General features: G+C 51.5%; 4 long non-coding RNA genes across 12 annotated transcripts; 2 read left to right on the top strand and 2 right to left on the bottom strand.

Moving 5' to 3' along the window:
- Nucleotides 1-29,046: 29,046 nt before the first annotated feature.
- Nucleotides 29,047-38,649, bottom strand: LOC141422529 (uncharacterized). Its single transcript, XR_012447148.1, has 3 exons — nucleotides 38,461-38,649; nucleotides 30,821-31,072; nucleotides 29,047-29,964 (listed from the first exon to the last, which is right to left on the bottom strand). It is a non-coding gene; the product is annotated as an uncharacterized lncRNA (long non-coding RNA).
- Nucleotides 38,650-38,743: 94 nt separating this feature from the next.
- On the bottom strand, nucleotides 38,744-69,263 carry LOC141422528 (uncharacterized). The gene is made up of 3 exons (XR_012447147.1): nucleotides 69,090-69,263; nucleotides 47,993-48,127; nucleotides 38,744-40,058 (listed from the first exon to the last, which is right to left on the bottom strand). It is a non-coding gene; the product is annotated as an uncharacterized lncRNA (long non-coding RNA).
- On the top strand, nucleotides 49,932-62,216 carry LOC141422518 (uncharacterized). Of its 9 annotated transcripts, none has more exons than XR_012447132.1 (7): nucleotides 49,932-50,051; nucleotides 51,026-52,365; nucleotides 52,453-52,597; nucleotides 53,484-53,728; nucleotides 53,954-54,069; nucleotides 58,876-59,124; nucleotides 62,052-62,216. It is a non-coding gene; the product is annotated as an uncharacterized lncRNA (long non-coding RNA). The 9 variants fall into 9 exon arrangements; XR_012447133.1 differs by lacking the exon at nucleotides 49,932-50,051 and having other exon boundaries at nucleotides 50,447-51,166; nucleotides 52,214-52,365; XR_012447138.1 differs by lacking the exon at nucleotides 49,932-50,051 and having other exon boundaries at nucleotides 50,447-51,166.
- LOC141422526 (uncharacterized) lies at nucleotides 62,279-64,372 on the top strand. Its single transcript, XR_012447146.1, has 3 exons — nucleotides 62,279-62,771; nucleotides 63,237-63,480; nucleotides 63,745-64,372. It is a non-coding gene; the product is annotated as an uncharacterized lncRNA (long non-coding RNA).
- Nucleotides 69,264-70,611: the final 1,348 nt, after the last annotated feature.

Genomic DNA, 70,611 nt, shown 5'->3' with positions numbered 1-70,611 from the left:
ATACAAGTCTAGAGTACCCATCAGCTTGGCGATAAATGTGTGAAGAACGAGGAGGGGGAGGTGAAGCCTCCAAGTCTGTAGGGGTCCACACTGCCCAGAGCAATTCATCTCAAGGGCTAGTACAGCTGTGACCACAAGTAACCCCTGATAAAAGATGAGTCTTAGAGTCAGGATTGGTTATGTATGCCTGTAATCCCAGTTACTCAGGAAGCCAAAGCAGGAGGATCTCCAGTTCAAGACCAGCCTAGACAAAGTTAGCAAGACCCTGTCTCAAAAATGAAATACAGCCGGTGCCAGTGGCTCATGCCTGTAATCCTAGCTACTTGGGAGGCTGACATTGAGAGGATTGTGGTATGAGGCCAGCCCAGAACAAAATGGGCCTGCATGTGTTTCTGGCATACTCTCTTGAAGCACTCCCTTAGTCGCTCCCTGCTGGTGCTGGTAATGTGATACGTCAGCCGTGTGGCCCTGGAGACAGGTTTAATTAGCCTTGATTTTAACGTGCTGTTTTCACTGGACTTGAAATCCCAGTTTCCTCCTTCCTGTGTGGAAAGCCGAGGTCCCCTTGCCCTCCAGCCAGCGGTGCTCCCGAGAAGCTGAGGGGTCTGACGGTTGTTCTAGGGTAGCTTATCTGCGTCCTTGGCTGCCTCCACAGTGTTCACCGTTAGTCTTTATCAAGGTTTTGGCTTTGTTTAGACCGTCAGGTACTTTGAGTTCCTTGGACCTGATGGTTTTTTAGCTTTAATGGAGTTGGAAATTTTGGAGTTATTTCTACAAACGTTTTCTAGCCCCCCAACCCCCAAGACATTTTGTGTAGATTTTGCCTTCCAATGGAGTGATCCTCACCTCCAAGCATTAATCTGCTGCTGGAGTCACCCTGCGAGTGGTTCAACTCATTAGTTTGTGGAAGTCGTTTCCTTCGGCTTCTCTGCATCTGTCTTTTTCTGTCGGCCTTCCTTTAAGTCCTGAGCCAGTCACTGAAAAGTCCTCTGCTGAGCACATCTCTCCCCCATTTTGGAGTGTAGAGACGTGGGCTGGTTTTCCCCTGGCTGTCTTCCTGTCTAGTGATTTTTACTGAATGCTGTATGTTACCCTGTCATGCTGTCACGCATCGGGTCTCGTTGTCCCCTGTGGAGACTGGGTGCTGTGTGCCAGCCCCTGCTAGCCCCACCCTTCCCAGGCTTGCTTTCAAGGCTCAAGGCATGTTTGGAGCCACTTTCAGTCTAGGGTGACTTCAGCTTCTCTCCTATAGGACAGCCCTTTAGGGCCTTTATAGATGAGCTCACATTTTTTCCCAGGTCTCTTTCCATTGGAATCAAACATATTTGGAAGGTTTGGGAAGTTTTGGGTTTTTCCTGGTAGCTCTTTGGTGGAATTCCAATACATGCTCAGTCAGTCCGTTGTCATCAGAGAATCAGCACAGGCTGTGTACACTTCTGAAACTCTGTACATTGTTTCCTGCAGTTCCCTGCAATTCCAGGCACCCCAACCTCACCAAGTTCCCACCTCCATCTTCTTGAATTCAGGGGCCCCCTGTTCTGTTGGCACCCTGGCAGAGCTCAGGGCGGGGCAATCCAGAACTGGCCCCTTGTTTTCTTCTCTGCAGGTGGATCTCTGTCCTGCACTCCCTGCTGGCCTGTGCTTCGTTTGTTTACTCTGGGAGTCACAGTGGTGAGGCTGCAAGTCCATTTCCCAAAACTACTATTGCTAAAATCAGAAAAGCGCAACGGAGACGTGAATCATGCAAAGAACCATCTTTGCTCTTTTTCCTAAATTCATCTGAAATGACGGCTTTTCCCCCAGTCTGAACCTGTAGTAAAGAAAAAAGGACCTGTGATTTTCATGTCCCCCTTCCAGGTCTCAGCGTTGGGTTTTCTACACTGCCCAAGGCCAGTCCCCTCCACACACGTCCATGTGACCTGCATAGGCCCTGGCAATCCAACAGGGCCTAATCCTCACAATTTAATGTTACGAGTTTTAAAAGCTTCCTTAAGTTGCCCTCAACGCAGAGAAACTAAAGCAGACACCTTAAAGCAACTGAGGCCAATAGGAGAAGGGGACCAGGAACTAGAGAAAAGGTTAGTTCAAGAATAATTAACCTAGAAGGTAACACCCACGCACAGGAAATCAATGTGAGTCAATGCCCTGTATAGCTATCCTTATCTCAACCAGCAAAAACCCTTGTTCCTTCCTATTATTGCTTATACTCTCTCTACAACAAAATTAGAGATAAGGGCAAAATAGTTTCTGCTGGGTATTGGGGGGGGAGAGGGAGGGGGCGGAGTGGGTGGTAAGGGAGGGGGTGGGGGCAGGGGGGAGAAATGACCCAAGCTTTGTATGCACATATGAATAATAAAACAATTTTAAAAAAGCCTTAAAGACGTGTGTATAGTAACTTGTGTTTTATTTTCAAAGATTTCACACAGTTCTCTTCCGCTTGCAGAATTCTCAAACTTCAGTAGTGTTCTCTTCCTTTCTCACCATTTCTCCAAGTGGCAATTATGCAGCCTCACGCCCAGGGCAGCCGCCCACACTTCTTTTATCATCACCACCATCACCATCACCAGCAATTCCTGTTGTACTTGGGGTACACTGTGACGTTTACAAAAGTTCGTACATTATATCTTAGTTGAATTCACTCCCTCCGTCATTCTCCTTTATCCCCTCCCTCCCCACTCCTGGAACAGGTCTCATTTTCCCATTTTCCTACCTGAGTACATACTATTTCCACTCTATTCACCTCCCACACCCGTTCCTTGCCTTATATCCTCCCCTCTCCCACTGGTACCATCCCCCAGCAGGACCTGTTTTACCTTCCTGTTCTCTGTTTTTAAAGAAGAGACATTTTGTTTGTTTAAGATAACTGTAAACAAACGGAGTTTCCATGTGACATTTCCGCGTATGTATATATATATTATAACTGAAATTGGTTCATTGCCTCTATTTTTCTCCTTTCTACCTTAGTCCCCTTCTTATGGTGATTTCAACAGGTTTAAAAGCTCTGTGTTCATTCTTGTGCAGAAAATACATCAACCATATTCACCTTCTTTTACTCTCTCCCCTCCCCTGGCCATGGCACTTCTGACTCCTCCTGTCACCTCACTGAGTTCCCGCAGGTTCTCCTCTGATTCTGTAGAAAATACTGAGTGGCCGTAAAGTCCCCACCTCATTTAGAGGTAAAGCTGGCTTTCCATGGACAGGCAGAGTTGTATAGGAGAAATTTAGGTACCTGGGCTCTGGTACTCACTTGCAATGGGACCTCAGACGTATTCCATTTACCTGAACCTTTCATTTCTCTCCCATGAATTTCAAATGATACCTCCTAGAACTAAAATTAGTTTTGGATACCAAATAAGTATTACAGCAAAGCGTGGGTGCTCAGTGACAATCAGCTTCCTTTGGGGGTGAGAAGCTGACTCTTTGGGGACTTTACCGTTCCTCCCTTGAAGAATGAAGGCAGGAACCTTCATGCGGTTATTACCGAGTCGGTACGCTGTTGTCCAGCATGGAGTCAGTGCTGACACAGACACTCAGCAAGTGACATCTGTGAGATGAGGAGATGCTGGGGGCCTCCGTCTGCTGCCCCTTTCCAGCCCTGTTCTGCAGGACCAGGGCCCCTGTGCTGATGACCAGATAGGCTCAGGGGTTCTCGGCAGCTTCCAATCCCAGCTCAGCAGTGCAAATGCCAGGGCTGGGCTTCTCTCGCTGTCCTCTGCATCTGACACCCTGTCCCTCTCCTCACCCAGGCCTGCAGGAAGCCAGGGGCCAGCACAGCGTGCCGCACAGGCCAGGGTGTGTGTGTGCGGGGTGTGTGCGGTGTGTGTGTGTTTTTATTTTACTTTAAAAATCACTGTGATGCTGTAGTTAGTTTGCTGGGAATTTTACACATAAAGTGTAAATATTTAAATGGCCAACTACATCCCTGGCTGTTTTTTCTGCTTTGTGTGAGTTTTAACACACATTTAGGCCTGCAAAGTCCACAGAAACATCCACAAAGGAGGAGTTGTTTGGGGGCCATTAGGGAAAGACACTGATGTGGGGCTCTGTCCCAGGCTGGGACAGTGATGTCCGTATGAGCAGGCACACGGGGCAGGAGGCATTGGTACCTCTCTCCTGTGACCGATCCCTGCCCAAGCAAGTAGTGACCTGAAATCCCAGCTATGGATGCTTAGGAGTGGACAACCCATGGCCACCAAGGCAGCACCTCAATGTCACAGGTGGGACAGCTGTGATGACTGCCACTGGCCACCCGTGAGAATTGCGGGCTGGGGTGGAAGTCTGTCCTCAGGCTACACATGGCACATCCCCTTTCAAAGTCATTCAATACCCACCATGGCGCAGGGATGGTTACTTGGCACTGTGCTTTATTCAGTGCGTAAGTACTTTTTCAGTGTTTACAAAGCCTTGTCCTGGGAACTGGGAATATGAAAGTAAATTAGGTATTATTTCTGCTTTTAAGAAACTAATGATAGCCAGGCGCCAGTGGCTCACGCCTGTAATCCTAGCTACCCAGAAGGCAGAGATCAGAAGGATTGTGCTTTGAAGCCAGCCTGGGCAAATAGTTTGTGAGACCTCAAAAAATACCCAAAGAAAAAAGGGCGTGGTGGAGTGGTTCAAATGCTAGAGCATCTGCCTAGCAATCATGAGGGCCCGAGTTCAAATCCCTGCACCGCCAAAAAGAAAAGGAAAAGAAACTAATAATCTGAACAGTTTGAGTCATGGAATAAATTTAGGAAAGGCTTATAATGCATCTTTAATTCCAAAAAGCCCATGGATAGGACAGGACGGGAGAAAAGGAACAGCACCAGGTAGGAGGCCTGAAGGCTGAGTGAGAGACCAGCTGGGTCCTCACTGCCTACACTGCTCACCTGTGCACATGAGGCCTCCCAGCGAGTGGCACCTGAAATAGATGCACAGAGCAAGAAAGGCCGTGGCCTTCCTGCCACTCAGCAGTGAGGCACTTTGCTATTGGCCACCTACAAAAGACAGCCCGGGACTGTGTCCCGTGGTGAAGACTGTGTGTTATAAGGACAGTTGCAGGCCAGGGCTGCACACTGAGCACAGAGGGACTGGGCCTGGCTGGCCGAGGGCCACAACTGGAGCTAAGGAAACCGGCGTTTCAATGCACTGCTTTGCCCAAAGTCCAGTGTGACATATGAAAATATTTCTCACATGCTCACTTTGAAATTAAAGTTTCCAGCACAAAACAGGTCCACCCTAGATCTGAAAAACAATCCCAGTCCTAACATCTGTCTCTGCCACGGCTGTGCCAGCCAGTGAACAGCCTCCTGCTCAGAACTCTGTGCCCACCCGTGCCTCCTTTCTCTTCCCGGGACCCCGTGGAGAGGCCACTGTTACAGCGTCTCCTCCTCCCTGTGAAGGACCCGAGGCAGGGAGAGCTTTGCTCTGTCTGCACAGGGTCTGAACATCATGGCCCTCCAGACACTCAGCGGGGGCTCATGGATGGCCACATCCGAGCTCTGTTGGAGGAGGACCTACCATGGTGTCTGCAAGCAGCGGATGAACGTGGAGGCTGACCAGACCAGGACCCTGGAAGAACGGTGACTCTGACCTCAGACTGCCTCCAGACCCGGGCTCCGTCATGTCCTAGCTGTGCGCTGGGGGCAAGTTCCTTCATGTTGCTTGCCTCAATTTGATTACCCATTAAATAGGGTCACTGTGCCTTCCTCCCAGCGTTGTGAGGACTGTACATGTGACATGCATCCTGCTGCAGCGAAGCCCAGCCTGTGCTTAGTGTGGTGTCAGCTGCGATTATTATCATTGGAGTTCAGAGGCTGATATATTCTGCAATCATCAAAGCTATTGCTCCCCAGTATCTAGTAGTGAAAAAAAAAAAAGACTAACTTCGGCTGGGCCCCAGTCGTTCATGCCTGTAATCCTAACTATGTGGGAGGCTGAGATCAGGAGAATCAGGGTTCAAGGCCAGCCTGGGCCAATTATTCTTGAGACCCCCAACTCCAAAATAACCATAGCAAAATGGACTGGAGGTGTGGCTTAAGAAGTAGAGTACTTGCTTTGTAAGTGCGAAGCCCTGAGTTCAAACCCTAGTCCCACCAAAAACCAACCAACAAACAAAAAGCCATCATTGAAGAGAGGATAAGATGTGTTGACAGGCGTTTTCCTCAGAGGCAGGAGCAGAGCAACGTGAGCCAGGACCCGGCAGGGCTCGAAGACCGTTGCCCAGGATGGACTCAGGCATTTGGGGTTCTACTCGTCATAGGAAAGTGTCTGGCTGGGGGAGAAGCTTAAATTGCTTCATTCATCATTAACTTCATGCATATTCAGTAGGACCGATGAATTAAGGTGCAGAGAGGTTCAAATCCAAGTCCAAAGCAGCAAAATGCAATCCAGGCAGCAAACCAGCGGCTAATACCCAGTTATATAAAAACACACACGGTAGTCGGTCAGGGAGGCCTTTAAGGTAGCAGCAGCGTTCCTGAGGATGGAAAGGAAACGTAGACAGGAACGAATACTTCATGCTGTCTAAGTGTCATCAGTAGGCAAGGGCCTTATGGTCACAACTGTGGACAGTGACAGTCACCATCTTAAAACCAGAGAGACAGTCTGTTCATTTCCACCACCTCCCTATGCTTCAGGTACTTCTGCACCCTGGAGCTCAGTCACTCATCGCCATTCATTCAGTCACTCACTCACTCATTCTTCCATTCACTCACTCTCTCTCTCACTCATTCACTCACTCACTCACTCGTTCTTCCGGCAGCTCTTCCCAAGTTTCCTTCAGGACTTCCTCTTCCTATTCAGCTAATCAGATCCAACTGCTCCAGGTCACAATGACGACTCTTTCTATGCTGGAAGGTAATTTAGAAACTGCAATTAAAGAAACTGCAGTTTCCTTGAGTCGAGGTAGAGCCCCACATCAGGCTTCTGTGGGCTGACAGAGGCCTGGCCAGAACCTGAGCTGCCTGCCCAAGACAAATGGGCAGGGCAGGCACCAGCCTGGAGGGTACAGGAAGGTGAGCCAAGGGATGACCCATCGTCATTTGGTCTCAGTGGAAGCCTCAGAACTGAGCCTGTCTTTGCAGGCTCAGATAGGTCACAGACACCCCAGAAGGGTGTGGCCCCAAGCCAGGCAGCTCTCCTCAGATGAGGCAGTGCTCAGAGGGACGGACAGGGGAGAAGGCAGCAGCCGCAGTCCTCCCTGAGCTGGTGCATAAACCCTCCCCCCCCAAGGATCCCTGCGCAGAGACCACCAGCTAAGGGACTTTGCTCTGGAGAGGCAGACCCCAAATCCTGGCACAGAGGTCAGTATTTGCTATGCCATGGGCCCAATCCTGAGGCAAGGTGCACCCAGGCAGGTGAACCAGTGGCAGTTACCTTCAGTAACTCACCAGAGAGGAAACAGGACGCTCAGGGAGCAGGCAGAGCACCTAGAGTCCAGCTGGCACAAGCACACCTAGGAATGAGGTAAGACCCACCAGGACACGGTGCAAAAGTGTCAGGGTTGTGTACAGGCACAAGGAAACTAAAGGAAGAGGAGGTTCACCAGCCGGATCACATCCCAGTAAAACAGGAGCCATAAATGTGTTTTATAGAGGAACAGACGGGAAATAGGTCCAGTTTCACAGGACTTCTGGTCTCTGCCACAACTGCCCAACTCTGCCTGCGCTATGAAAATACTCACAGACGGTACGTGAGGAATGTGTGTGACTGTTCCAATAAAACTTTATTTACAAAACGAAACAGAGTGGGCCCACAGGCTGGAGCTTGCCAACTTCTGCTCTGAAGGCAACACAAAGGAGCCAGTGTGTCTGACCTTGGATTTTTTAGAAGTAAGACAGATTGACTGTGTTTAACTCACATCTTCTTTGTGTCACTTGCACACACGGAACCACAAATATACACAGGGGCGTGAGTACACAGACCATACAAAGCGTTCCACTGAGGCGCTATTTGTCCTCTTCCTTATACACATAGCTTTTTCCCCTGTTGGGCTCAGCCACGTGGAGGTACAGAGGACAAACACTCCTCAGCAAGGTTCTTGCTGCTGTTCTCAGCACCCTTGAAGGAGAAATGGAAAAGTGAGTCCAGAACCTGGGACCAAGGCTTCATCCTTGGATGGAGAGCGAAAAGGAAGAACAGCTTTCCGCCATCCGCAATCTCATCAGCACAGGTGCCCCAGGTGCTCAGACCTTGAGAGACAGTCAAGGTCTCCTTCAAGGGAGACACTGGACAGTTGGTCGGTCCTCCAAAGAGAGCTGCATGGCTGACGGTACTGATCCCCTCAGCAGGCAGGTGGAAAGGGTGAGGCCCCAGGCAGAGGAGGCTCCATGACCACGGCCAGCTCACTCTCACAGCAGTAATACGAGCGTCACACTCTGTTGAGTTCATGTTGCCAACCATGAAGCTTTCCTGGCTGTGGCAAGGTGGGTGCAGAGGGCCATGTGGCTGGGCTTGGCCATGGCCCTGCTCTGACTGGTGTCTGCACTGCCTGCAGGAGCCATGTGGGGCTGGACTCATGCTGGCCACCAAAGCTGACAGGCTGGACAGGAAGCGCCATGGTCTCCTTGCTGCGGTGTTTGTGGGAAGGTGAAGGTCCCATGCTGCCCTCCTATTGGGCTTCTGGAAATAATTATCCAGGCCGCAGTTGTCTCCCTGCCAGGAAGAGGCAGGATGGCCACGCATGGGCACCACCGTGCTGTCATTACCTCCTGTCCACTGCACGCCCAGCTTTGGTGCTTTGGTCCTCACAGGAGCTCTGCAAGGTGACCACTCCACCAGGCTTTAATATGGAGCCCCGTGTTCACACCAGGTCAGAAAGCAGTGTCCATGCCCAGGCCTCGCCCACCTCAGAGCCCACAAGGGCCACTGGCACTCTCAGACCTGCACGTGTGCAGAAAAGACTGGTGGCCAGCAGCCTGGACCCCATCCAGACCAGCTCCCGAGAGGCCCCTCTGGGGGGCCCGCTGGGAGCACTTGCCTCTTCCCCTTCCTGTGGTCAGTTTCTGGAGAACTTGCTGTACATCATGCCTGCCCGGGGAGGGCCACAGTGCCCACAGCCCCACTGAAAAGTGGTATGGTCAAATCTGGATGGCTCGGTTCCCGCAGAGACTTACTCATTAGCACTGTTAGGAGGTTTCTGAGAGCAGCCATGTTCTGTTAGCCCCCTGTGCCTCTACTGGAGGCAGGTGCCACTTTTTAATGCTGGCCGGCCCATTTGGATCTTGCTCAGGGGCCTGCTGAGCCACAGGGACAGGAAGCTTGTCCTCTCTAAGCCTCAGAGGAGGACAGGTGACTATCCTTGCTTTCATGGTACCTGTGAGGAAGAGAGAAACTCCTCCACAGTTGGTTTCAGGTCCTCCCTTCCCCTCGTTAGCCTAGGGACGCAGGGAGTCCTGACTCAGCACACGGGGCAGGCTGCTGGCCACACAAGAAAGAGCCAGACAGGACCTCCAGAGAGGAGGCAGCTCACAGTCCCAGTGAGGGGTCTGATACTGCCATGGCCGTAACCAGACAAAAGGGTCCTGCACCTGAGGCTGGCTCATCCTGCAGCCCCCATGCAGATGGCCACTGCAGACACAGAGGGAAAACAGATTCCCTGAGAGAGAGGGACAAAGGGCACTCCTGCAGCTCAGGACATGCTGAGGCTGAGGCTGAGGCTGAGTCTTGGAGACCAAATAGGAGCTCACTGTCAGGGAGGGAGAGAGAGAAAGAACTAGAATGAGCCAAGTGGACAAAGTCAGACTGGAAAGTGCAAAGAATATTCAGGAGCCTCGGTGCTGGAGAGAGGGAGGGCAGCAGGAAGGAGGAGCAGCAGTGGAGACCAGGCCTGCTGGGAGAGCAGGGGAGGCCAGTGTGGGACTCCCAATGTTGTGAGGGCGCCCAGTGTCACCCCCCTGCCCCCAGGCAGTGACTCAGGGCCAATGGCTTAAGTCAAACAGAAAATAGGTCCTGAGGCTGATGTTGGAGTAACCTGAAAAGAAAAAAAAAAAAATCAGGTCCCTTGTGGCTCCAACTTTGTTCATCATAATAGCTGAATAACTGCCAAGGGGAGAGGGGAGCTTAAAAATAATGAATTTTCAGTTACCTCCTCCTCCCTCTTCCTCCTGCCAAGACACACACGAACTCGGACGGAAATACCACCCAACTCCCAGCAGCACTCCTTAAAATTCCTGCTTGACATCTCTGCCACTCCCCAAATTCCAAACTCATAGCTGCGCTAACACCCCCATGCTTTTTTTCCTTTCTGCTCTTAAACTCTTCACTGGCCATGCCGTGACTGGGACGCTCCCCGCTTCACGTCTTGCTGCCTGCTGCCTCCCATCCACTCTGATGGCCACTGGGACCTCCGGTTCCCGTCCCAGACTCGCCGGGCCCAGAGTGACCCCTCCGCCCATCAGAGGGGGGCTGAGTGGCTCCTGGTAAGGCCTGCTTCCTGTGCTGGTTTTCAGGGGCCCACCCAGGCTTTGAGCCCTGGAACTCACAGGATTAGGGGCCCTCTTTAAGAAAAAGAACACAACTGTGGACATAAAATGAGGTCTAAAGGAGAAAATGTATTTGGAATAGAAAAAAAAATCACAGCATTGTAACTGACAAAGACAATAAGCCTAATGAAAAGGAAAAAACAACCTGTTTACCAATGAAATGCCTGATGAGGACTATGTTTTGAAATACCTCCTGTAGGGATTGCAGAGAGATGATTAAGTCCATTGTGCTGGGTTTATTTATTTATTTTTTATTATTTATGGTTCAGAAAACTTGTTGTGTCTTCACAGTTCACTTGGGTTGGGGTCAGAAGCAGGTGGAGCCTCCTGGGGAGCAGGGAGGAGGGAAGCTTCCATGCGGGCGGGAGGGGGCTCCCTTGGCCACGCCCAGTCTGACAGTAGCCCTGGTTTGAACCTTTTGCTAATGCCAGAATGACTGGGGGACTTTTCAAAACCCAGATGTCCACCTCTGGCTGCAGTTTACACTTCTCACCCATTGCTGGAAAGCTGGAGGGGCCGGGAGGGCTGCCCAACCCCCACCCCACTCCCAGGTTGGGGACAGGTCCTTGTCACTCTCAGTGTTATTCTGCACCACAGAGTCCAGGCTTCTGCTGGACACCAAGGCACTGAATCCTTCATGCCTTTTGAGCACAGGTGTGCAGCAGCCATTCCAGCTGGGAGAAGCAGGGGCTGGGGGCTGGGGGCTGGGGGTTAGAACGCGCATGCACGCAAACACAACTTCTGTAGAGCGACAGGAAAGAGCGATGTAGGTGTTGAAGTATGTTTTGTTCACAGAGCACATACATTGAGTGGCTAAAAACAAGGAGATTTGTCCTCACACACCTCTAAGGTCAAGGTGTAGCTGGGAACTAATGCAGTCACTTGTTGGGATACTGTGGTCTGAATGTCTGTATTTCCAAAACTCATACTAGGAAATTCTCACTCCATGGAGATGGGAAGGGGAGGCGCTTTTAAAGTGAACAGGTCATGAGGGTGCCCCCTTGGTAGGATTTTCTCCCTCAGAAAAGAGACCCCAGACCACATGAAAACAGTGAGAAGATGCATCTGTGAACCAGGAATTGGCCTTGCCACACACACCATTTGCTGGTCCCTTGGACCTGGCCTTGGCCTTGGCCTTCAGCCTCAAGGACTGTGAGTAAATCTCTGCTGTTTACCAGTCAGTGGTGCTTTCGTGAGAGGGCCAGCATGGACTGCCAGGGGTCTGGACTGAAGCCCCAATGTGCTGTGGCTACAGTTCTCTCAGGGGTTGCCTGGCCACATTTACTCCATAATGGAACGCCCCATGTCCTCTTTCTATGGGAGGGAAAGACATCAACATGACAGAGCGAGATGGAAGGAAGCCCCAAGAGGCTCTGTCTAGGGACTGTGGCATCCTCTGGTCTCAGAATGGCCAGAGGGGGCTGATTGATTCAGGAAGTGACAGGGTCTTGGCTGCTGGGGAGAAGCCAAAAGAACATGTGTTTAGGATTCGTGGTACCCTGAGAGCAGAAAGACTGTGGGACTCATGATCCAGCCAGTGACCCCTAACAAGGATGGTGGTTATGTGTAGTACCAGAGGTCAAGGGGGCCCCAGGTCAGGGGTCACCCTCATCAACCTCAGGAAGGACTCTTAATTCTGTAAGGCACAGGACAGGACCACGCCCTTGTAGTAGACCAAGCCTAGGAAGGGCCTGGAAACCATCCTTGAATTTGTCCATTTCCCCAATCTCAGCATCATTCTGACCCCTCCTCCACCCTCCTCACCCTGAAGTCCCAGACTCACAGGCCGAGGGCCTTGAAAGCCGTCACAACTGGTGAATCCAGCCCCACCTGGACCCATCTCCAAGCACACCGCAGTCAGGGATGGCAGGTTCCTAAAATCTTGAAGACCAAGATATCTACTGAACAAGAAGGTTTCAAGGCAGGTCGAGTGCATTTTCTAGCCAGGTTTGGTGCTTGCTCAGCAGGAACATCTCCTTTCGGCTTGATGTCTGGGACAGGACAGGGCAAGCAGTGCCTGTCTTTGCAGTTGGAGCCTTCTGGGGCGGAAAGCCTCCCAAAGGCACGGAGGAGGGCACACCTGGAACGGATAGAGCGGCACCTTACCACTGCTCACTTGCACGCCCGCCTATTGCACCGTGTTCACAGAGAGTGCGCCCACTCCCACCCTCACCTCGGGACACCGCCTCACCTACCCAGCTAAGCCTCAGGGCCAGGCAGAGTCAAAATCCTTTCCATTATATGTCCTGGCTCTGCCCCATCCTAATTTAGAACTATAGGAGAAGACATTTTGTACCTATGTGGGGTGAGCAAATGTCCACTGTGGAGCCATTGGCCAGCCCGGTGTGCAGGTGTGTGGGGGTGTGCACGGGTACAGGCAGGTGTGCACGGGGGTCCACGTGTGCAGCATTAAAGAGGTGCTGGGTACACAGCCCCTCACCTGAGCTAAGCCTCAGTCCTGCCAGCAGCTTTTCTGAACCCTGACTTATCAGCTGTTAAATGATGGTAGTAAAAGCTTCATAGGAACTTTTGTGAATATCCGTGAAAAAAAGCCAGGAAAGTGCTGAGTGCAGTATGGGTAAGGGGTACGCACTCAGTGACTATGTCTAGGCCATAGGAGGGAGTGGTTAATGTCACACATGGAGAACCTTCCTCAGGGTGGGAGCACTATTTATAAATAAAGGTGTTATGTTTTGTTTTTTTTCTTTTTGAATTCATGCTTTCAGAATGGTTCCCAGTGAACTTTCAGTGAAAAACAAGCAGAAGACTAGTTTTTTGTGCTGTTGGTGTTTGGTTACAGGACAGAGTTGGGAAAGGCCAGTCAGCAGAAGGACCTGTGGACAGTCACATCCAGCCATCAGCAGCCATCCATGGACTCCAGTGAGGGGGATCGGGTTCCCAGCCCCGTGATCCCAGAGTCAAGGGTGCACAGAGCCTGCCTTCATCCCTGAAGATTGCTGCCAAGCAAGGCAGGGCAGGCAGGCCTGGAGCGGAGCTTAGCCAGGGTCTGGGCGGGAAGTGTGCAGAGACACCTGCCTCCAGCAGACAGGTATGGACCTCCCAGCCCACAGTGCCCTGAAGGAGGGAAACACGAAAGTCTGCACGTCTACATTCACAGGTCACGCCCGCCTTAGGCCAGACTCAGCAGCTCAGGGCTATGGTGAGAAAATGCCAAGGCTGGGAAGGAGGGACCAGGATGACCTGATCCTAACGTGAGAAGCAGGGGACTTAAAAACCACTCCTCCTCTGTCAAAAGTCACAGTTTTTGAGGCCAGTGAAGAGAATTCCAGAAGCTGGGAATAGAGCCCGTTAGGGGGTTCATTTCCCAGAGCCACCATGATTCTGTGGCAAAGAAGCAGAAGCTTGCAACCAGCAGAACTGTATTTGCTCACAGTGTGGGAGGCAGGAAGTAAGAAGTCAGTGTTGGCAGAGCCATGCTCACCCAGGGAGATGGGGCTGGGGATCTTCCCTGGGTCTTTCTCTCCTTTTATGGTGCACCCCAGCCTCTGGCGACCGTGGCTGCAGCTGCATCCCTGGAGCCTCTACCTCTGTGGTCTGTGGCCTCCTCCCCGGTGTCTGTCTTTGCCTGCCATTTTCTTCCGCTTACAAAGCACCAAAGCACCACTCATGGGAGCTGAGCCCACCCACATGGCCCTTTCTCAACTGCATTACACCTGCAAAGGTCCTCTTTCCAAATAGGGCCATGTTCACAGGCACTGGGGGTTGAGATGTGCACATAGCTTTGGGGGAAAGCACAGACACAATTCAACCCACACAGTTACACACTTCAGGTCCGAGGTCTTCTTTAAATAAAGGGACTGGTTAGTGATGACAGACGCTGAACCTCTCTCTTCTTTGCCTTCTTCTGAGCCTGTGTCCACTTGAACTCACCGGTTGGTTTGTTCTTTGTTGGTCTCCTCTCCTCACAATATCAGTGCCTGAGGCAGAGACTTGGTCTCCTTGTGCCCCCACCCTGGGAAAGTGCTGTCAGAGTAAGGGGTCAATGACAACGCTGAGGGAAGCCTTCTGCCTGCCTCCACCCTGCGTCAAGAGCGTTTGTGTGCTGTTGGAACCGACTGCTGGGGCCCTTCTCTTGCCTGTCACTCTCATAAGCACCGCATCGGAAGCCAACGTGGCACCTCTGGCAGCCATGAATGTGAACTTGCATGTGACTCTGCGTTAGCTGCTCTCCCTGGCTGATGGAGGGAAAAAATCATCCAGGTGTGGAGGAAGGGGGCTGCTGGAGGTAGCCACCTGGTGGGCAGGTGTGGTGGAGGTATCCACTTGGGTGGGAATGAGCTGCTGTTGGGGTGGAGGGGAACAAAGTATGGGATGGATGTTTGTTTTACGCCATGGGAAGACCGAGGCTCTGTCCCCATGGTTCATGCCCTATGTTTCGGGCCACCCTTCATAGCAGGGGCCACGACCCCAGCTTGTGGGGTGGGAGAATTAGTGGGATAAATGAAACTTTGAGCTGCTTGGGTCCTATGCCAAGCACACAAGAAGTCAGTATTGGGCCCGAGCGAGGCTCGAGGGACAGAGTGCTTGCTTGCCCAGCATGCACAGGACCCTGGGTTCAGTCCTCACTACTGCAAGAAGGAAAAAAAAGAAGAGGAAGCAGCAGCAGCTATTATTTATTCATGCTTTCCATTACTGACCTGATTTTCCTTTGCACATCGCTCTTCAGTGATGGCACTAAAAATGCTCAGTGTGAAAACGCTGTGTTGGAAAGCCCCGGCATTGTCTCTTTCACATTAGCCTCAGGATTTTCTTGAGATCACGCTGAGATGGCAGCCTGCTAGATGCAAGGTAATAGGTACATTATCATTTCAAAGTCAATGTCAAAAATGACACTCTGAACATTTTTTTCTCAAAAGTAAGAGATGTGGGAGAAATTAGCTCACAAAAGACATTGACGTCTTAAAGAAAGAATACAAGCTGTCAATGAGTGCAGACTAGAGAAATAGAGACACATCTTCCCATGTTAGTAGAAAAGCAAGCAAGGAGAGAAATGCACCGACTGGATACATCTTGAATAACTACTGTCCTTTTTCAGAGCAATGGGAACAGCGATGGGGAGAAAATTCGAGAAAAGTTATGTGATCTCATAGAAGAGTCACTCACAAACCACCCCCAAAGGAACCACTGGATGTGTTTTGTTCAAAATAACGATGAAGACAAAGGTTGAACTACAGAGTCAGGAAAAGCCAAGCAGATACAAACTTTGCTAAAAATGAGTACATTTTAGAGCAGCACACACCACACTGCTCCCTGCTGGTCTCTCTGTGGGCTCAGCACAGAATGCAGGGGCCATCTGTGGTGACACAGATGACCCTCTGGGACAGAGAAAGAAAACACAGCATAAGTGGCTCGAGGACGGACATTCTGAGAAAGGCACCTCGGGACGGTTCCATCCCCGGGAGACTGCTGTGGAGGACATTTACATGGACCTGGAGAGACAGGTCAGTCACCCACATGGCCTCCAGGACACTCCAGGGACGTGTGCTGCCCGCACAGCATCACCCAGCAGGCCTTCACAGCTCTCTTGGTTGTGATAAGCAGGAGTGCGCTCTTAGATGGTGGTAAGATATAATGCAGGAACTGCCCGAGCCCATGACACAGCCACATTGTCACTGTCGAGTATCGTGCTGTGTGTGTAACTGTATTGTCATAGTTTTATACAAGGGCAGCTCAGCAGGTGTGCCTACAGCAGCTTCTCCACCAACGGGTGAGGAGTGCCGTGGGCACTTAGGATGGTGACAGTGGTGTCCTCACACTGTTGTGTATGCAGCTGGTCATTGACCCCAATGTCATTATGTATGCATGACTCTACATCTGCAGTTAAAAATCCCCTCTTTATACCATAATTGGGGTGTGTTCATTGCTTTTGTCATCGCTGTGACAAAATACCTGACATAACTTAAAAGGAGGGGAGATTTATTTTGACTCGTGGTTTCGGACCTTTCAGTCCATGGTCATGTAACTCTGTAGTTTTGGGCTATGATGAGGCAGAGCAACATGGCGGGCAGGGTGTGGAAGAGCAGCAATGCCCACCTCATGGGGACCAGAAACAGAGAGAGAAGAGAGCAAGAGTCCAGGAACGAGATATGACCTTCAAAGACACGCCCAGTGACCTTTTCTTCCAGCCAGGCCCATCTCCTAGGAGTGCACTCAACAATGAGCTCATCAACGGACTAGCCAGTCCTCATTACCCAGTCATCTCTCAATGGAGCTGGGGACCAACCTTCAACACATGAGTCTTCAAGGGACATTTTAGATTCAAACCATAACAGGGATGTGATCTGAAATACATATGGTCATTGACACAATGGTTCCTCTGTGTGACATATAAGTAGCAAGGTCTTGTGAGTGTGTGGACTCCTGAGGACAGGACAACAATGGGGAGACGGAGAAAGCGGGGGTTGTGGGGAGGAGGAGATGCCAGGAGCTCCGGGTAAGGCAAAGAAACCCTGGAAGTCATTGTGGGCCTCAGAAACAAGGCTTGTTGTCTAGGAATTTTTATGGCATGAGAAAGAAGTTTTAAAAACCCTGAAAGACTACTTTTTAAAATGAAGTATATGTGCTTAGAGCTTGAGAGACCAGGTTGGTTTTGAGTGAAATGTTTGAAAGGTTATTTGTAGACTTGAAATTTCAATGTATTCAATGTAGACTGATTTTATCTACATCTGCCTGCCTTGTCAGCAGCTCGTCATCTGTTTTCCATTCAAAGACACTGATAGAATTCGATTCATGATTAAGATCATTTGTCTCAAAGTAAAAAAGTGACTCACTTTCCCTGTGCATTTCTAAGAATGGCATTCTGGACAGAGCTCAGGTCCTCCTCCAGGCACCCTGGACAGGAGCTGGAGCCCAGGAGCCCAGAGGCACTGAGGTGACAGAGCGTCCTGGGGTCTTAACCACAGCAGAAGACAGTCACGGCCAAGACCCCTCCTGCTTCCCGGATGTCATCTGGGGCCTCACAGAGCTCCACATGCAGCCCTCCTGCAGGGTACACAGGGCTCTTTCCTGCTGATCCAGTCTACAAGGGGATTGCAGGGCACAAATGCCTTGAGATTCATAGACCCACAAGCCAGTGACTTGAGAGAATTGACAAGACACCCAGAGGTTCCTGCGTAAAATACCATAAGTGGGAGGCTCTCCTGGAGACTGGGTTAGGTCCTGTCAAAACCCAGTGTCACAAGTAGACGAACTCACAGTCTCTACTAAGTGCAAATGAAATCTTTACTCTACAAACAACTCCTAAACGGCCTCCTCAGGCTCAGCAGTTACACTGGGATCCTTGCAGTGGAGAGAGTCCCTTCTCTCAAGCATCATGTCCCTTCATGCCAAGACCCCGAGGAGGGCCACCCCAGCAGCCTGCAGGGTGCGCACATGCACGTGCCTCTGCCTTAGCCCAGCTTGAACTTCCTAAGTGCTGTCTGCACTCAGTTGACACACACCTTTAGGGTAGAATTGTGTAATTCTGTCTACACTCACACGCCGCTTTAGGGTATATTTACTGTGCAGTGGGGAGTCATTGTGACAATTCCAAATAGGCTTACATTGTACATTGGTTAGATCACCCCCACTATCTGCCCCCCACCCCCTCCCATCCCACTTAAAGCAGTTGCCAGAGGTCTTCTGTTCTATTTGTATATGAAGTCCATTGCCATGTTCCCTCACCTTCCTCTCCTTTCACCCTCCCCCTTCCCACAAGTACCCCCCCCACTGTACCAATTTTACCGTCCTGTCTTTCATTGTTAATTCCTAAGTCGATGTTCCAAGGGTTTCCCAAAGTATCCCCTTATGAGTGCACTTTACTCCCCCTTTCCCCTTCCCTCCCACCCCCCACTTTCACCAGCTTTCAGTACCTATCTTTATGTCCTCTACCTGCACAGATGAGAGGCATTTTGATATTGCTGGTGCTCTATCCCTCTCCTTTCCTCTCCCTCCTCCCCAAATTCCACAGAGTAGTTCCACTGTTACAGACATGTTCTATGTATGAGTTTGTGTATAGTCATGTTTGTTTTAGTGGATATGTTTATCTTTTGGCTCTGTCTTCCACGTATGAGAGAAAACATGCGGCCTTTGTGTTTCTGAACCTGGCTTACTTCACTTAACATGATGTCCTCCAATTGCATCCATTTACCGTCAAACTACATATTGTCATTATTCCTTGTGGCTGAGTAAAACTCCATTGTGTGTATATACCACGTTTTCTTGATCCATTCATCAGTTGTAGGGCTTCTGAGTTGTTTCCATAGCTTGGCCATTGTGGATAGTTCTGCGATGAGCATCAGTGTACAGGTGTCTCTGTTATATCCTGACTTACATTCTTTGGATAGATGCCCACGAGTGGTATCACTGGATCGTATGGCAGTTCTGTTTTTAGCTTTTTGAGGAATCTCCATACAGCTTTAGATAATGGTTGTACTAATTTGCATTCCCACCAACAGTGTATAAGAGTTCCTGTTTCACTGCATCCTCACCAGCATTTGTTGTTTTTCTTGAATATGGCCATTCTAATCGGGGTGAGATGAAATCTTAGTGCAGTTTTGATTTACATCTCTTTTTTAGTCAGGGAAGTTGAATATTCCTTAGTTATTCATTGGCCATTTGTATCTCTTCCTTTGAGAATTCCCTGTTTAGTTCATATGCCCATTTCTTCATTGGGATATTGATTCTTTGGGAGTTGAGTTTTTTGAGTTCCCTGAAGATTTTGTATATTAGTCCCTTATCGGATGAAGAGCTGGCAAAGATTTTCTCCCATTCTGTGGGCAGTCTCTTAAGTCTAGAGACTATTTCCTTTGCTGTGCAGAAGCTTTTTAGTTTAATGTAGTCCCATTTTGTTCATTCTTTCTCTTAGATGCTGAGCCTTTTGAGTTCTATTTAGGAAGTCACTCCCTATACCTATATTTTCCAGTGTATTTCCTACTGCTTCCTGTAGTTGTTTCAAAGTTTCAGGCCTTGTGTTAAGGTCTTTGATCAACTTTGAGTTGATATTGGTACAGGGTGAGAGATAGGATTCTAATTTCAGTTTTCTGCATGCAGATATCCAGTTTTCCCAGAAACATTTGTTGAAGAGGCTGTCTTTTTTCCATTGTGTGTTTTGGGCTCCTTTGTTGAAGATCAGTTGGCTGTAGGTGCATGGCTTTATAGCTGGGTCTTCTGTTCTGTTCTGTTGGTCTTCATATCTGTTTTTGTGCCAATACCATGCTGTTTTTATTGTTATGGCTCTGTAGTATAGTTTGAAGTTGGGAATTGTGATACCTCCAGCATTGGACTTTTTACTCTGAATTGCTTTGGCTGTTCTAGGTCTCTTGTGTTTCCATATAATTTTAGGATTGATCTTTCTATTTCTGTGAAAAAAAGTCATTGGGATTTTGATAGGGATTGCATTGAACATATAGATTGCTTTTGGTAGTGTAGCCATTTTCACAATGTTGATTCCATGGATCCACGAGCATGGGAGATCTCTCCACCTTCCGAGGTTGTCTTCGATTTCTTTCTTCAGTGGTTTATAGCTTTCATTGAAGGGGTTTTAGTTTCCTTTGTTAACTTTATTCCTAAGAATTTTTTGAGGCTATTGTAAATGTGTTTGTTTCCCTGATTTCTTTCTCATTCTGTTTAATCTGGTAAATTTCTGTCAGTAAATAGAAAAGCTAATGATTTCTGTGTATTAATTTTATATCCTGCTATTTTGCCAAAAGAGTTTATCATTTCTAAGAGTTTCTGTGGGGAGTTCTTAGGATCTTTTAGATATAGGATCATATCATCTGCAAGTAGGGATAGTTTCACTTCTTCATTTCCTATTTGAATCCCTTTTATTTCTTGCTCTTGTCTTATTGCTCTGGCTAGAAATTCCAAAACTATATTGAATAAGAGTGGGGAAAGTGGGCATCCTTGCGGGATCTCATTTTCGATGTGATGATGAACTCCAAGGACAATGGAGCCTCAAGGCTGCCAGGAACGAGGTGACAGAGTTGGAAACAGTGCAAGGCCTCCTGCTGCAGATGTCTAAGTGTCCAGGATGGATGATCCTCTGGGTCAGTCGGCAGGCCTGGGCCTCTCTGTTGGACCCACTAAGGTTGGACAGAAGGACAGGATCTGTGCCGTCCCACAGCCTCTCCACTTCCACCTGTGCCTAGGGAGGGGCCAAGTCCCCAGGGCCAGGCCTGCTGTGTGTTCCGTGATGGACTGATGAATCAGAATGCACCACCTCAGGATGGCGAAGGCATCAGAGCAACACACATTCACTGGGCCACTGCACCAGACCCTGAAAACAGGAAGCAATAGGGCAAGGGTGGGCGGGCACTGGTGAAGGGTGTGGGCTCCTGGGGAGCTGACAATGGGAAGCCCAACAGATACTTGGGAACACACAACCGCAGAGAGTAACACTCCCTAGGAAGGTCACAGCAGGGACAGCTGATAAGATGACAAGGGGGAGGGAAATGGAAAGGCAGGAGAGATGGCGGGTATCACTGTGCTTACCGCACTCTTGCAGTCTTACCATGTACGCTCTGAACACCCTTAGATGGAGTTGCTATCTGCCAAACCGTGAGGTGTCTGACTCTAGACCTGAGTGTTTGGCTCTATGACCCAGATTTTGGCAGAGGTCTGACTGTGCACTTCATCTGGCTCCTTCGTCACCCAGCACTCCAGGTGAGCCCTGCCACTTCCAAGCCCAGGTGTCCTCACATGCAAGAAAAGGGGCCTCCCTGTGGTCCCTTTAGTGCCTTTGCATTTCCCCAGAACTGAGTCTGCATGATTTTCAGAAAATTTAGCACTACCATTTAGACTCGCACTAGCACAGACCTGGTGGTGGGATTTAGTTAATGCAGAGCATGAGTTTCTGGTGGGTCACGGAGATGGGATTGGGAGAGGTGCAAAATTAAATTGCTCCTTCTGCCATTATTGTAAAATGAGCATTTAATTGAAATTCCAATGATTATCCACTCTCCCTTCACCATTTAATCAGCCAGGCGCTTTCAAAGAGCCTCATTCCAGGCAATCACTTCTATCCGTTATTCCTCCCCAGTGTCCCCACAACACAGCAGGGCTAATAACCCCTGCTCAGATGAACAAACCAGTGAGGAAAGGCTGATGACTTAGGAGACCAAACAGTAACAGAGACTGGAGTTTAAAAAGACAGATGTCCCCATTCATGGTCCCAGGCTAAGCAAGGACCAGAGAGTCCAAAACCAGACTCACAGGTCCTGTCTGGTGGGGTGGGCACTGCCACTGAATGATGGCTCCCAGGTGCCACACATGGGCACTTGTGCATATACACATGTGCACACACTCTCCCCCATCTACTGCTACCACTCTAGTGTCCAGCTCTGAAGCCAACAAGTGCCTGGGAAGAAAATGACAAGGGCCCAAAACACACCAGAAGGGGCCAGTGAGGGGTAGAGGGGACTGCCCTGACTTCAATTCCCTTCCATTGATGCCTTCAGTGTTGATTAAGCACTTCCTGTGTACACTTGTACCTTCCACTCATTCAGCATTGATTAAGCACCTTGCTCATCCCTTCTTAGGCCCTGGAGAAACAGCAGAAGTTAATCCATAGTTCCTTCCCCTTCAAGGGAGGCAGAAAAATAACCTTTTCCAGTTTGGTCTCCTAGACACTTCAGATTCTAAAAAGCAGTAGATAAAATGGAAGTATAAAAGGGGCTTCTGAGTTTGCATGAGGGTGACAACCACTGACTGACGGAGAGAACCAACCTCCAAAACCAAGCATCTCTCATAGCCATCCAGTTGCAAGAACTTTGCTGATGGCCTGAAGCACTTGCGGGCATAGGGTCCCACGGCATCTCCACGGGACTGTGTGCACAAACTGCCTTTCACCCACAGTAGCTCCTGGAGGAAGCATGGCTTGAAGCTGCGTCTTTGATGGGGCTGAGCACCAGGTCCTAGGCACGACTGAGGCCAGCGCTAACGTCTGTGTCTTAGGGAAGGAAACAGGACTCCCTCCTCTCCTCCTGATTCAGGTGATGGAGAGTCAGGAGAATTGAGACATGGGTTCTTAGTGGCAGAAGTGGGGAGGGGTGCTTGTATGTACAGAGGGAGACCGGAAGTGGGGGTAAATATGCCAGAAGGCAAGAAGTGGCCTGAATCCCTGTACCATCAGGCCAGGTCCATGCTCTTTTCCCCTCATTCACACGCTGGAGAGAGTCATGGCCCCTCTCTCCCCAGCAAACCTCCTGAGCCAGGCACATCCCCCCAGGTTCCTCCTGAGCTCCGTCTTTCCTGCCCGTGCCTTGCCATTCTTTTCTGACTGGGTGCAGTTGATCCACCTTCACTTCGCACGTCAACATATTTATAAATTTAGTTACAGCCACTAATAATAGAAAGCCATCAGACATTGCAGTCATTTGAAGCCACAAGACTCTCTCTGCCATTATTTGCATCTTGGCCTCCAAGTTCCTTAAAGCCATGGCCTGTCTGGCAGGTCCCTGTGGTCTGGGAGTCCCTCATGCACCGGTGTACCTGTCTGTCCATGGGTGCCAGTCTCTTCTGTGTCCTGGGACCAGCCTTACTCAGCTCCTTCTTCCTTGCGGACCTCACAGACTCCCAAACATTTCAATCCTCAAAAAAACAACACTGATGATTCCGTAAATAATGGCAACAGAAAATATAGGTGAAAATGCAAATTTTGGGCAACTTTGCTAAACCAAGCCCTGAATCCACAGCCGTATTTGGATATTGTGATCAACCTACAGGAGTAACAGGGAACTGATGGTTACTTTGTTCTCAGCAACCCAAGGACAGAGGGCAGCAAGGCTCCCAGGTGAGGATGTTAGGTTAGTTTGATGAATTTGAACGGGCGATTGCTGCTCCTTCTCCTTGGCCCTGAACAAACCAGGGCCGTTCATTTTGACTTGTCAGCGGCCTACTGGCCCAGGCCCAGTGTGTTTGCATACGTGGGTTGCTCAGTCACTCTCTTGCAGGAAGCACATAGGTGTTCATTCTGCAACTGACCCAGGTGACAGAGCCATGCCCCCTAATGGCTCCCTGTGGTTCTGCTCTGGGTCCTACCATGATCACCTCCGTGACAGGCTATTTTGTCCAGGACCTGAAAAAAGAACAGGACATGTGGGTCCCTCCTCTGTCCTCCTGGGAGCCTGGTTGGGTGGATTCACTTTTGAGCTTGTTTCTGAGCAGTTTATTCAGGTGGGGGTGGGGATAGACCACAGCCCCTTCAAGAGGCTATAGCAAATGTGATCGTTTATTTTGATGAGAGCAGCTCCCTCCCCCCTTGACTGCTCCTCAGACACTCTGAGATTCCCAGCAGTCCACAGGACCTCAGTGAAGCCAAGACCCTCCTCCTGTGAGGACCTTGTTCCCTAAGTTCCCCAGCTGCTCTGGAAACAGACCCAGGACAAAGTCCCTGGCACAGGCGTGTTTCCCACAATGATTGGCCAGTTCAAAGTCCACCTCTCACCCAGTCCTGCAAGCCCAATAGATGTTACCAGAGTCCCCCCAACTGTCCTCAGCTGGAGATGTCCCAGTGAAATGGCAGTGACACCTGCCATGGCCTGGCATGACCATGTGCGTTGGTTGGAACATCTCACCCCTGTCTCACAGTAGGCCGTGTGCCCCATGTCCCATGATGTCCACGTACACAGGTCTGCAGCTTTCCCTGGCTCAGCTGGTCTGAGCTGGGCTGGGTGGAGGCTCTGTGGGCCAAGTTGGACCGGTGTTGGGGATGAAGCTGCTCCAAGTGCCTCTCATCGTTCTCTTCCAAGGTGACATTTGGCCTCTCTGTGCTCTTTCCTCATCCACTTCCCATTGAAGGGACTAAACAGGGTTATGCATTTAAGGCAAATGTCACACTTGCATGCAGTAGCACTTAAGAAACAATAGATATCATCAGGATTATCAGACCATGCTATTTCTGCAATTTACATTCTCACTTATTCTATTGAGTATTTAATGTGCTATTTTAAGCTAGCTAATTGTAGTAAAGCTCCAGTGAGTCAGCTGCCTGTGTATTTTGAACCAAAGGGAGGATAGGCACACAGGCTGTTACTTATAGGAAATTGACCAGCAAGAAACAATGTAACTAACTTTCTTCCAGCAGCTCCTATGTGGCTGGGTAGAAGTGCTCAGTGATACTCCAGGGGAGAAAATGCTTTGTGGACCTCTGCTCGCAGCCACCTGCACAGGTGCACAGGTGCACAGGTGCACAGCACAGGAGCTGTAGTCAGTGACTAGATGGTGCTCTAAGAAAACAAGGGGGAGAAAGAAAGAAAGAAAAGGAGGGAAGACTCACTGCTTCTTAAACCATGCTGCTACAAAGACAGGAGGATCTATTCAGTTATTTTTCACCCTTTGAAACCAAATAAATTCGTTGAAGTGTGAAAGCTGCTTCCTATGTGAGTAGGTGCCTGGCAGCACTTCTCAGGTGAGAGGTGTGGTCTGTAAATGGTGGCAGTCTGTGGGGCCAGGAGAGCTGCTGAAAAGACACTGTGCCTGTGACCAGGAAGTCAGCAGAGCATGGAACGATTTGCACGGCCTGGGTGAGAGAAGATCTGGATAGAGGAAGCAGCCTGATCAAAGTCATGGAGACATGGGAGGAAGAGCTGTACGTGGGGGGGGTGGGCAGGCGGGCGTGGGCATTTACGTGTCAACAGGACTGGGGCGTGCAGGCCACACCTCACTCCTCGTGCACTCAGCCTCCTCTTGGCCATGAGTTTCTGTCACTGCTCTGAGCTTGTCTGCAAATGGCTCAGTACCCTGGTCAGGACCAGCCCTGACCTTGCTCCCAGGGGGTGAGATTCCAGGATAGCAGAGCAATGCAGCAATGGGGAGGCCATATATATAAAACATGTAAACATATAATTTATTGTATGTAAGATACTATATAATATATGTAATGATACAGAATATATAAAAATAAACAAATGTATTTGTTTATATGTTATGTATTATGCATTCTTAAATGGATATACAGTATATATATTTTATATATTTATATAAAATTATATATATTTAAATTTATTAATAATTTTTATATTAAATGTATTAAATAATTTTATATAAATTTGTATGTATATAAGCTGTTTCCACTATTAACAGAAAGCAGACTGACAAATGCCTGTGTGTTCCAGACAGACTACATTTCAAGAGACTAACTCTAACGCAGTCTAAAGGCAGACAGTGGACCCTGAGGCCTCCCCAGCTACACCACCTGGAAGGCCTGTGTGGACCAAGACAGTGTGTTTACAAGGAATAAGAAGTTAGAGGGTCAAAATAGCCGCCTGTAGCTCTCCATGTACGCAGAACACTGAAACAGCATGCAAGCCCGGTGAATTTGGCTAGGGAGAAGAGGAAATAGTTAAGTTCCTGTCTTAGTCTCTGGGTGCTGTGGAATTCTCTTTAAGTACAGAAAGATTAAAGCACATGACAGAGGAGTTGGTTCTAAGATGAACACTCATTAAACGAGCAGAAAAATTCCCCCTGGGTCTAAGCGGTCCTCCAGACGGTCCACCTCCTTCATGAATGGTAAGAATGCCTTTTTAGCCCATCACTGGGAGTTAATTGGGACAGGGAAACCTTTTCTGATGTCCACACCCAGCCAGCAGGACACTCCGGGGAGGGTCAATCACCCAACAGGGTCCTTGTCTCCCTAAACAAGGGGCAGGGCTGTGAACACCTGTGACACAGTTAGAACGTTTAATGAGTCCAGGAAATCCTGAGACCTCCTTCTTATAGGGCAGTTCTAAATCAACAAGGGTCTTGTGTCACCCATGCTGACCACAGCCTGGCCACCGACCCCGGCCCACTCTCGAGAGACAATTGGTAACTTTTGGGGAATTTTTCAAGCTATTTGTTGAACACAGCCACGATGAAACAGTGCAGAACTGCACACTGCTGTCATCCCTCCCGCTCTACAAGAGCTGAAGAGATGGTGCTGTGGTGATGGGTGGTGACGTGGAGGGAGGTTCTCTGTTAATATGTGTCGTACGTTGCAAGGCGAGGTGAGAAACCACGTAGGAAGAGCTCACATCCGCACTGATGAGGGCAGCTAGAGTGGACGGAGCGGTGGCTGAACTGCACCCAGAGGCTGTCTGCGGACGTGACAGTGGGCAGCAGTCCCTGAAAGCATCCTGCGGAGTCCAGTGTCTGCATGGAATGTGCAGTAGAGTGGTTGTGTGTTGACTTTTACTTGTAAATTGTGGGCTTCACCCCTTTCTTCACAAAGACTTAATGCTTAAGTAAAGACACCCGTTCTGCCCTAAGAGCCAGTTCTCAACTTTTGCCAGCAGGGTTCCAGGCTACGCCCCGCCTCCCCTCCCCCACACTCTCTTCCTAATCTAAAAATAAACTTCCTGGTATCAAGGCAGGGGGTAACTGGAGCTCAGTTTCGAGGATCCTGGGTGAAGGAGCCATTGTCTGGCCTTGGAAATCTTCCAGAGTCCAAGACACACCTGTTTCGCTTCCCTGGCTATGCTGGCCACTGCGGATCACTGGCTGAGTGGGAACAACAGGGGAATTTCTGAGCAGAGACTCTCAGCCGAGAAGAGACCCAGCGAGGATGTCGCATGCTTCTTTTCTCTGTCCGCAAGGTCAGCAGCCAGCCAGTGTCGTTTTGAAGAAGGCATGGCAGGAAGCTGCTGGAACAAAAGGTGGCCTGTCTAGACCTTAAGCCGTCTTTGGAATGGAATGGACTGGAATGGAATGGAATCCCCTTTTGGACTTGCTCTCGTGGCTGGTTTGTGCCTACCTAAGCCAGTCTTTTATGTCTGGGTTTTCGTCAAAAATTGCATTACCCAGCATTATCTTTTACCACATGTGCCTGAAAACTTCCAAGCAACTTTTGCTTGTTTGTAGTAGAAAATTTCCCCTTCAGAGTTTAAAGCTGACAAGGAGGAGGACCATGATGTAAAATAAGAGCCATTTTTATGTGTGAGACATATTGTCTGGGCCACACAGTCAAAACAAATTCCGGAAGGAGTTGCAGAACTTCAAAACACTTTTGAGCCAAGCCCTACTCACCAGCAAGTGTCCAACTGCCCACAGTGACAGTGATTTGGGGTGGGCTGTGTGGTTGAGCTGCCGGGTAGCAGTTCTTACAGGGCCGGCTCCTGTCCACAGCCTGGCCACTCAGCCACACATCCGTGGACCTTTCCTGGCCCCACCCACAGCACAGGCCCCTGAAGCTTCTTCCCACTAGCTCTAGAAGCAGGACCAGGAGTCTGTTGTTGGCTGTTGCTTCTCTGGAGTTTGGTAACCACAACCATATTTGCACCTGCTGTTATGGTCCCAGATGCCACCCCAGGTTTCTGGAAGAAACCAGGTACACCACAAACTGGGTGTACCTGGCTGTTACGTGAGACATTCAGGGCTAAGAAACCCAGGTCTGCCCAAGAGGTTTGCAAGATGCTGCTAATCTGCTCTCGTGTCACAAAGCTAATTCAAGTTCAGTGTTCCACGGAAGTGGCAGCTGTGCCGTCAGCACAGGGAGCAGTGTGCAGACCAGACGTGGGAGTGGCGTCTGTGGACCTGGAGTCTTCCATGGCCTGGGTATACACAGTGACAACCCTGAGCCTGTAGCTTACTCTAGTCAATCTCTGGAGATCATCCAGCCTTGCTCCGGGGAAAGGAGAAAGTGTCCCATGAGGAAAGAACCACAAAACCTGTGGGGTGTCCTCAGTCTCCCCCGCCAACAGAAGTGCTCTGTGGCCAGTTCTCTAAAGTGGAGCAAACACAAAGCAAGTGATGAATCACTCTGAGACAAATCAGAAAGAACACAGGCTCCTCAAATTATGGGGGAATGCTGTGATGTAAGGAGCAATGGGATTCATCCTGCTTCCTGATAAACAGCTCTCCAAACCTCAGAATCTCAACAGTGGTTAGAGTGTCTTTTCTATGCTCATGAGGGTGGCTGCGGTCCCAGGGTGGCTTCAGGATGGAGGTGGTCACTAAAAAGACAGAGGTTGGATTAGAGGAGAGGGTCATCCATGCATCCAGGAGAGAGAGCTGACCACCAGTGGCCAATGATGTCTTTGCTCATGGATGACCCTAAAGGGAAGGGTTGGGGTCTCCTGTAGTTGAGCCTTTGAGGGGGCCTGGAGGTAGCATGGCGGGGGTCAGCCCCACCCCCATCCCCTGAACCTCCCCTGTGCATCTCTTCACCTGCAGCCTTTGTAACATCCTTCCCAATCAACTGGCAAATGTCAGTGTCTCCCTAAGTTCTGTGAACCATGCCAGCAAATTCATGGACACAGGAGGTCACACGGGAATCCCAATATATAGTGGGTTGGTCAGAAATCCAGAGCACATCTGAAGGGGGTGATTTGGGGGCTGACCCCCACCCTCTGGGCCTACTAGAGGGTCATGGGTACAAGTGAAGTGCTGAATATGACAGGTCGAGGAAAGCTGGCTTTCTTCTCTCTGCAGCCCACCATGATTGCTACCTTCAAGCGTTTTTGCTCCTTGGATGGAGACGTTGCTTGGGTGGGCTCAGGGTCTGATCCTGCCTCCCACATGCAAACAGAATGTGGGAATGCCACCAGTTGAGGGGCTCGGTGGTTCCCTCAGCCTCCCGGTTTCCACGAAAAATCACAGCTATTTGAGATACACATGTGAAGAGCATTTCAAGGTGTCTCAAACACAAAAAGGAGAGTCTCACAGGTCAAAGTTTTAGCAAGGATTTATTTATAACAATAAAAGTAGAGATTTTTTAAATGAATTTCTATTAGGATATATTCATTATACAGGGGAGGAGATTTGTAGTGCCAATTCCGATTAGACTTATATTGTGCATTATTTACATTCTCCCCAATATCTCTTCCCCCCTCAAACCCCTCCCCACCCAGGGAGAGAGTTTTAAAGAGAGAGGAAAAAGCACCTCCTGCTAGAAGTGCAGGGGTGGGAGACAAGCTCAAAACTGGGGGCCCTTTTGTGGGTTCTACCTGCTCTGATCTGGGAAAACACATAAAGCAGCAAGTTGAAGCCATGCAGTCCTAATCATTAGACAGTGGGTTGGGTGGTGTTTGTTTTTCCAAATCATGGAGAGTGTTCTAGGCCCACCCAAAACACAGGGCCCAGAGGTGTTTTCAGAATTCCTTTTGCAAGACATGACACACCTTTCATGGTTTGTCTCTCTCCCATTCAAGGAGACCTGCAGCTTCTTAACATGTCAAAGGGGACAGCAGTTGCAGGGGCCCCTGGGTGTCTCCCCATCACAGGAGGTGATGGGAGGGGATCTTGCCACTCCTGTTTTTCAGTTTCCTTCCTGGTTCGAACGTCTGTGCTTAGCACGTTAAACGTGTATTAAAAATAACATAATTTCCCTTCTCCTCGTCTATCTGTCCTGCCCCAGGAAGATCGTTGGGTGCCGCAGGAGGGTCACAAAGTCTGCCACCAAGGGAGGGGACACTCCTACCTACTCTTCTACTCTTTTCCATCTCTGAAATGCAGTGTCATTTTCATAATGCTTTGTTATATTTTGTTACTTCCCGCCGGGAGCAGGCATGGAATTCGCTGGAAACTGCTGAGAAAATAAACAAAAAAAGCCAGACATGAGTTTTATAAATTTTTAAGTGGGATTTGAATATCAAAACATCATACCCTCCATGTATGTCCCAACAGTGGAAATCGCTCAGCCTGAAGAAGGGAGGAAACAGCGACAGGTGGCAATGTGGAAGGAACTTGAGGACGTACAGGGAGTGAAGTGAGCCAGGCATAGAAGGGTGGACGCTGTGATTCTGCTGATGGGATGTCCCCAGAGAGGTCAGAGTCACAGGGGCAGGAACAGGGTGGTGGCACCCAGGGCTGGAGAGGGCTGGGGAGTCAGTGGTTTGTGTCTCAGTTTAGGAAGACGGAAAGTCCTGAGATGGACAGTGGTGGTGGTTACACTGCACGGTGACTGTGCCTAACACACAGAACTGTACACTTATAAATGGTTAAGGACACCAGACGCCGGTGGCTCATGCCTGTAATCCTAGCTACTCAGGAGGCAGAGAGCAGGAGGTTTGCGGTTCAAAGCCACCCTAGGGAAATAGTTCAGGAGATCCCACCTCAAAAAAACCATCACAAAATTAATGAGTTGGTGGAGTGGCTCAAGGTATAGGCCCTGAGTTCAAACCTCCATACTGCCCAAAAAAAGGGCAAAATAGTTCAAAATAGTTCAGGTGCAAAACATTTTGTCACATGTATGCTCATGTCCCAAGCCCTCACAGGCTGGGCAGAGGGACCCAAAGCCTGGTCACAGAAAACACACTGCTCCCCTTGGGCTCATTTTTCTAAAGGTATTGTGTGTTCAAGAAAGCTCGGTTAAGCTCAGCCATCTGCCCAGCCTGTCCCTGGTTAGGGTCGCAGACAACCCGCCCCCTACCCGGCAGTCACACCTCCTGTGTGAAGTAGGGCTTCCTTCCGGTCTTTGTCCCAGCAGGACCTCTGGGGCCTCTCTGAGTGGCCTCTCATCCTGCATCCTGTGCGGCACATCCTGTCTCCATGGCAGCATTCCTGTGGCACTGACTGAGTGCCTGGAGACGGCACGAGGTGCAGGAAGGGCCACTGTGACAACAGTCACCTGCTGCACGTTTCACAGTTAGGAGAAAAGACCCTGGATGTTGTCCCCATAAAGACATGATCCATGCCTAAGAAACAGATAAATGCACCTGATTTAAACATTGCACTGTATTCAGGGGTCGAATAACTTTCAGGGTGCCCCATAAATATGTAAGGCTTAAAAACGAGACAGGAAGATGTGACGATGTCTGGTTCCTGTCACCAAGCCTCTGGCCCTGCCCTTGAGCAGAGGGTGGCCTGAGTCTCCCGCCAAGGAGCTAATTAACACTTGGCCAGGTGCTTAGTCCACCCACAGGCCACTCTGTCGCTTTCGCAGAACAGGAGACTTGGCTATTGTGCTGCCGGGGTGGCTCTCCGATTTCGGAAAGCCATTGATCTCAGCTGTGCCGACAGCCCAGCCTGAACAGCTGTCTTTTTCCCCTCGGCGTTGTACCGAAGACCAGTGAGGCACCCCGCCCTTCTTCCAAGCAGCAACATTTTCCTTTCACTGCATTTTTAGGTCAAGCCAGGTTGATTGCTTCAGAGCCGATAACCAGAAGGTGGCGAGACACAGACAGTGGGCAGGCAGCAGGCCCTGGATGCAGCTCACTAGTCTTTCTCACGTGAACTTGGCCTTCCTCGCCATTTGAAGAGATGCGGCTTTTCCCAGAAGACTGCATTTCTGGTTGTTTCTCCTTTTCTCACCTCCTCACGCCTTCCTTCTCTAAAGGGCTGGGCTGGGCGATGGGACGTCTCCAGTCTGTGATGATTGACTCGGCCATTCAGCAAGGCTGTTTTAAGCACTGACTGGTGGAGGATTAAAGTGTGACAGACATGGGTGCTGACCTCAGGTAGGTCAGGGGATGGGGGACGGCAGGGGCTAACGCAGACACACCAATAACTAACTTACACAGCAAAGGGTGCGCTCTGGTCCCCAGGGGACGGTGTGGCCACCAGGAGCTGACCCAAACACCACAGAGCCTGGAGGAGGCAGGTAATACACAGTCCCAACCCCTTCCCAGGCCCTCACCCACAGGGCAGAAGGGCCTGATCACAGGGAGCTCTCCCAGGGTACGTTTTCCAAAAACAGTGTTTTCAAGAAAGCATGTTTAAAGCAAAACATTGTCATGGACATCTTGAAGGTGAGAGGAGGAGGTCGGCCAGGCCGAGCAAGTGCAGGAGGGGAAGTGGGAGCAGGCTCAGACCTGCGTGGGGGCCAGGGAGAGTCTCCACCACCCTGAGCCTAGGAGCAACTTCACAGTCTCCTGAAGACACTGCTCGGTCCAGGTCCGCTGGAGCTGGGGCTGGGACAGGGCACAGAGCAGGATGGAACGCAGTTTCTTACCCTTCTGCCTGGGCTTGGCCTCCTGGGTTTATGGAAGTGGGGGGATTGGGCAGAGACCAGCTGACCTGCGTCGTTATGAGATGTCACCCTCACTGAGCACAGTGTCCTCCTCCAGAAGCTGAGGACCAACTGTGCTGGTGGCCACGAAGGACATGCAGCGTCTGCAGGCCTGGGGTCGGTCCTTCACCTGCTGGCTGTGCAGCTTGTAGCCAGCTATCTGCTGTCTGTGCTTTAGACTGGGGACACACAGGCAGGAGGCCACCTGAGAGCACAGGTCAATCGCAAGTCCATGCTGCATCTTCAAGGTTGTGGTGTCACAACCTTGTCCTACACTGAACTAGAAGCAAACACAGATTCCATGTAATCTTTGGGAGCATGGAGGAGATAAGGCTGGAACCAAAAACAAAGAAGGTGACCTCGAACCTCTCCTTGAGAGGAACCAAGGTCACCTGGCTCAGTTGCCTAGGATGTGCACTAAAATTGGGTTGCTGCCCCCGACATCTGTCCCCTGAGGACACTAGAAGTCTGGACACCTCCAAGGTGAGCCTGACACATGAGGGACATGAAGACTGTGTGCCAGCCTGAGCCAGTGTCTCTTCAGGAGCACAGTCTTCATTCTCAGCCCAGGCAGGCTGCTGAGAAAGGTGGTGAGGACAATCCCAAGGAGGTATTTGGGTGACTGCTGTCACACTGGACACAAGCTTTCCACAAACAAACGGTGCGGCCTCCAGGACTGGACACAGGAACACAGACCCCCCCAGGACCCTCACAATTCCTTCTCCTCCTCACTGTCCAGGGCATGGTATCCGATGGCCTCCAAAGTCTCCTCTCAGGGAGGCCCACCATGTGGGTCTAAGGGCAGAACACTCCACCAGTGACATGGCCAAGGAGGGACCCTGAGTTATCCAGACTAGTAAGAGACCACTTCCCTGGACCATCCTGAAATTCGGTCTTCAAAGTCTCCCGCAGAGGCCTGGAGAGACAGAAATCTGTCTAGACAGAGTTCTCACTAAAGGCCTGTGGCGCTTGGGATCACAGCAGGTGCCCTCCAAACAGAAACTGCACATGACAGAGGAAACTGGACCAAACCAGCACCTGGAATTCCCACCAGCGATGGCCGAAGCCGGTCCACGCTGAGGGAGCTACAGACCCAGTTTGTCCCGTGCAGACTGAATCAGAATTCAGGACACCATCTTGAATTAAATATTGACAAAATCCAAGTGACTGCTCAGATTGGTGGAGAATGGGAAGCTGTGGCTCTGTGTGGAAGTCAGGTCATGCCAACACAGCCCCGTGCGACCAGGGAAATGGCCAGGTGGGATAGGCAGGTCCACCCACTGAGACTCTGCTTTCTCGTAGAGTCCACGTGCTTCTGTTTGGTGTGGCTCAGATTTAAGGCTCCACACTTCTGTCACACCTTTGGGGACAAATTGCAAGGCCATTTGTGTTCCTCCCCACATGTCATATTTCTCTTGATGCCAGCCCTCTTTCTTGCTGGATGAGGCTTCTGCACTGCATCTGTTTTTCAACAGCAGACGATAAACAGCCTCACTAAACATGGCGTAGCGTTGTGGCGTCCCACATCCCTGCTTCAGCCGGGGCTGTCTCCTGCTGCCCGAGTCAGGAGTCTGATGTCCAGTGAAGCCAGACAGAGAGCTAGTCAAGACTGGCCGACTGGTTCCCACCAGGACCTGGGGCGTAGCTCTCTTGGGCTTCATGGGCTTGATGACACAGCCCATATTGAGGGATGGGCTGCCGCGAGTGATGCGTGACCATGGATGTCACAAGGGGCCAAGAAACGGGCAGCAGAACAGAGTGAGCAAAAAACTCTAGACAAGTCTGAGCTGTCTTGGATTTTAGGAAGAAAAGAAATGAAAGAATCCCAGAGATTGGATTCCAGCTGAGTTGGAAAAGAACTTGGGACGGACTGGGCAGCCTGTCTGTCATCTGTCTGCCCATTCGTGAATTCACGCACACACTCATCCGCACTCATTTGACATCCTTTCACCCCTTACACGAGTCAGCCCCATGGAGGCAAAGTGTGAAAGATGGAGGGCGGTCAAGACTCTGAGAGCTGAGGGTCACCGAGCTGTGACCATCGCTCCCAGCTGCCCTAGGGACTTCACTGAGAATGCTTCAGCTAAGCTTAGAAAGCACGTAGTATTATTCGACCCACTGAATAGCAAGGTGGCTGAGTTTTCGTTCCGGGTCCAGCAATGGCGTTCCCACCCCACCTACAGCAAGGGAAGGGCGGACTCCACCCATCGGCTCGCTTACGATGGCTTGTTGAGCACCGGGTGCAGAAGGATGCACGAGTAGCCCGGGTCCTCATCCTAATTCTCTGACAGTCATGGTCAAAGGAAAGCTCCAGAGCTGAGGACATCTTGAACACGCAGGTTGTGTCCCTTCCCAGGTCCCCACCACACCCCGGATTTCCCATCTTGTGTGTGCTTGGCTGCAGCCCGCTTTGTTGGTCTGGCACAGAATCCTGTCCCACATAGAGCCATGCAGCTGGAGCAGCTGCATCTGTGGTGGCGTCTGCCTGTGCTTCCTCCTCAGCCCTTGCCAGCTCTGCCCTCCAGACTGTGCTGGAAGACCCCTGCTCTCCCTTGCTAGGATGGCGTGGAGATGCAGTGGAAGCAGCTCTGAGGGTCCCACACGCCTCTCCTCCTTCTCCAGTCCACACTTCACAATGTCGTCCCCCAACCCCCACCCCGGATCCTCCAAGAAGCTGCCAGCATTCTCAGTCCCTGAGGGTGCAGTTTTGCTCCACAGAGCAAATGACATCTGAACTTGGTCCACGCTGAACTTGGGAGATGACAGGTGGCTTTAGGCCATTACCCCAAGGAGCCTTTATCATGGGGACGACAGCCTTTGAGAACCACTGCTCGCAGAAGCAGAGCCGAGGGTCCTGCTTAGAACTGAGGATGCGGCCTGATGGCTGCAGTGAGCTGGAGTCTTGTGGCCACCCTAAGGAGAGCTCGGATTTGCACTGTATTCATCAGGTATCCTTGAGCGACTCCAGGCAGGTCGTGGAGCCGATGCGTGGGTTCTAAGCCCACTTGTGAAGCCCAATCATAACAAAATGCCCAGCTTCTCCGAGCCTCAGTTTACAGCTTCGTACAATGAAAGTGGAGGATTACATGAACGGATGCATTTGTGCATCGTGAGTATTTCTAGAGAGCACACTGACGCCGCACACACGTCTGCGTGCGCAGACTCACGCCACATGCACAGAAAGACTCGCTCCTCAGAATACCTCCTTGAACCCCGTCACACAATCGCTCTGACTCTCGCCAGGCTAAGGCTTCAGTCCTTACGGCCTCAGTGTCATTCTGAAGTTCACTGTTTCCCGTTGGATTTCACTTTGTTGACACATTGTTCCAGGCTGTCTAATTATGTCACACCTTGATTTGTCATTCAAGTTTTAACTCTGCCTCCTACACATACCCGAATTTGCAAAGCACGTATCATTAATTTTTATTGAAATATCACATTTTAGGGCCGAGCATGGTGGTGTACTCCTGTAATTCCAACTAATCAGGAGGAGAGATCAGGCAAGTCTCAGTTGGAGAGCAAGCTAGGCAAAAAGTTAGCAAGACCCCCATCTCAACAAACAAGCCAGGCTCAGGTTGTACAACTCTAATTCCGGTTATATGGGAGGCATGGGTGGGAGAATTGCAGTTCAATGCTGAGCCCAAGCAAAATGCACAAGACCCTATCTGAAAAATAACTAAAGCAATAAAGAGCTAGTGGTGTGGCTCAAGTGACCGGGTGTAAGACCCTAAATTCAAACTGCAGTACTGCCAAAAAACCAAAAATTTTTTAAAAATTGCATTTCCTTGATTCTTTGATGTTCTTTGTCACGTTTTAATGTTTCTGGAGAGAGTGCATCCCACGTACAATGTGGCTAGTGGGTTTTCTCCGCGAAGAGTGGTTTTTCCTGCAAGGATCGTGGTTCAAAGCCAGCCCGGGGAAATACTTCAGGAGACCCTCTCTTAAAAAAACACATCACAAAAAAGGGATGGTGGAGTGGCTCAAGGTGTTGGCCCTGAGTTCAAGCCCCACTACCACAAAAAATAAAAAAAGAGTGATTATTAAGTCGGGCACATGGCATAGTTACTGGAATGCTGTACCTGAGAGGGCCAAGTCACAGCATCAGGCAGGACGGCGACAGGTCCCACATGAGACACTCTCAGGGCACTGCGGCCTCATTGTCATCTTTAAGACACCGAAGATTCCACTTAACAGGAACTGGGGGGTTACGGGGCCCCCGTGATCCCAGGAGCCATCAGAGCTGAGACTGCTCCCTGCCCGCAGCGTGACCACCTCAGAGCACAAGAGCCACAGGAAAGAGTGGCTGCAGGGCCCCTGCGTCTGTGTTCCCTCCCTCCAGCACAGGACGGCTTTGTCAGCCCCAGGCTTTGTTCAGGAAAGCCCTCAACACCCCACTGGGTGAACCCATTGTCTCTCACAGGGCCAGTTGTTTTGGTAGCTGGGGCCTCGTGAGCGTTTGTCACTGCTGCTTCAGCTGCAACCACAGTACAGCCTGTCAACTGTGAGCCAGGCCCTGGGCCTGGCCTCTTTATCTCAGCTGGAAATAGCAGAACAAGAAGCTCGGGCACTGGAGGCACATGGAGGTCTTGTGTTGAGTCCCACGCGGCTGCCAGACGAAGGGCTTTAGGATGGCACAGAATTGGGGACCTCGTATGCAGATGGGGGTTATAGTGACAAGGGGACATTGAAGGTCACTTCTAGCTCTAAATCCTTTTGTTCCATAAAGTTTGCGGAATGGAGCTACCACCCAAGTTCAGCTGCACAGCAGACCCTCTGGACTGCCATGGGGCAAAATCATATAAATTGTCTAAAACGGGGCTATAGGTGACCATAGACAAAGGCCACTGCCTCATGTCCCAAAGCCCATGGAAGCCCCCTGGCCCTCTTCTTTGCAGAGAGGCCTGCAGGTGTGGAAAAAAGGCAGGAGCTTCTCCCCAGGGTGCCTTTCCTGACCCTGACCCTGCCTGGGCCTCTTAGCTGCCAGGTACACCCTCCAGCCCTGCCGTTCATTCTGTGCCCATCCACCCATGTCTGCTGGGCTCACGGCCCCAAGCCCGCTCCCTGCACACACCAACTGCTGGAGCAGTCAGAAGACAAAGCCCAATGCTCACTAAGGCAGAAACACAAAGGCTGGACCCTGTCCCGGGGCCTGTCGCAGAAGGATCAGCTCTGCCCAGATTGGCTGCAGAGATGAGCCTGCTAAAGCCCAAGGATTTGCCTGCCTCCATCTGTAACGCCCTGTACTCAGAGTCCAAATCTTCACTGTCCACACACAGCACATAAAGTGCCCAGGAGTGGTCCCGCGACATAAGATAGGCCATTGTTGTTCCCTTCTGCCTCCGAGGGCTGGGACCCGCTTTGCTTCAGCATTGAAGTTGCTAGGAGTGGAGAGGGATGGCTCCGGCTGGCAGTCTTTCTGACTGAATGAGGTAGAAAAAGGACGTGAACCTCTTCTAACTGGAAGGGTGTTTAACATCGCATCGAGATGTCATTTGTCACATTAGTAGGATACAACTCCACAAACTAAGGAACCATCTTCTAAATATATAAACCATGGAAATGCTGCAAAACCAGCCAGTGGCCAGACCCTGCGGCCATGCCTGCCCGCGTTAAGGAGCAAAGACTTCCCACCTGCCTTGGGCCCCTGAGCAGGACCTGCTGGTCACTACACTCAGCTCCACGGTAGGCGTCTTACCCTTCCTTCACCGAAACCCACCCTTTCTTGACTTTTTCCCTATGCAAATCAGCAGACTTTTCCTTAAAGATTCTAATCTGGTAATAAAAGAAGACGCTTTGCTATTGGTTCGTGAATGAAATTAAGTGACCTGATTTCAAACACTCACCTAGATTCACTCGCACCCTCTCATACGGCTCTTTCCAGGCATCTCTTGGCCAAGAGCCGGCTGCACGCGTGCTCACCTCACACTCCCAGCTAGGAAGGCACAGTGAATGAATTCGACTGCACTTGGCCTGTGCCCATCAGGAGTGGCCTGGGAAGCAGCCCTAGGAGAGGCCCTGCTGTCCTGCTTATGTAAGTCCCCTGGAAAAGTTACAACTTCATCCGAAGCACTTTACCTGCCTTGGAGGTTCCTTCCTGCAAAGTTCAGGCAGAGCTCAGGTGAGAGAGGGGAACAAGCTGTGTGTCAGAGAAGGCCATGCAGGCCCAGGCAGGGCTACCTCCTCAGTGTCCGTCAGCAGCCCCAAGCCCACGATGGAGCCGATCACCAAGGCAGGCTTCCCCATAACCTCACAGTCCCACCACATCCTCCCCCCTCCCTGCCCTGCAGCTGCCCCCAGCAGCCCTCTACTTGCACGGCACCGGCTCCCCCTCTGCACACAAGCTTATTTTTAGATGCTATTCATGAGGCATCCCACACAGGCCAGCAGCAGCTGGGCCTCTTTCCTCTCACACCAATTAAAGCCTAATTCCATGCTCCTTAGCATATGAATCCAGGCACTGGGCAGAATATTTATTGCCTGCTCAAATCCTTCGGGGCTCCTCCCACTCAGCCTCTGTCTCCACTACCCCCAGCCCCCACAGGCCCAGGCTGCGCCTAGATGCATCACCTTCCCCTGGGCAAAACAGGGTGGTGGGTCAGAGCCTGGAGAGGATTTCAAACCCTTTGTGACCCCAAGGCTGCCTGGGATGCACACACCAGTGGAGAGAAAGACATTTTTGCTGGAATAGTAAAAGGAGTGGAGAATGCAGGGGTTCACCTCCTGTGCTGCCCTCCCATTCTGAACCTAAGAGGGTGATTAAAGGATTGGGGGATTTATGAGGTTGAGAGGCAGGAGGAATTTTCCTATCCCATGCAGCGCCCCTTGGGGTTCCCATTTGCCGGCTGACACTTTGTTAGATAAAGACAATCCCAGGGCTGCCCTGTGAACACAGATCCGCAGGTCAGTTGTGTTTTGCAACACCTGCCCCGGGGGGATAGATGGCATCGCAGGAAGCCGGGCCTTTTGATAGCAGTATTAGAATTAGCAATAGACAAACGTGTAGGTGGTTGACCTACAAGACAATTTCCCTATAAATTAAGCCTCTACTACCGTCTGTACCTCTCTTCAAGAAGAACAGAGAAGAGACAGTTCAGAGAGCCTGCTCTGAGGTGTACAGACCAGCAGAACAGTCAGAATTTACTGCCCCCCTCCATGGCACGGTGCACACACCCCTGACCCGATGACCTGAGCAGGCTGATGAGGCCAGGGCCTCTGCTGGAGACTCTTGCATCCTCCAGGGCCCAAGCGGAAGTCCTCTGAGAGGATGACACTGTCCAGAGGCCAAGTGCAGCCCTAAGGCTTCCTTTTCCCGCATCCCATTTGCTTGCTATCTAACAAGCCCAGGGGCTTTTGCTCCAAATAGCTCCTCTTCCCCTCCCTCCTTCCCTCCGTAAAGCTGGTCATCAGAGGTGCAAACTGAAAGGATACAGGTTCCTGTTGACCCTAAAAACCTCTCCTCCTGTTGGAACCCCTAAGGGATGCTCTGTGTACCTCCCATCCTTCTTCCTCAGGAAGACACAGCAGGCGGATGCAGCCAGAGGCCCAGGCCATCTTCTCCACTCTGCAGAGGGAGACACTTCCACGCCAGCCGAGGGTGCACCAGCCAGTCACTTCCCTGCTCTGGAACTTGGTGATGGTGGGTGTGGAGGGGAACAACCAGTACTTGCCAAAAGCTAAAGTCAAGACAAAAGAAATGAGCATCCTAATTAAATCACTGCACCATTTCAGTCTTTGTGTTGTCTCTGTGCAGCAAAATTATCCACAAATCCAACTGAGGAGGTATGAAGCTAACTTCTAACTCAGTAACAAATTCAGCAAGGTCAGGTCTGTCCAATCCCTGCAAAGTTGTTTAGAACAAAGAAAGTTCTTACTAAGTTTGTTGTGTTAGATGTTCAGAAAGTGTGGGTTTCATGAACAAATGCTCAGTGACCCCCTAAGAGAACTGTGGCAGACGCAGAGGTCAGCACACCGGGGCGTTGTGTCTGCAGAGCAGCCTGCACCAGCATGGGCCGGAGGGAAGGCAGGGCTGCCTGTCCCACTCACAAGGAGTCTTCTTGGAAGGAGCCCTGCTTCTGTCCTGGAATCCCAAGCTGCTGAGGACTGGCACAAGTCAGCCCAAACCTACACTGGGCTACATCCCACAGCCATGGCCTCAGACTAAGGAACAAGGGAGCTTTGTTTCCTGTTTGCCCAGGAAGTCAAGGTCAGCCCCTGACTTGTCTGTGGGTTTTCCATCTGTGACAGCTTTGCTGTGAATGTTTCTTTAGTGTGGGACACTGCCTGCCCTCTGGGCAAATGTCCATCATCCTCATGAGCAACAGACGGCTGTCCTGCCTTACAGGGGGCAGGAGATGCCTCGGCAGCTCCTACCGGCAGCTCCTACCAACCAGGCAGTTCAGGGGTGGCCAGAGGTCCCTAGCCCTCAGTTCCAACTCCAGTCCCTGAGCTTTGTAAGGCAGGGCCTCCAATCAACCCTGTTTTGGAGCATGGTCAAGGGTGCCGTTCCAAGTTCCTAGGCTGCCTTTGACTATGGGGAAAGTGAATGACATCATCACACCGAGCAGCCCCACAGAACTCTTCTCTCCTAAAGGAAACCGATCAGAGGACACTGTCACAGTCCTTGCTCTTCATAGCTAGGGGGCATTATCCATTTGATGTGGAAATAGGAATTTTGACCCTAGACTTTGTATGCAGGTTGAAGAATTTATGGTCGACAACCAGCAATTAACTCAGGACACTTACTGGATGGAGAAGGGGGACAGTGGCCAGTCTAAATATATGAGAAAAACCAGGTCCTGGGAACTGTCCACGCGGGTCCCGAGTGCCCACTCAAATGGGCTGAGCAGCTCAGCATCCTGAGTTCCACCACAGACATCACCAAGGGACACGCCAGCTCTCACAGAAGACGAAGAGCATGGGACAACAGGTCAGGAGCTGCGCTGAGTCAGACCCTAGCTACACATCCAGACCAGTGAGTGTCCTGCCCCCTAGCTCGGCCACCTCTTGCTGCTGGGGACAGTGACCAGCAGAACTCTGCTAGTGCCCTGGACTTAAATGAGTCTCTGTTTGGGTCTTCTTCCAGGATGTCTATTCCTGTTCCGGATTGCTGGGGGGGGGGGCTCCCCTATAACGCGGGGCCACACCCAAAACATGGCAATTTGCTCCTCTCAAAAAGAAAAGCAACTCTTTCACCCAGCCAGGTGGTTGAGTCCTCCTGTGTGTGGTGTTCCCTACTGGAGTGCCGGCCACACCACTGGCAATGACACAGCAAGCACGGGTTCAGGCAGGTGCTTCAGGTGGGGTTTCCTCTGTCCAACCTCAAGGACGCCACACACAAGCCATTGTAGGTTTGTCTGCCACATGGAACAGTTCCTGCTTGTCTCTTCTTTCTCTATTAGGTGCTGTCAGAATCTACTCCTGATGCTCGGTGCAAAGGTGTCCCCAGAAAGGGACAGACACTAGGTTTGGCATGGTCACTTATGTCACCTGCCTCTCCCCAGCACTACTGTCAATCATAGACTGTGCATTTTGGTTCTGAAACTGGCTCAATCATTATCTCATCACTTATGGTGCTTTACATCCAGAGCACAAACTGCATTTGGGCTCCCTGAGGCTCTGCTTCCTCTGTCTCTCTGCCTCCCTACAGCCCAGGCTGGCCCGGCTCACCATGGTGGCATGGCTGATGTTCTGGTTCTTTCCATGTGACCTGTGATGTGTCCCTGAAGGCGTGCCTCCCCACACCACTTCACCTCCTCCTCTTCCCACACACGGCAGGAAAGGATGGTGTAGTGCCATGGAGCCCGGGATACAGTGACCCATCCTCCCTCTCCTCAGCATGGCTCGTCAGACGTGGATCCCACTGGGGTCTGCATTCGTGAGCCGGTGCGGAGCTCCAGGAGTCACCTTCAGTTACTCCCTCCTGTCTCTGCAGGAGGACGCACCATCTTGATCACAGGAGCCATATCTCTGATGGCTCTTGTCTGATGGAGACACACTGCTCAATGACACCCCCCCACCGCGTCCAGCGCTTGCCGGTGGGGATAGGAGAGGTGTCCAGGAATGGAGGGGACCCAGCGCCTTTTCCAGCCTCCATCCTGCACAGAAAGCCATATCCCCGTCTCCCACACAGGGCATTTGCGTCTGTGTCGTGACACACCCACTTGCCTTAGTGTGTCCCAGGGGTCCCTCAGCCATCAAAGGTGACCCAGAGAACACATCTTTCCCCATAACCCCACCCCACCTACTTTAAGAGCTGGAAAATTCCACTCACCGGCCTGAGAAAAAATGAAGCATCTGTACCTCGGTGAACTCTGAATGGAGGTCTGCGTGCATGAGAATGTGTGTGCATAGGTGAGGGCAGGCATAAATGTGTACCCAAGTGTATATTCAAGTGCGTGCACGAGTGAGCATTTATGTGAGTGCACTGCATCTGTGTGTGCACATATGTAAAGGTGTGACTGTGATAGTGTGAATGTAGCCAAGTGTGTATACACGTGTGTGTAATTTGGTGTGCATGCGTGTGTGCATGCGTGTGTGTTTCAGTGCAGACATGGTTGCTGGAGGAGCTGCCATGTTGCCTCTTTCCCCAGAATCCAGGTGGAGAATGGTGGGGGATCTCCACTCTGACCCTCCTGCCTGCTGTCTACCAAGGGAAGAGAAATGAAGCCCCCAGCAGCTGCCTGCTCTCTTTTTTGTGTGCTCCAGTTTGCCGGGCTTTTATTGAAATCACTGTTTTTTGTTTTTCTTTTTTTTTTTTTTAGTGCATGAGATGTGGATTTCTTGATTAGGTGTGAAGCGGATTTCTCTCCTTGGGAGTGAGAGAAACCAATATGCTGCAGAATTAACTTGGATCACAGGCTCATTTGGGAATCAAACTGCTCACAGTTTGGAGGCGACAGGAGAGCTGTTTTTTTATTGTTCTATAGGATTTACCTAAAGGGGAAAGGCAAGTGTGTCCAGGCAGGCCCCCTGCCCTCCTGGTGGGAAGTCAAGTGTGTCTGTGAAAGCAGCAGCGTGACATGAGGAGGAAGAGGAGCCGGATAGAGCAACAGATGGAGGCACACTGTAATTGCTTTTTAGCACTCGAAGAATCAGGAAGAGTTTCAGAAATAAACCAGCAATGTGGAAGCAAGCTCAGAATAAAAACGTTCTGTCCTGCGGAGTGGAAGCTCCTGAGGGCAGCTCTCTCCTCCAGCCCCTACGTTCAGCCTCTCAGAATGCTCTGCTCCATGATCAGTGTGTCCATTTCCCTTGCTGGTGGCGTTTCCTATTCTGGATCACACACACACGCTACTATGGCTGTTCGCGCAGATAAGCCCTGGACTTCTCTGCCCAGGATATATGAGTTTCTGAGAAACAGAGATGGTCCATGACCTTGAACATGGCTCTCCCGAGGCCCAACCATTTCTGTCCTTGTGCCTGAAACCACAACTTGTCCCTTGACTCTCCCTCCCCAGCACACACCGTGTGCCTCTCTCTTCCCTCCTTGGTGTCGTGTAAGCCAGGTGTCTTTACATCTGAGCTGCTGCATGTGAGGGCACACATTCATCTGAAGCAGATGTAAGCCCTTGCATTGGTCCCCCCCTCCTTGACGATGGCAGCAGATGAGACCTTTGCTGGAGGCGTGAGACCCTGCCGGAGGAAGTCCTAACTGCATGCCTGGTGCTTGGCCAAAGTGAAGCCCATTCCTTCCAGGACAGAAGGGATAGTGCCATGGCCAAGGTGTCCTGCTGGGCATTCTGGGTACAGCTCGCCAGTTCATCTGTGGACAAAGCTCCAGTTCTTCCTACCATCTTCAGTGTATTACTCTTGAACTCACACGTACTTCTCCCATCACTTACACTGTCACTGAAGGAACTCTACACATAAGAAAGAGAAGGGGCTTTGGACCTCAGCCTGATGGAATCAAGATGATGGGGTACGAGGGAACAATGGGGTGCTTGCAGGGCAGAGGAAGCTGGGCAATGTCAGAACGAGGAGCGAGGCCCCACCACACCTTCTCTCTCCCGCTTCTGCATCTTTTGTTGGAAGGCATGGCTTCCAGGAGAAGCGTGGGATTTGTAAAGGAAAGGTTGCACTGCTTTTCGCTGTCCTGTTCTTCACAGGGTCCCCACTGACTTGGCTCTGGTCAGCTCATGGGCACCAGCTGCCACTAGGATGCTTCGCCCTAAATCATCCTAACGTTTGAGTGGATTTCTTCGAAAGCTTCCTTTTCCCTTCCTCTGGGCTCTGATTCTGAGACCTTCTCTTAACCAGAGTCCAGAGTGAAGGAGAGGATCACCCAAACCCGTCAGCATTGGCCCTGTGCCTCACGGAAGCCTCTTCTCTCTGGGGACAGCCTCCAGCCCTCCAAAGCCCTGAGGCCTCAGAAGCAGAGAGAGGGCTGGGCCTCCCTCTGGCAGTGCTGATATTCTCACCTGGGGACCAGGCAGTCCTGCAGCCTCTCTCCTAACAGAGGGAGCCTGGAGAGGTCTCCATGCAGCAAGAAGATTTCACACACAGCGAGGCGACCTCTCCGCTCAGAGCTTACACTCAGCTTCAGGGAGAAACTTCTGTGCCCCAGCCAGAGCCCAAGGATTGCAGGCTCTACCTTCTTAGCAGGGTGAGATGACAAGTCTGCAAAATCCCACAGGCTCAGGCCAATATTTCTGCGAGCACCAAGCCACTGCCTGCTCGCTGTCAAGGTGTAAAGTGTCCCACAGCCGTCTGTGTCTGTGTATTCCTCCAGAGAGGAAGTCATGGTTCCCCTGGCCTCGCTCTCCATGGGGGAACCTGGCACAACCCCCCTAGCCCCTGAAGGCAGAGGCCAAACTCTAGTCTGGAAAATTTCCTAGCTGTGTCCCCACCTCTACCCCTGGTGATCCCACAGATCAGTCTCAGGCAGCTGTGGAGTCATGAGTTGCCATTTGTGGCAGAGATGTCAAGGGGCAGCCTTGGGTCTGGACTTTCTGTGGACTTCATTGCTGTCACCCTCACCTGAGGATGCTTGTGCAAACTTGTCTTTGTTGATCAGTTAGCCACTCAAGGGACTGCTGCATCGGCAGTGAATGAATGAGAGGCTTTAAAAATAGGAAATCACTTCCCGTGTTTTCAAAGATGCGATTTTCTTCCAAGTTTAAACGAACTCTTTTGACATCTTACTAGCAGAGAACAGGCTGCATGATGACCCGATTTCTGCACCCCATGTTCACCACACCCCACACTTTGACTCCTCGGCTTAGGAAGAAGTGACTTGTCAGCTCCAAGGCAGCTGTCGCCCAGCCTCCAATGAGCGTTAGGCACTGCATGAGGATGCATTGGGCCTCCCTCTGAGGGAGGCCGTCTGTAATAACAGGATCCCGCCTGCATGACGGGAGGAATGAATTTACAGACTCAGAAGAGACGGTGGTGTTGTGATGCACTAGCTGGCACTGCAACGAGCACTGAGCGCAGCTCTCAGCTCAAGTCAAGCACCAGCCCCAAGCATCTCCCTTCTCTTTAATTGTGTTTACTGCCAACATTCCTAAAGACCAAAGCTCCAATTTAAAATACCACACTGCCCACTTGGTCTGAAATCATCTTGCTGGGATTAAATCATAGCTTTTGCCCCTATTAGAAAACTAATGTTGAATCCTTCAAATAGAAAACCTAGATATAAGAAGAGAGGACCGGGGCCGGTGGAGTAGCTAGCTCAAGTGGTATAACACCTGCCTAGGAAGCGTGAGGCCCTGAGTTCAAATCCCAGGATCTCCAGAAGAAGAAGGAGGAACACAGAGGAGAAGGGAGGGTCATATATATCATCTTTCTCTCTCACCTATGTCACCTATGTTTGTTTCTGTCTTTGGAATGGCCTTCAATATCAGGCCACCAAACTAAGTCAACAAAGTCTGTTGATCCTCGAGGCAGTGAAAGACATGACCTCTGAGTCCATCTGCAGAGGCTGACATCACAACTGAACAGAAATGCTTACTACTAACTCACCAAAGAACTGGGTCACCTGAGGTGACCCAGATGTCCACTGAGGAGAGGAACATTAAACTCGGACAGCCTCCTGACAGACCATCAGAGACGCTGTGATCCTCTACTTAAGATCAGCAACAAAGCCAAGAGAAAACCTCCCTTCTTCTCCTTTCTCTTTGATTTTCTTTTAAAACATGTCTTCTTTCTTTTTCCTGCCTTTCCCTTTACTTTCTTGAGATAGCCAGGGCCAGTTGGGTAGGCAAAGCCAGATCAAGGAGTGGTTAGGGTTCAGAACAAGGTCCCAAGCTTAGCAGACCTTTCTGAAAGGTGAAAGTAATCCCGCTGTAGGAGAGGAGTCAGGATTGCCCCCAGTCCACCCCGTCTTCCAGGGTGAAGAGCTGTGACGGGCCTAGCTGCAGAGCTGGGGGTTCTATGTCCCAACCTCTGGCTACTAAGAGAAAGCATGGACCAAGCCCTCAGGGTGACATGTGGGAAGCTACGTGCAGCCTGTCCTCATGGCCTAAGCAGAGCCCATGACCCTCCCTTTGCTGTGTCCCTGCCCTCTGAGACACAATCCGGCTCTTCTCCAGGCTGCGTGGAGCAGAGCCACCTGCCGCTCTGGAAGTCCCTGGACTGTCCTCTTCCTATTGCTACTGTCCTTTAACTGCGTCTTTTGCCTACCTAACCTTAGCCCTTCGCCCACCGTAGGGGACACTAAGACCATGAGCTGCCTGGGACTGTTCTCTTAACCGAGGGAAATGTAGCCAGCACCCTGAACATGTAGGGGAGGGAGAAGAGCCCCAAACCGCGTTGCCTCTCCATAGGCCCCGTGAGAATGCCTCCTTCCCCACCCTCTGTTCACAGTCACCAGTGGGCAGACCTGGCCCCTGCTCAGGGACCTGGCCCATCCCCACTTGGCCTGTGCTCCCACACCTGTGGGACGGCACCTGAGACAGAATCCGCCTGTAGTTCAACAAAGAGCTCAAAGAAGGTCTAGAAATACAGAATATGGGCAAGGAAACTAATTCCTCAATGCATGCATTAAATAACCAACCAAATATAAGTGGATTACAAAACTGGAAGCAGAGCTAAGAAAATTGTCAAGAACATTACAGAGAGAGAGTGGGGGAGGGAGGAAGAGAGAAAAGAGACGTGGAAGGCAGAAACATTTTGATGAGCTCACAGGAAACGGGAGGAAACACAGGGAAGAACTAACTTGGAGGGAATGGATCTCCAGAGTGGGGACAGTCATTAGGTATCAAGCAAGACAAGTTCAAACGAAAACACCCAGCTGCATCAAGGCAAAGTTGGTAACCTGAAATATGAAGAGAAAATCCTAAAAGCAGCCAGAGGGAAAAGGCAGTCCTTTGACGACCACAGGACTGACACCAGATTTCTCGTGAAACTGTGCTAAGGTGACCTGCTGCTCGATATTGAGAAAGGCCTGGTGGGACAGAGTGGGGGAGTTTACCACGAGCAGAGGCCGCAGAAGCCACAGGGAAAAACCTTCATTCATAACAGGAAAATTCGATCGGGAGGGAAGAGCAGGCGTGGGGACTGAGGAGCGATGGGGTGTGTAACACCACCGCGAAGGCAGGTGCGAGGCCCTGGATTTGAACCCCAGCACTGCAAAACATGAAGGAACAGAAGGAAGCAGCGGAGCGCTAACCTGGACAGGCGAAGGAGCTGAGGCTGCGGCGCTCCGATCCTCGATCCTCCCTCCTTCAGAGGTCCTGGTCCTGGTCTCAGGGGAGGGGGTCACTAGCACTGACAGAGGCGACACGGGGCGCACGGCTTGTGGCCGCTGGAGGGAAAAGGAAATAGAGACAAGTCACGTCAATAAGAAGCAGGGCACGAAATATAAGGGAAGGAAAATGATGACAAGTAGCCGAACCCACAGAGAACCCAGGGACACGAGGGCCACCGCAGGCTTGTGGGCTGTGCCCTCGAGTCGGGGCACACAGAGGACACGAGGACCTGCTGGAAGGGAGCCTGAGGGCTCAGACCAGGCCCGAGGGGCAGATGCGCCTGGTTCCGAGCATCTAAAGACCGTGACTGAGAAGCGGGAAGGAGGAGAACCGCCTCTGCCACGCGCCAGGTCTTCCCCTCACGAGGGAATTTCCGTGTCACCCAGTTGTGCGTGGGGTGGGGGTTTAGTTCCCTGGCTTAGCTTCTCCTAACACCCCCTCTGGTCTTGTGCCTCCTCTGTGGGGAGCACATCCACAGCCCCCAAGAGCCACTGTCACAGACCAACATTGCGTTCTGCTTCCTAATGAAGAGTTAAACCCAGCCGAGCCCTTCCGTCCTGTGGCCGGGGAGGACAGGAGAGGCCAGCGTGGGGCCTGGAACCAAGCACTCAGGGCATCTCTAGGACCACCACCCTCATGCCACGGCATTTGTCCAGAGACAGTCACAAAGTTCAAAAATATTTATAGCTGGACGCTGGTGGCTCACGCCTATAATCCCAGCTACTCAAAGGCAGAAATCAAGAGAATTGCGGTTCGAAGCCAGCCCAGGCAAATAGTTCATGAGACCCTATCTCAAAAATATCCACCACAAAAAAGGGCTGATGGAGTGGCTCAAGGTGTAGGCCCTGAGCACAAAAAAAAAAAACCCAAAAAACAAAAAAACAATTATAGAGAAGTATCTTCACTATAGTTTTTTTTTTTTTTTTTGGTGGGACTAGGGTTTGAACTCAGGGCCTCACGCTCACTAAGCAGGTGCTCTACCACTTGAACCACACCGCTAGTTCATTTTGCTCTTGTTATTTTTGGAGATGGTGTTCTCTCGAATTATTTTCCTGAGGTGGCCTCAAAGCTTGATCCTCGCAATCTCAGCCTGAGAGAGTAGCTAGGATTACAGTGTAAGCCACCAGCAGCCAGCTCACTGTAATACTTCTTGTGATAGCAAATATTGGAAAAAACCCAATGTCAATCAACCAGCATCTTTTTTTTTTATTAAAAAAAAAATGAAGAAGAAAGAAAAAATTACCATGGAGCCATGCAAGGAAACTGCTTATTAAGAATGAAGTAAAAGACAGGTGGTGATGTGAAAAGATGTCTAAAGCATATTATATTATTTACTTATATGTTAATAAAAAACAAACCCCAAAAAAGTAGCAGAGCCATGTGTATGGCATGATTCAGTCCTCAAGCAAATTCGTGCCTTGGTTTCGGTGTAGACAGAGGAACCAAACCCGAGTGCCCTCACCAGGCTCCGGCCACTCTCTGGCTGGACGTGGGCAGTGGAAGTGAGGGGCTTCCCGTGGCTGTGGTCTTTTTCCACTTCTCTGCTTGGCTGTTTTGTTTTGTTTCATTTTTGCTAAACTATGTTCACTTCACAGACCAGAAAAAAGCAAGAAGGAGATTTTAAGGTAAATGCTTCACATAAATTTTTTAAATTGCTGATGTTCCTTATAAGAAGGGATTTACCCAGACACCTCTGCTATCCACTCGGACTCCTCTCTCTCTCCCTCCCTCTCTCTCTCTCTCTCTCCCTCTCTCTCTCTCTCTCTCTCTCTCTCTCTCTCTCTCTCTCTCGTGGGAGGGGAGCACGGGCTGTGAAAGACACATTTGGCAAGCGATTTCTTTTGTTTTGTTTTGGCAGAGGTTTACTTTTGTGCACTCCCTCCGTGGTGTTTTATTCACACAACAGCACTCTGAAATCCATCTCTGGCTTCAGTCGTCTTATCATTTGTGGAAGAGTTTTTCTACGACAGAAGGAAACTCGTGAGTGGATTCAAGTAACTTCTCTGCAACCGTCATGGCTGGACACAATGCACAGCCCTCTGAGACGGTGCTCAGTAAATGAGTGACAGGGGAGTGCTCCCTGGCTGTGCCAAGTGCCATCAGATCTGGGAGGGTTCACAGCCCTGTATCTCGGTGGCAGTGTCACTGGCAGCCTCCCTGAAACGCTGGCACTGTCCCTCTTTCAGCAAAGCCATCTGGCTTGGGGATGGGAGGAGTGTCTGTCTGAGCTGAGCCCCAAGGCCCTACCCCTGCTAGAGGGACGCTCCACCCTTTGTCCCAGTTCCAGCTCACCCTTGCTCGGCAGGTGTTCCACCTTTCAGCCACAGCCCTTTTTGCTCTCATTATTTTTCAAATAGGGTCCAGTGTTTATGAACTTGCTGGCCAGGACCGTGAACTCCTGTTTACGCTGCTGGTAGCTGGGATCAAAGGTGTATACCACCACACCCAGCTTTTTATTAGTTGAAATGGGGTCTCTCAAACTTTCTGCCAGGGCGGACCTCAAACCACAATCCTCCTGATCTCTGCCTCTCAGGTAGCTAGGATTACCACCGTGCCCTGCTTCCATGAGACTTTTGCCTTCCTATGTCTTTCTTAGCAGCAGGCAAGGTCACAATTCTTTAAAGCAAGGCCCAAAGCAATGTTTTTTAAACAGCATTAAACCAAAACACCTGCCTGGTTCCTTGTTTCACCTGCATCTGTCATCAGGTGAGGCCAGGGGTTCCCCATGTGCCCTCAAGACTGCACCCACCACAGGTAGTTCAGGAGTTAGTCACCGCGAGGCACGTGGTGCCCTTACAAGTCTCAGCACCCGATGAGACAGGCACCGCCACTGGGCGACTATTTTCCTCTCCTCCAGGTGAGGGAGTTGAGACTTGGGAAGTGACAGAGCTGTCAAGATCACATGGCCAGGCCACGCTTGGGCTGACACACCCTGGCTGTGTGCTTAACCACAGGGCCCTAGACCACTCCAGAGAGAGAACTGCCAACCAGGGACATCCCACGCCAAGTCAGTCACGAATGGACCCAGCCGCGTCTTCGCAGACGTCTAAGGCAGGATATTCCAGACACCTCCAGACGGTGACACCAAAAGGGAGGTGAGTGGGCGAAGGCACCAGGAAGGAGGAAGAAGTGAGCCAGGAAACTGAAGGAAAAAAAGCAGAAGCAAGTGGGAGGAGGAGGAACCCTCTCAGGAGGGTTGGGATTCCCCTCCTGACACAGGGTAGTCACGCCCAGTGTGCCAGCCGGGACAGTCCCCATCCTGTCTCCACTGTCAACACCACACAACAACCAGGCCCCTTGCTGCTGTGAGGGTGGAGGGAGGGAGAGAGGCCCCATCTGTGTGCCGGGAACAATAGGCCACATCCACTGCCAGGCCCTGCCGTCCTCACACAGGAGCAGGTGCGCACCTGCCCTGTTGCTTCTGCTCCCCAATCACGATGAGAAGCCCTGGGGTGCCGGTGCCCACACTGGGGTGCAGCCCAGACCGTTCTCTCTCCTCAGAGGGTAATGGATTGCCAGGCTGCTTGGGGCCTGCTATGGAGAACTGACACCTTTGCAAGCAGCCTTGAGTCCTGCATCTGGGAGGTTGTGAGGCCCCGCAGCCCGGTGCCTCGGCCATTCCCAAACCCAGCTAAGCCCCAGGCTCTGTTCTTCGGCGACATTGCGGCACCCACCCTGTCCACAGAGCAGACATTTGGTCTCCATTTGGCTCTTCTCTCTTTCCTGAGGACACAGGGGAGGAAGCTGCCCAGTTCCAATCAAAGGACCACTTCCTCCACTGACAGAGCCCCGATTTTGCCCGAATTCTGTCTGCCCTCCTGGGATTTCCGTCCCCAGCAGCAGGGGCGAGATCTGATTAGCCTGAGCCTGGATCCTGACCTCACTGAGCGTCAGATCTCGTTCAGACAGACTTTGTCAAGGTCTGGATCCAGCCCTGGCGTTGCATTGCTAACAAGCCACACATTTTCTGGCCACTGTCGGGCAGCTGACAGCCACCAAGAGCTTCCCCGGGTTGGGTGCTGGGTAAGGACTCACACTGAGTCATCAAGGCTAGTGAGGAGGATGTCCTGAGCGTACCCAGGTCCTCCCAGCAGCTGGTATGAGAAGGACGCTACCCAGTTTCTGCTCTCCGCCTCCGACAGTAGTGACATTGGTGACACCAGGCTCCCACTTGGGGCACCAACAGCGTGGGGAGGAACAGAAAGGGCCCACGCCTGGCCTGGTGCCATTGTTAAGGCCTGATTCATCCCACTGGCCACACCTGGCCCACACTTCCTGTTTCCTGAAGTGCGAGGTGAGCCGCTTCCCCTTTATTCAAAGCTGAATTGAGTCAGAGTTTCTGTCTCTCAGCTGAGAGCACCACCTGTTTCCTTTCTTTTAGCCACAGATCCAGGACCATAAAACCGAGCGTGCCGCTGGGAGCCCCTGAAGTCACCCGCCTGGTCCACGTCATCAAGCGACAGAGAATCAATGGCACCTTCCTAAGCCCGAATGCTTCTGCTCTGAAAAGTTCCCTAGTGCACTGAGTGAGTTTTTTGGACTTTTATCATATTAGGCCTCCAAGGATAAAGAGATCAGGGGCTCAAAAATAGGGATTTGTGAACAGCCCTTGGAACGCAGGTCATCTCAGGTTTCTGCATGCAGGAGGAGCTCAAACCCACTCAAACCCACTCAAATTCCATCCAGGGATGAAGACAGCCCTGTATGTTTCAAATTATATTCTTGCCCTTTGGTCAATACAGAAGTTTTTGTTAAAAGTAACAAGAGCTTATTTACTTACAAAGTGTGTACTTCCTGTGAAAGTTTAGTTGAAAACACATTCAGCAAACTGAGATACAAAGCAAAAATCATCTTGAGAATGTGAAAGTCACCAACAGTGAAATGAGAAATGCCCCAATCTAGTATGATACTAAGTTCCAATAAAATCTACAAAATAAAAATGTGAGGAAACAATCACTCAAAGTTTAAAATTTCAAAGAACAATCTGTTCACAAATGACAATGAAATGCCACCTCCTGGCACCATTTACAAAAAAGATGCTGCTGAAAAAATAAACCCCTTAATTAGGTACATGTTTTCCTGGGCCTTATAACTTAAACTCTGGAGATTGTTCCCATCACTGTAATCTTAACCATATTTCCTTGCTGTACATAGGTACCATCCTTTACCTTAATTTTTTTCCCTTAAATTGACCTGTTTTTTACCTTAAAAACACAGTATATCATTTTTCTTAAGCACCAATAATTTTCAAACCACAGGTCTGAAATACTTTATTCTTTTTTACACTATAAAAATAAAAATATTCAGCATATACTACCTAAAGTTATCTCTCTTTCTCTCTCTCTCTGTCACTGAAACACTGAGAACTTAATAAAGAAGATTTGATAAGTTTAATTTATTTCTTTTTTATAGATGAAAATGGACATGAATGTTTTTAGCAATCTTGTGCTTTTTGAAATCTAAAGTTTTAAAGCCCACAGCCAAACCACTAGGAGGAATCACACTCTGAAATGCACAGAGACCTTCGCACAAGTGACGAAGTTTCTTTCTTCTGCCTGCTGGAGCCACAGTGAGTGGAGGTCATACGCCATCCGCACACGTGAGCTGTGATCACAGCCCGCCCCACGCGTGAGCCCCTCCCCACGTCACACCGTGGGGTGAGTGTCCCTCTGTGGAGACCTCACTCTTCCTCCTTTCCACTGTCCCACAGGGAAGACACCTTGACACACCTGTAAGCAGCCCCACCCCCTAGCGTCCTCAAAGCCTTGACGCAAGAGCAGCTCAGCCATCCACCTGCTTGTTCTGTTTCCTTGCCCCTTTGACATTTCCGATTTGGTGCGAGGTCACGCTTTGCAATCTGAGCCATGGACCTGTTTTCCCAGAAGCTGTGCCCACTGACAGGCAGAAGATCCTGGACAGACGGGGGCAGAAGGAGATGCATGGAGCCAGCAAGTACACGTGTGTCGGCAGGGCACTCTAGCCACAAGCAGCAGAAGCAGTAAGAAAATATATTTTCACAGATGACCAGAAGAGGGGAGGGTGAGCTCCAGGGTTGGAGGTCAGAGGCTCTGAGCCAGGCCTCGTGGTGACAAGAGGCCGTCATGTACAGACAGGATGCCCAGTGCAGGATGAGAGGGTGCCCGTCTCGTGTCGTTTTCTTAGGGCCGTTTCCCCAGCATATGTGCTCTCCATCACTGAGCCAGAACTGGGCACAGGGTCGTCCTGTGCCAGTGCCTGGAGAGAAGTGGTACTTGGTGACAGATCGAGATTGGCACCCAGGGGTGGGGGGACCATCACATGGTCCCCTCCAGCCATAAACGCCACACACCTGCAAGGTGACCAGCACCCTGTCCCTGCAGTGCTGGGGACACTTGCCCAGTGATTGACTCAGACTTGGGATGAGGGGTGGACTGAGGCTGTCCGTGTCCCATGTCTCTAACAGCAGGCCCAAAGGAGCTGAGCAGACACACGCCGCCCTGACAGGTGCCTCAACGCTTGATAGGACTAGAAAATTAAACCCAAATGCAGAATACTGGAAGACAAATTTTGAACTATGCACATAACCCAGTGTTAACAGGCTATCATGCTGGCATCAAATAAGAGTGTTTGTAAACTGAAAAAAAGCTTCTGATGCTATATTAGTGGACAAATGCATCTGTGGAGTCGTCTCTGAGTTACAAAGGAGGGTGTGAGGCCGGGAGGAGTTGCTGCATGCACTAAGAACAGACCTCTCTGCACGGTCGGCCTCAGGGTGACCCTCTCCACCCATACACTGTCACACTTTCTGGCCGTCCTCCCTCAAGCATGTCTCCTGATGCTATTTTGTTTCTACTGGTCATCCATTGCCAAGTCGATGATAACCGCAAGAAACAGCCCCAAACCTCAGTGTCATCCAACACAGCCTCTGGCTTTTGCTCTCTCAGCAGTTCTGTAGCTGGGCCAGCGGTCTCTGTGAGGTGACCTTGCTGGCCTCGCCAAGCCCATTCCCACATCTGGAACAAGTCACCAGCCTGGCACAGCTCTTAGGCTCCTTGAGTGTTGCCATGGAGGTTCGGGGCCCTCTGGGAAGGAACATGAGTCCTCCTTGACACCCCTACCTCCCTCTCCCAGGCGAGTCAGAGGGCTGCAAGGTAGGGAGCAAAGAACCCTCTGTGACTCACGGAGCCGTAGTCTCTTCGAAAAGACAGTGGGGACAAGTGGGGAGCCTCATGTGTTCACTGTGACCATCTTCCTGCTGCCAGTCCAAAGCTTGCTGCCTCCGCTTCCATCACAGTGAGGGCGGTCCCCTGCCCAGCCCTGGCTAAGCACAAGGAAAGCTGCAGAAGAGGGGGATTCTGGGAGTGACTAGAAAGAGGGTCAGGAAAAGAGAGGCATCAAGACACCTCCTGCCCTGCCACAGCCCCTCCGCACACTGGCCTTTGGACATGGTCCTCTGCTCCTATTGTCCTGCAGTCCTGGGTCCTCTGGTCCTGGGAGCTCGTGTGGCAATGCAGCTGCAGACAGCAGAAGGACTTGCAGCCTTAAGGAGCAGAAAACAAGTGGTTCATGCCACAGCAAGCACTCTTTGTGACCAGCAACACCGCCACACTGCGGACCCTTCTATCCAGAGAAGGGATAGCCGAAGCTTAAACACTGAGTGCCAAATAAGTCCCCAGTGTAAAAATAGCAGGGTTCTTAAACTCTTGTCACACAAAGAGGACGCTCTGGCAGTTTAAATCTGTCTCCCCAGCTCAGCACACGCCCCAGTGCAGTACCTGAGGGCACAGCGTCCCTGTCACTCCAATTTCTGAGTCTGTGGGAAGTCACTGCTCCCTGTGCCAGCCTTCCATGAGAACCCCCTTCAGTGGCATGCTAAGTGACCTGAAGGACAGACAGACAGGCTGCATACCCATGAGGTGGCAGGGAACCAACCTCCAGGGGAAGAGCAAGTGGGGTTTGCTTTGTCTCATTGAAAACAAAACAAAACAACTCTGTGTAGCTAAAAGCAGTGCTGTACCCCGAGGCAAACGACCTGTAAATGATAGCAGATGAGAAGCAAAGGGGGTCACTGGAGAGAGGGGGACCTGGAGAGTCCCAGTAATGGGGGAAATCCAGCACTTCCAAAATCATCTGACCCATCACTGGAGAGCCAGCTGCCAGTGTGACACTGGCCAGCTTTCAGGAGCACAGCCAGGCTCAGAGGCATCACACAAAGAGCGGGCGTTTACTGAATTCTAGTAAAATCACCATGGGAAAGGAAAGGAGGCTGGGTGAGGTAGTGCATACCTGTAATTCCACCTCTTTCCCAGGCAGAGGTGGGAGGGTCACAGCTCAAGGTCAGCCCAGGCAAAAATTAGTGAGACCTCATCTCAACAAACAAGCCAGGCGTAGTGGTACATATCTGTAACCCCAGTTACAAGGGAGACATACGTAGGAGGATCCCATTCTGAGGATAGCCCCAGGCAAAATCATAAGACCCTAACTGAAAAGTACCTAAGATAAAAGGTGCTGGGGGCATGGCTCAAGTGGTAGAGCACATGCCTAGCAAGCTCTGGGTCCTGAGTTCAAATCCTAGTACTGCCAAAAAAAAGAAAAGAGGGTTCAAATGTGATGGGGGCTAAGGAAGTGAGAAAACTCAAGGATGAGGCTAAAGTCCTTTTAGCAGTGCAGGGGCCTAGCCAAGCCCAGCCGTGTTTATCTCTGGACACAGGGCTTCAGGAGGACACAGGTCCCTACCCTGGCCTTGGCCAGATTCTGGTAGAATGGGGTCAGGTCACACTGGGAGCTTCAGCGACACAGTCCAGGCGGGTGGCACCAGGGCCACAAGACATCCTGGTGAGGCTGTGCAAGGCAGAAGAGCACTGGGGGGGTGCAGCCAGGCCTCCCAGACCCAGAAGAACAAGAACCTCCCAGCCTCTACATCTCTCCCGGGTGTGACGGGCCAGGGCAGCTCTGAGACTGTCCTGGACGTCCCTGTGGCTGGAAGGCACCAGATGGCTGTAGAGAACATGGAGCCAGTGCAGGGTCTGCGGCCCTCCACCCTGGCTGGCCGCCCACGTGAACTGGGCTCCCCATGGCCGCAGACCCCAAAACACCAGCACTGCATCCATGAGGGATCTTCTCATGCCAGTGTCCTTGGGTGGCATGTGACAGGGGGCTCGATGTGGCTGTCCTCCTAGGAAAACAATGTCTGCTCTTTTCCTTGACATTTTTGAGGCCCAGGTCCAGGAGTGCATTAAGCAAGACAGCAGCTGGCACCTGACCCGTGGCCTGTGAGTAGCCTGCAGTTATTCTACGTCCCATGGGAACTGGCCCGCCTGTCCCATGATGGGGCTTCTGCAGCCTGGTTGAGGTCGGGAAGAACAAGCAAGGGCTGCAGCACGCAGGCAGTAGCGTTGGTCTCTGTGTGCAGAGACTTTCCACCCCCCGTCGGTCCTGATCTCTGTGCTTAGATTTGGGAGGCAGTAGAAAGACAGCGACCCGGCTCAGGAGGCTGGGTGCTCGGTGTGACTCAGTGTCTGACTCCGAAGCGGGGGCTCCTTAAATCAGCAAGAGGAAGAAAGGAAGAGAATGGAGCTCTTAGCGTCAGCCACCGGCTTTTAAACTCCAAATCCATTCGCTCCATCCCCAGAAAACCCCACTGAACACCCACGAGTGTTCAGCTGCCACGCGTGGAACATGGCGTCCGACCTCATTCCCGGTGCCGGAGCTGACGGGCAGACTGACAGCTCAGGATGGCGTCCATCCAAAGGGCAGGGCCATGAATGTGCGGCAGGATGGCAGGTCCCACCAAGGGGGGGCTGGCCTAGGGACAATGCTGGGACACTAGCCTCACCAAGACCCCTTTTCTGATCTGAGAGTCTGCTAATATGACACAAAATCGGCTTTCATCAGAAACCCCAGGGCCTGAGGCCGGGACGTCCCTTGGGATGGCACTGGAGGGTCAGGCTTTGGGGAGGTGGGAGGGAGGCTGTTCCTTCTCACATTCCAAGTGGCCGGCATGGCCTGGGGCACCTGGAAAGGGCTGACAATGCTTCAACCGTGGAAGGGTGGGGCGAGCTTGGCGCCCCGGGAGCTGGGAGACACCATCTTGCCCCAAGTGTGGACAACACACAACCGAGGGCCCTGTCGCCCTTATCCAAAGTCCTCTGGGGCTCGGCCACCCAGCTGGTGCCATGGTGGACAGTTAAGGCTTTGAATGACGCTCTTGCTGGTCTTCTCCCTCAGGAAAGGGTGGAGTGGGGGAGAGAGATTTCTGCCTTGCTGTGTCTGCTCTGCCCATGTCCAGCTAATTCTGGCTTTTCATGAATGATGACTGATCCTGATCTCGGGGAAGGACTTGTCAGAAACTGTGCCCACTTGAGTTCTACCCCCATGCCCTCCGGGTGTCACCATCACCCAGGTTCTTTGCTTCCAAAGCTGGGTCTCTCCTGCGGTTTTGTCACCATTCAGGCCTGACCCAGAGCAGAGGGCACAGGGACATTGCATCTGGGCACCGCAGAAGAGGGCTCTTAGAAAGACACTGTCAGTCAAGTCCTCACCATTTGGAATTTGTGCAAAACCAAGGAAGAAAGGTAGACTTCCAGGCCGTGGGTTGTAGGTTTGAGTACGATGGCAGATTTCGGGGGGCTGGGTATTTTCTGAATTTTGCAATTGTCAGCTCAATGGCCTTATTATGGAGCAGGGAAAAATCAATGTGACAGAGCCAACGTGAAGCAGAAATGCCAGGCTTCCATGTGCACGAAGTCTCAGTCACTGAAATCTCTCAATAAAAGGCATCATGCTAAATCTAATACATGGATTTTATTGTCCTTTTGAATTGTAGTGCATCTGCACCACCTGGCATAGCAGACCAGCAGAACACGGGGAAACTGAGGAAGATAACAGAGACCCGTGGGGCTTGAGGTTGCTGTGGCTCGGAGACCAGGCCAGGCATGTGGAAGAAAGGCTCTGACTTCAGGCTCCTCCACAGGTCACGTCCCCACGGGTCCTGTGTGGTGTGAGGACCTGGCTGAGAGCTGGGCAGCCGAGCCCAGTGGATGCTGGGTAGTGTGTCCCCTCTGGGGCTGAAAAGGTGAGGATTCTGAAAAAATGTTCTCTTCTTTGTGCCTTGCTCCCCACTCCTAACTCTCTGCTCTGTTCCTCCCAGCCCCGGTAGGTCTTTCTTAATGCAGCAGACACAACCTAAAGTGCATTTTTTTTTTTGTGGTCTTGGGGTTTGAACTCATGGCCTACACCTTGAGCCACTCCATCACCCCATTTTGTGTTGGGTATTTCCAAGATAGGGCCTCATGAACTATTTGCCTGGGCTGGCTTTGAACCGCGATCCTCCTGATTTCTGTCTCCTGAGAAGCTGGGATTACAGAAGTGAGCACCAGCGCTCAGCCCCTGACGTGGATTTTCACCTCGGCTACAGGTGCGGTCCATGCAAATAGCAGACATGTCACCAACTTCATTTCAGGAGTCAGGGACCCAAATCATACTGCAATCTCATAAGTGGACTTGAAAGTCACAAACACTTCCGTTTCAAGTCACTGATTGAGTTTGCATTAATGTATACACCCAGTGCATACTTACTGTCTGCGTGGTAGCAGGCATGGTAGTGAACGAAACAGAATAAAACTCCCTTTATGGAGTGTAGAAACAAGACCGTGGAGGAGGCTGGGGACTGTCACAGGCCCAAGAGGAAACAACAGAGCTGGGCAGTCTCTTATTCTAACCAAGTGGCCAGTGGGCCGCACAGGGAGGAAATGTCTAGGCCGAGGCAGGCCGGGTCAGGCTGGGAAGGTGAGGAGGAGGCTGGAGGCAGGAGTGGAGGCCCTTTAGGCCTTCCCTGGCTTTGGAAAGCCACCGAGAGTCCCCAGCCACCTTGCTGAGAAGGCTCAAGGGAGGTGAGACTGAGAGGTGAAACTGGTGGCAGTGGAGGTGATGACATGGTGGCGGCTGGAATCTCTGGTGAAGCTGGAAGAATTGTCAGGCTGGAACCTGAACTGTGAAGTGGAGTCCATGGAACTGACAGACTGGGCGTGGGGTTGGGGTGCCAGAGACAAGGTGTGTCTTCAAGGCTGGAGGTCCCTCTCAGCCGGCGGGCAGGGAGGAGATGCCTGGGACTGTCCCACAGAGCCCGTGGACAGGTCCCTGGAGAGATGGGTGTCCTCAGAGCCCATCACCAAGCGAGGAGAGGAAAGAAAAGGCCAAGGACTAGGGCCTGAGGCCACAGAAGTGGTCAGGTGGGAGTGGACCCGCCCAGGGACAGAGGAGCGTCCAGGGGTAAGGCAGCAGGGCCTGCAGAGGGTGGTGGGCAGGGCTCCTGGGCAGGTGTGCAAGCAGGTGCCCCCACACTGGTCACCACTTCAGCCACCACCTCTCAGGCTGCACAGCACCTACCTGTGGGGCCAGGGGTCAGGATGTCTCGCACAAGTTGCATAAGGTGACAGGAGGCAGGGGACACAGCCACCTAGGACCGCAGGAACCAGGCCCCAGGCTCACCCTGGGACAACAGGATGCACAGGTGAAAGCTTTGAAGGTCACCCTGAGCAAGCCGGGCTGTCCCAGGCCTTCCCCGCTCCTGATCATGGACTCCTGGCACAGTCTACGTTATCCTTGAGAAACGAAGGCAGGAAACAACAGAGGAGGACAGGCGGAGCTGAGGCCACTGGACCACTCCTGGGGGTGAGAGGCCTGGCCTGTCCCAGCCCAGGACACAGCACAGGGCATTCTGCCCCACCCCACAGGGGAGGGAGGAGCCCGCAGGGCCACAGCCTCTGGTAGAGAGAGTGAGCCAGGCCCACGCCTCTCTGAGAAGCCTGCTGTGTCTGGGGCCGGTAGGAGTGGCCGTGGCCATGGCCGTGGACTTCTAAGACAACTGCACAAGACAAGGGCAGGTTTGCGATCTGGGCTCCACCTTTGTCCCTGCTGTGCCTTCAAACAGCCCCAGCAGATAGGATAGGAGCCCTGCCCTACCACGCTGGGGGAGGCGTCCCAGTGTGTTTAGCATCCAGAAGAAAAGAGAGAGAAGAGAGAGCGAGAAGAGCCGCCTTGTCCAAGCAGCAGGAAGGGAGGAGGAGGCCCGAGGCAGTGTGGGGAGAGTCCACAGCGGGGCAGCTGCAAAGACGGAAAGACAGAAGGAAGGGAGGGGCCCGCATGCAAACTGCACCAGCTAAGTCCACTCCAAAAGCAGATTTCAAGACATAGAAAAAGAATCTCAGTAACAAATTATTTGAAATTCAGCTAAGAAAAAACAAAATAAATTACTGAGAAAATACAAAGTGGGACAAAAGAATAAATGAAAAGAAAAATTGCAGGAAGAGAGAAGCAATTGAGGCTGATAATTCACCCATAGAGAAGTGACACCTCGATTAGAAACCACAAGAAGCCAGGTGAACACAGCTGGAAACCAGCTCACTGCAGAAGAAAAGCTTGTTGATGTCACAGAGAACGGAAGAAAGCTGAAGGAGAAATGCACCCGGTGCAGGGGCTCACATCTGTGTTCCCAAATACTCAGGAGGCTCTCGGTTCAAGGGCAGTGTGGGGGGGGTAGGTGGGGGTAGGGAGACCCCCACCTCAACCAATAAGCTGAGAACGGCAGTGGGTGTCTATGGTCCCAGCTACGTGAGAGGCATAAATAGGAGGATTGCAGCCCAGGCAAAAGCATGACACCCTAGCCAAAAAACAACCAAAGCACAACGGGCTGGGGCTGTGGCTCGAGTAGCAGAGCACCAGCCTAGCAAGTGCAAGGCCCTGAGTTCAAATCCCAGGACGGCCAAAAAGAGAGGCACGAAATACCAAGGAAAATAATACCATTTTATCAGTTTAAAAGAAAAAACAGCAATTTCCACCGAATTAGACATGGAGATGAGTCAGACACGAGGGCAACTGGTCCATCTTAAGTTGAAATAAACAGAGCATGAAAATTGAAAAAATATGTCATTGAAAAGATTTTCCCGAAATGAGGAAAGAAAAAAGCTCAGATCTAATGATTGCATCACTCATCACTGACAGTCCGGTGGCTTTCCGGATCTCAGAACCGAAGTGCACCGTGCGAGTGTCCGGGCAGGAAAAGCTCGTCGTTCGCAAGGCAGAGGAGCCATGCTGGCCTCAGGCCTCCCACCCCTCACCAGGGCCCCTGCGCGCCGGGACAGGACGACAAGACGGGACAGGACAGGACAGGACGGGACGGGACGGGACGGGACGGGACGGGATGGGATGGGACGGGGGCCCTTCCTGAGCGAGGAGGCCGAGACCGCTCACACGCAGCGCAGGCATCTTTCCCAGCCGGGGAGGAATTCTGCAGGGATACCATGGACAAAGCTAAGGAGGGGGAACGGTGGGTGGAGGCAGTCCTGGGACAAACCACGGGGACATTGGATCTTCAAAAAGTTAGCCCCAACCCGCATTTTATTTACTAATTTATTCTTTGCAGGGCTGGGGTTTGAACTCAGGGCCTCACGCTTGCTAGGCAGGCACTCTACCACTTGAGCCACCCTACTAAACCCAACCCCACATTTTAGCCTCCCTTTTTTTCACCTTAGAACAGCCCATGGTCACTTAGGAAAAAACACGCATCTTAGCAGCCACTTTCTTCATCTTCTGTTTCCCTCCGTTTCTTTGGCTCAGTACGAGCGATGTGTGACTAACAAACGACGCGTGAATGATTTCATCCTCGTGAATTATTTCTGACCACCCTTTAGGATCCATGCCTGAAGGTGAAGTTTTCCAAATGTGAGTGGCAGTGGTTTCTGGGTATTGAGATTGGGACGAAAATTTCTCTCTTTTCTACTTCCTGTTGTCTTGTCCCTGCCCCTAAAAACTGGACAGCCAGCAGGGCACCAGTGGCTCACACCTGTAATCCAAGCTACTTGGGAGGCTGAGATCAGGAGGATTGAGGTTCAAACTGCCCAGCCCAGGCAAATAGTTGGTGAGATCCCATCTCCCAAATAACCCGAGCAAAATGGACTGGAGGTGTGGCTCAAATGGTGCAGCGCCTGCTTTGCAAGGCGTGAAGCCCTGAGTTCAAACTCCAGTCCCACCAAAAAACAAAACAAAACAAAAAAAAACCACACAAAACCAAAAGACGGCCTGAGATCAACAGTTACTTTGGTGGGAGGAGGAGGAGGGACCCTTCCCCCTGGGGGGGTCAGGCCCACCCGCTCCTCGCGAGTGGATCGCCCCCACCTTCATTCACAGACTTTCTATCAGAACCTCGTCGGCGCCAGCTGTTGAAACCGCCGGAGAAGAGACGCTGGCTCCAAGTGTCTCCGGCTTAAGCCCAGCAGCAGCTGATGACTCCATGGACGACAGGACGCAGTTCTCACTCCTCCAGGCCCCGGAACCCCTAGTCCTCCCCCCTCCCCCTCCCTCCCAGAGCTTGCAGGGAGGACCAGGGACCAGGTGACATGCTACACTAATCCCTCATCCCGCTCCATGCCGGGTACGGAGCCTGGGCCCAAAGCTGCACTGTGGAGAGCTTGACACCCTCCACTCAGAGTGGGCTGAGGGGGAGACGGAAGGATGTGGGAAGAGGGAGGCAGAGGTGAGACACCCAAGGCAGAACAAGGGGACACTGTGCACCTCACACACGGCCAGGTGCCGCGCCTTGGCACAGCGCAGCCATTCTTCTCTTTCGGTCATAAGCTCCTGTGTCTTCGGAACAGGAACATGCCTTTGTATGAAACTGTCTCCCATCTCCCTTTAGGAAAGGCTACGAGCTGCAAGATACTGTTGGGTGGATCTCCCAGGAAAACCGGTTAAAGGGGGCAGATTCAGACAGATGGAATGTGGGCACGATGGTTACAGCTGCAGCAACCATTTTGCAACCATGAGGGAAGTCGGGGGCTGGAAGCTCCACTCTGAGGACTATGAGCAGAAAGGTCTGGGTAGCGGGCAGTGGGAGTGGGACAGCGGGCAGCACTCCGCCCAGGACAGCCTGCCTGCAGGTTCGCTTTGGGTGAGAGAGAAGCAAACACTTGCCTGAGTGAAGTCTCTTTCTGTAGGGTTTCTGTCTATTTAACAAGATGGCTCCATTTGCCTTCCTTCTCTAAGCAGCTCCAGAATTTATGCTTTGCTCTGAATTTCCTGCCTTACAGAGATTCACAAACGCCATGCGGAAGTGTCACAGGAGGGAACAACGAGGCCCCAGGATAAAGGTGCCGTCCTCTACCAGGTCCAGGGGAAGAAACAAGACTCCAAGAGCTCATCTCGGGCCAGGGCCTCAGCAGGAAAGTGGTGATCGTGACATCCCAGCCAGGAGCAGGTGCTCCAAAAGAAACCTTTCAGAACCCAAGGCAAGGAGGGAAAGTGAAAGAAAAGCCTTCCTCGGGGTTGTCCAGGGTGCGGTTGTCGTACCTGGGGGCCGGCATGGCACGTGGGTGGTCTTGTCCAGCGGTCACCCTCCTTGGGGAGAACCTCTTCCCACAAGGGGCGCGCTTTCCGTAGTCTGAACGGGCCAATCCGTCCCCACAGCCGCCCACTGGGGACACACGACTCCATTGCTCGAGCTGGCCTGAGTTGCAGGGTAGGGGCAGGGGACACAAGCTGGGCCCCTGACTCTTTGGCCTGCAGCCCTTGTCAGACAAGAGGCCGAACTTTCTGGAAGGGCCAGCAGCAAGGCCACTTCTGCAGACAGTTATAGAGTAAGAGGGGGAGGTGCTCGGGATGAGGAGACAGGGCAGAATAACCCTGTTAGAGCCCTGGGGTCAGCGATGCCACATGCAGGACAGCCCAGGTCAAGCCCACATAAAGAATGAAAAGGAGACCTACTTGTGCTAAAAAAATTCATTCTTCTTGTGAAATTTAACTTTGTGATGTCCTGTTTTGTTTTGCTGTAAAATCTGCCAATCTTACAGATGGCTGGATCTCTCTGGGCCCAAAGCCAGACTCTGTCCTGGACTCCCCAGGAGGGAACTGAAGTTCTCTCGGGGGGTCCTCTGAGAAATGTCTACTAAGGAACAAACCTGAGGAGGAGCAATTTGTGGGCATCAACGTGAAGGCGGATGGCACAAGACTGCAGAGAAATGCAAGTGTATGTAAAAAAGAAGAGGGTGCCAGGCATGGCGGTGCATGCCTGTAGTCCCAGCTACTCAGGAGGTAGGAGGATCTTGGGTTCAGGACCAGAACTAGGCCAAGGCTCTTGCAGGGAGGAAGGCGGCTGCTCTGCCCTGGGGGAGGGAGAGAGCGGCGCAGGTGGAGTGGTGCGGTGGGGTGGCTCTGCCTGTGAGCAACGCCGCACTACAGAAATTGTGCGTGAACTCACGCTTCCATCAACAGGAACAACAGCACAGCTAGCTGGTGACGACGGCCAACCCTCCCTGCTCCCCCACCCCGCTGCCCACTGTTACTCTGCGCGGGTCTCTGCAGGGACATCCGCAAGCCGACACGCTCAGAACGTACACGGTGTCCTCCAGGGATTTTACTCCTCACGTGTTAAAAATAGTCGGTCTATGCACAGTGCTCTCAAAATTACCGAAGTAATGTCTTAAAGTTACCCAGGTATCCCTTCCGGGCCGTTCTGCTAGTTGAAAACAAGTCGTGCGTTTCTGTTTTTCTGCATGCACCGTACATTATAGTGCAATAAAAATTTATTGAGAAAAACCTCAAACATCAAAAAGGTCATGTGGCCAAATTTGTCTTGAGTTTCTTTGTCTGCTTGGGTTTTGCTTAAGAAGCTGACTCCTACTCCTGAAAACTAAAATAAAATCTCATTTATTTTCATGTATCAGTTTTGGAAAGTTTTCAGTAATATTCACTTGCTTTTGATTAACCTGAAAGTTGTGTTTGTAAATACTGTGAGGTGGGACCTAATTTTTGCCCCAGAGACATGGTTGTCCCAATGTCAGTCATTAAATCGTGCGTGATTTCCCTTACTAATTTGAAATCAGTGTGGACCCTTCATTCTACACAGTGAAAACGTTTTCCTTGCACCTGACCGCTGATTCAAATCGCAAACACGTCCTCTTGCAGTCCTTGGTGTTAAACTTCTCTTCAGCGGTAACAGCTTTCATCCGGGTAACCTTCCCGGAGTGATGTGCACGTTGCCTAGGGCGACTTGTGCAGATCGGAGTCTCAATCAATGGTCATCACTTCAGCCCTCGTTTTTACAAAGGGGGGACAGAGAGAGGTCATACCCGTTGCCTGTGGTCCCACATATAAGACTAGGGACTTGGGGACTTGGGGCAGCTCCAGCCTCCCCTGCTGTCCTTCGAGAGCTGGTCACCATGGCCACGGCCTGTTTCGGTCATTGTTAAAGTGACATGCTCACCAGCAGTAAATCTCCATGTTGGGAAGTGGCCCTTTGCTGTGGATTTAGCTGCTCTTTAGGTACCAGGGCACCAGCCTGTGCTACTCCACAGGGGACCGTCCCACGCTGCCAGATAAGATGCAAATCCAGCATCTGGTTGAGGTTGACAAGCTCCAGAGCACTGTGACATGAGGGGCATTCTGTGTTCCTTTTCCATCCACCCAAAGGAAGTGGGTGGTGTTTACACTGTGGGTTACAGGGCCAGCGCAGAAAGTTGCTCAACCATTGAAAATCTGCCTGTCCTTGTAGGAACTGCGAAGAGAAAATCCGGGGTGACTGACACAGCAAATTGGATCCCCACTTGCTAACTCTCTTCTAATTTGCAAATATATTAGTAAGAAGAAGCTGCCACGGGCCAGTTTCATTAATCCAGCACCCTGGCCTTACAAAGAGAGGCCAGCATCTTAAAATAATAAAGGACACTCAATTTCTCAATTGTCACGCAGCTAGAATTCTCCAAGTTCAAAAAAAGAAAATCAATCCAGGAAACCAGGAGTTACAGGGCAACCCCGTCCCAGTTGTAACAAGGCAGGGTGCTATGGTGCCCATTTTTGATCATCAAAATCCAAATACTGCTGCTTAAGGTGGCCGCAGTATAGCTGAGGTCAGGTCCTTGTGAGAAAAGCTGAGTGAAAATACGCTTTGTTTTCTTACGAATCTTCAGTGTGCAGAGGATTTTTTTCAAGAAACTTTGAAAATATATTCTTTAAATAGTAATCAGCTCTAAGTCAACACTGAGACTCCACAAGAGCGGCAGACATGTAGAATCTCTGTCCTCACTGCTGTGGCACCAGCAAGGTGACCAGACCTTGATGGCCACAGCTGGGAACGGACAGCCCTGGGAAGGGACAGCAGCCGGCAGTGCTGGAGGCTGGAGGAGGGAGATAAGGACACAGAAGTAAGACCTCTTTCTTCCCTTCCTATCTCTTGCTCACAGCTCTGTTTCTTACAAATTAGGTCATAAACTTCACTTGGTTGTAAACTGTCACCTGCTCTATCAGAGGCCCTGTGGGCTCAGGGCGAGCTGGGCTCACTCAGAGGTGACCGTCACTAAGCAGGTAGCCAGCGTGTCCCCAGCACCAGCAGGAATCCCACAGCCCTGAGCTGTGCCTGTGCTGGGGTCCCGTCGGACATAGTCAATCCTTCCTTGGAGCCCCTTGTCCTCTGTGACCGAAGAGACAACTCTTCAAAGGTGTGGAAAGCCAGGCCTCCTGGGCCGTTCCCCTGGAGCCCCAGGTTAGCATCATGGCTCTTTGTTTCCCCTTTTCTGCCTCTGAAGCTGGAGATCCCAAGGCAAGCACCGCACGGGTACCGAACACCTTTTATTCAGCGGCAAACACGAAGGCCACTCTAGAAGATGCCTGCAGAGACCCCGCGGCGGCCATGAGGCTGAGCGCTGAGAAACCCCCTGCAGCAGGAGGTCCCCGGGCCACGGCTTTTCAACAGCGCGGGACGTTCATGCGATCTACGACACCCAGGCCGGGAGGGAAGAGCCAAAATCGCCTTTGCTCGCAGATGGCATGGCCGTCTCTGCAGGGAATCTGCAAGGACTGACCAAAGCCTCCTGGGACCGCGACACGGGAACAGCAAGACGGCAGAACACAAGAGGAAGATGCGAGCGTCCGTGTCTCCCTCCACGGCAGCGGTGAACGCGGATTTGAAAGCAGAAAGGCCATCATTTGCATCAGCACCCCACAGGTGAGACGTCTCAGGGAAAAATCGAACGAAATATGGAAAGCCACGCGTTTGAGAAATTCTCAAAAATCAGAGGGCGGGGGCGGGGCCCGCTACATTCACTGCGCAGCCGATTTGCGTTTGAGTTGTTCTAATTCAGTGCCTCTACCAGGCACGAGCCAAGCTGCTTCCACACACCAACCAACTCACTGGTCCCAAAACCACTGCCACTCGACTGCAGTTCGGGGTGGGGTGAGGGGGCTGCATGTGGACAGATGGAGCTCCCCTCTCACTGCTCAGCGACCCACCACCGTCTCACCTGACCCAAGCCACCACCATCTCACCCGACCCACCACCGTCTCACCCGACCCACCTGACCCACCACCGTCTCACCCAAGCCACCACCATCTCACCCGAGCCACCACCGTCTCACCCGACCCACCACCGTCTCACCCGAGCCACCGCCGTCTCACCCAACCCACCACCGTCTCACCCGAGCCACCACCGTCTCACCTGACCCACTGCCGTCTCACCCAACCCACCACCATCTTCATGACCCGTGTCACCTGCTATAATACCCTCCCCTGATTTTTCCACCTGTGTGGGGAACGCCAGCTTGAAAATAACCCAGAGTGTTGACAGAACACTTCTCTTGCTCAGAACTTCGGTTTCAGCGCTGAGTGTACAGGTGTGTATGAACACAGACCTCCTCAGAGCTTTGACACGAATCTACTCCCTATGTTAAGACTCTTCCTATAAGGAAGACATTTTTTCAAAATTCTAAGTGCTGATTTAGACTGATTTCTGGACAGTCACCCCCTGATCTCTCCTGTGGACTCCTAGTCCGTCTTTCAGTGTTTGGACAACAGTGGCTTTTCTGGCCAAACATTCATTTTAAACAATGGTCTAAATTCATCCCTATGAGCCTGGCATCCACCCTACTCCACTCTGTCTTTTTGAACTCACTGTGTACGGGACTCAGATTTGACATTGTGCGACTTCCTGATGGTACCATGTCATTATCCTGGAGGGAAAGGGCTATTTAAATCCCGACTCACAGCCATACTCACCAGCCACAACAAACCCAGACCTCAGAATGGTGTCCTGAACTTGCAGTGCCCCTGGCGAGATGGGTTTAATTACAGCATTTCAAAGAGCTTCCCAGGGCGCCTGCGGAGTGCGGACGCTGCTCTCCTCTGCCCTCCTCTGCCCTCCTCTGCCCGCCTCCTTCCCGCACAACTGCAGCTTTGGATCCCACGTGAATGAAAACTGAGCCGATGCCAAGGGTGTGACCAGGATACCAGACCTCACTGCAGCCTGGGTGGAGCCCTGCACTCAGCGAGCAGCAGTAAAAGACTGCAGGCCTCTCTCCACACAAAGTGCCCTTAGATGTCCAGGCCGGGCCACCGACTCCATCAGGGCAGGGCCAGCACAGAGATAAAGCTCTCAGAGACTTCATCCAGACCCACCCGCCACTGGCACTGTGGATACTCCATCCTCACCCCAGCTCCTGCACCCGGACCCCATATGACTGGCAGGACCAAGCCTCCCGCTGGGCCCAGCAGGGCTGAGGAGGGCCTGGTCTCCGAACAATGTCATCCTTGAGTTCACAAGATCCCCCATAGTCCTGTGTCCAACACAGACACCGTGTCCTCACGTCACAGACAAGAGAGCCTCTGTGCGCTCCCTGGCCACAAAAGAGCAAAAACAGAGAGAAGGGACAGAAACCCAGACCTCCGCCAGCATCCAGCTCAGCCCACTTGACCTGCTGTCCTGTGATGGCTGTGCCATCTGGCTGTGAAGGGCCCCGCAGGGGCTGCCAGCTGACCCCGACCCTGACCTGACCCTCTGATCTTCCTGCCCCTGAGCTTGTCTAGGCTGGCCCCTCTGATCTTCCTGTCCAGGATGGCCCCTCTGCTGGCCCCTCACATGACCTGGATCCCGCACAACCCGATGCCCACCACAAAGCAAACTCTGCTTTGAAGGACGGGCCAGTCCTGCTCAGCATGGCTTCCTCCTGCTTCCATGGCTCCTCCTCCCCATCTCCTTCTCCCTTGCACTCCTTAACTCCACACCTGACCGTTTGGAAGTGACTTTTGCTGCCTGGAGGAGTCCATGCATGAGAAAGTCGAAAGCACTGAACAGCAGCAGGAGAAAAGGGAAATGAAAGCTGGGCACTGTGGCTCCCATCTATTATCCCAGACACTCAGGAGGCAGAGATTAGGAGGATCAAGGTTCTAAGCCAACCCAGGCATATAGTTTGTAAGACCCTATCTCAGAAAAACACATCACAAAAAATACTGGTGGTGTGGCTTAAGGTGAAGGCCCTGAGTTCAAGCCCCAGTACTGCAACAAAAAAGGAAATGGAGTTTCATTAAACGTACCATGGACCAGGTGGGGTGGTACACGCCTGTAATCCAGCTCTTAAAAGGCTGAGGCAGGAGGATTGTGAATTTGAGGCCAGTCTGGGCTACAGAGTGAGACCCTGTCTCAAAATTTGTTTTAAAAATTAAAAATCAAAATGAAAAATAGATCGTTTTAATAAATTCAAAATAAAGCATTGCGATAAAGCAGAGCAGGGAACCGGGCCTT

The sequence above is a fragment of the Castor canadensis genome, chromosome 1 (genome assembly GCF_047511655.1).
Source record: "Castor canadensis chromosome 1, mCasCan1.hap1v2, whole genome shotgun sequence".
NCBI classification, from domain to species: Eukaryota; Metazoa; Chordata; class Mammalia; order Rodentia; family Castoridae; genus Castor; species Castor canadensis.
The sequence above is the reverse complement of the archived record's forward strand: the minus strand, read 5'-3'. Positions and strand labels throughout refer to the sequence as shown.